This window comes from Polyodon spathula, chromosome 4, assembly GCF_017654505.1.
Source record: "Polyodon spathula isolate WHYD16114869_AA chromosome 4, ASM1765450v1, whole genome shotgun sequence".
Classification (NCBI taxonomy): Eukaryota; Metazoa; Chordata; class Actinopteri; order Acipenseriformes; family Polyodontidae; genus Polyodon; species Polyodon spathula.
In genome coordinates, this window is record NC_054537.1 from 88,525,750 (window position 1) to 88,597,838 (window position 72,089).

General features: G+C 36.8%; 2 protein-coding genes across 2 annotated transcripts; both read left to right on the forward strand.

Annotated features, from left to right (window-relative positions):
- Nucleotides 1-11,019: 11,019 nt before the first annotated feature.
- Nucleotides 11,020-55,025, forward strand: LOC121315057 (adseverin-like). The gene is made up of 16 exons (XM_041248947.1): nucleotides 11,020-11,294; nucleotides 18,225-18,381; nucleotides 25,643-25,804; nucleotides 37,063-37,212; nucleotides 38,892-38,984; nucleotides 39,449-39,581; nucleotides 41,065-41,153; nucleotides 41,600-41,815; nucleotides 42,810-42,931; nucleotides 44,470-44,560; nucleotides 45,857-46,027; nucleotides 46,421-46,595; nucleotides 47,431-47,552; nucleotides 48,467-48,544; nucleotides 52,472-52,532; nucleotides 52,724-55,025. Exons 1-16 carry the CDS (start codon nucleotides 11,104-11,106, stop codon nucleotides 52,894-52,896), a joined length of 2,184 nt encoding a protein of 727 aa, XP_041104881.1. The 5' UTR covers nucleotides 11,020-11,103; the 3' UTR covers nucleotides 52,897-55,025.
- A 7,298-nt stretch (nucleotides 55,026-62,323) lies between these two features.
- On the forward strand, nucleotides 62,324-64,844 carry LOC121315058 (ADP-ribosylation factor-like protein 4A). The gene is made up of 2 exons (XM_041248948.1): nucleotides 62,324-62,474; nucleotides 63,375-64,844. The coding sequence occupies exon 2, from the start codon at nucleotides 63,492-63,494 to the stop codon at nucleotides 64,092-64,094; it is 603 nt and encodes a 200-aa protein (XP_041104882.1). The 5' UTR covers nucleotides 62,324-62,474; nucleotides 63,375-63,491; the 3' UTR covers nucleotides 64,095-64,844.
- The last annotated feature ends 7,245 nt before the right edge of the window (nucleotides 64,845-72,089 follow it).

Sequence of the window (72,089 nt, forward strand, 5' to 3'; positions counted from 1 at the left end):
CTGCTGGGAAGTGCATTTCAAAGCAAAGACTCAACCATGAGCACCAAGGAGCTTTCAAAAGAACTCCGGGAAAAAGTTGTTGAAAGGCACAAATCAGGGGATGGGTATAAAAAAATATCAAAGGTCTTGAATATCCCTTGGAGCACAGTCAAGATGATTATTAAGAAGTGGAAGGTGCATGGCACCACCAAGACACTGCCTAGATCAGGCCGTCCCTCCAAACTGGATGACCAAGCAAGAAGGAGACTGATCAGAGAGGCTACCAAGAGTCCAACGGCAACTTTGCAAGAGCTACAGGCTTTTATGGCCAAGACTGGTTAAAGTGTGCATGTGACAACAATATCCCAAGCAATCCACAAATCTGGCCTGTATGGTAGGCTGGCAAGAAGGAAGCCATTACTCAAGAAAGCCCACCTTGAATCATGTTTGAAGTATGCAAAAAAAATACACTCAGGAGATTCTGTAGCCATATGGCAAAAAGTTTTGTGGTGATGACGAAACTAAAATGGAACTTTTTGGAGCGCAAAGTGTTATCTTTGGCGCAAACCCAACACAGAGCATCACCCAAAGAACACCATCCCTACTGTGATGCATGGTGGTGGCAGCATCATGTTATGGAGATGTTTCTCATCGGCAGGGACTGGGGCACTTGTCAGGATAGAAGGCAAAATGAGTGGAGCAAAGTACAGAGAAGTCCTTGAGGAAAACTTGCTGCCCTCTGCAAGAAAGCTGAAACTGGGGCGGAAGTTCACCTTTCAGCATGACAAAGCATCACACTACCAAAACTACACTTGCGTGATTAAGGAACAAAAAGGTAAATGTCCTTATATGGCCCAGTCAGAGCCCCGACCTAAATCTAATAAAAAATTTGTGGCATGTCTTGAAGATTGCTGTCCATCAATGCTCCCCAGGGAACTTGACAGAGCTTGAACAGTTTTGTAAAGAAGAATGGTCAAATATTGTCAAACATAGGTGTGCAAGGTTGGTAGAGACCTATCCCAACAGACTCACAGCTGTAACTGCTGCCAAAGGTGCTTCCACCAAGTATTAACTCAGGGGGTGGAGACTTATCCAATTATGATCTTTCAGTTTTGTATTTTTATATATATATATATATATATATATATATATATATATATATATATATATATATATTATTTTTTTTTTTCTCAATAAAAACTTTTTTCCCCCTTAACAGTGTGGAGTATGGTGTGTAGATAAGCAGAATAAAATCATTATTTAAATGTAATAAACTCTGAGGTACTGTCACAACAATTTGAAAAAGTTCAAGGTTGTGTAGACTTTCTACAGGCACTGTAAATAAAAAAAAAAATAAAAAAAAAACTGTTTTCCTACCCAGTTAAATAAAGATAAATATTATTTTAAAAGGTCTTGGACCAGTTTGGTTGATGAGTGATTCTTAACAAGAATAACACATTTGATAAAAAAAATGAATGATGCATTTTATCTCTGCAGACGTGTAAAAAACAATTTTTTTTCATGGAGTGAAGACTTGAGAAGCATGAAGTTTTCAAAAATGATTTCCCACAGTGAACCTTTGTTTCGATTGGACAGAAAAAACAACCTTCTCAGGAAGTAAAAGCTTGGCAGATATAAGAAGTAAGAGATTTGTGTACCCTGAAACTGTGCCAGATAATAATTTATGGTCAAGAAAAGCACCTGATTTCACCCCAAAGCTGTTCACTTAACTTACCCAGGAATACATGGGAAAGCAAGCAGACTGTGTCTAAAATGACCAACTCTTCTTTGAAACTGGACATTGTAGAGGAAATTAAAACTACAATACTACCTGAAATAGTACAGTAAAAAGAAGCTCCTAAATTCATTTAAACAAAATTTAAACATCCTGACCCTCAGGAAGCCAGGAAAATGTTTGTGAAAACTGGAAAATATCCCACTGCTGGATTTAAAGACCTCAAGCCACATGAATTTAGACAGGTGAATGGCTTTATTAAAGTTATTTTTATTTTAGCTGATACCTAAACAATAATATTACTGGTCTAATATCCTCTTAACTACTCAAAATACAATATATATATACTGTGGTGCGGTGGCCATGTGTGGTTGTATAATTTGAGTTCCCAAACACAATTAAGTTTAGTTTTATGAAAATATTAAACAGAAAACAAATAAATAAAGAAATAAATAAATAAATAAATAAAACCTTCCTTACAAAGATCCTGACTACACTCTTTCCCTGTCAGGACAGGTAGGCTGTTTACCTGACAACTTAAAACACAAACATTACCGTTGTCGAAGATTTCACCCAAGTCACTTTGAAGTATTACAGGTTTTCAATTACCTTGGTCACACAGACGCAAGATTCTTCATAGGTTTCATGGTTTCTGTTTTTTTCCTTTTCTCTCCAAAAAAGCTTTCAAAACACTGCCTCTGCCACTGCCACTGCCAATGCCACTGCTTACTCTCCAGCCACAGTACAGACAAGCAAGGACTTTTTATACAGGTGGTTTTATTTGTTAGCAAGCATTTAACAATTACACAATTAAACAATTCTTACATTTAGGAAACCCTATTAAGTCCCCGTATAACCCTTACACCAGCGACACCTCGTTGATAAGTTACGGCAATTGCCAACTTTAAAGCCAATTGACAGGAAAGATAGACCTTGCTATCCTTAGGCTTACATACCTGCCCTCAGTAAATGTGCCACAATATGTATGTAGTTACCAAGCAGCCTATCAAAATACAAACATTAAGCAGCTTATCAAATTTCATAAACATAGTCGCTATAGAAAATGATTTAGTCCTTAATGGGCCCCATATGTAAACTTAATTTCTGGTAATTATGTTATTTCAGTGCATTAAAATCTTAAGATTAATACAGTTTCATAAATTGTTGCAAGATAATTCATTAATTAAATTTCTCTTATAATCTTGTCCAAAGTCTTCAACCAGTAAAGCATTCGCAAGAGAAAACTAGCGTTGAAAGATTTGACACATATAAACCTTGGGAACTTAAATGGGGTTCAAAGTTAATACTTCCAAAGAAGTCCTGGCCTCCAAAATCTGTTTCCTATTCAGTAAGTATAATACAACTAATGTTTCCCCAGATATTTAAGACAGTAAGCATGCATTTTAATTTTTGTTGTCATGTAACCATGTTTAGTTTAACCCTTGAATAACCGAGGGATGATTTTCACACCTTTTAAAAACATAATCATGACATTCTACCATAAAGGAAAATTATCTTTAGTTTATAGTCTAATATGAGATTACACCTATAGTTTGTGTAATCTCATACAATAAAAGACTTTCAGCTCTTGTAATAGTTTTGCCATTCAAAGACAATTACTATAAACCCCTCTGGTACTCTTGTCTTTGAATTTAATTCGAAGAACGCTAATTGTCTTTGAATGTCGTTAGTGACAATGTTGTTAGTGATATGGCTACTAGCAACACAACTTTAAGAAAAGGTGAATAACATCTAAAGCCCCTTTCACACTAGCATGCTATACCCAGGTCAGAGCTTGCTGGTCGTGACTGCTTTTTGAAGAACTATAGTTGACATGCTTGCCAGAAGCAAATACATAACTCACGGGCGCTTCCATCCAAGCTTCCCTGGATTGAATCGTTAGACCAAATGTTGATTAGAGTAAATGTTTCTTCATCTCTGATGCAATCTGGCTCATGGTGTGTCTCAATCAACAAAAATATGGCTAAACTGAATAAACAGAAATGTTCCTGGAGTAAGTGAAACCTTCACGCTGGTGCAGCAGTTTGTTACTTCACGGTTTACAAACAGCCATCATGCATTTTGTCTCTCTCGACCTGGGTCAAAGTGTGTCGACCCACATCCTGTCTTAACCGTATAGTGTGAAACCACGTGCCTGGGTCATACCCGGGTTGATCCAGGTTGGGACCTGGATAGGAGCGCCAGTGTGCTTCTACTCAGTACCTAATCCATCTTCTACACACGGGGACACCAAAATAGCTGCTGATGCCATAGTCTGGCTGGGCACATTGCTGGGTAAAGACATTGACTTAATGCTAGAGAGAATGACAAACCATGACTAACTTAATTTGTCAAACGTTTTGTACAAGAGAGCTTTAAACCCCTACAAGTTGTGTTTTTTTCTGTTTATGGATTGTGGCGTATAGATAAAAAGAATGCTAAAATGGCTAATAAGTCATTCGTTCTGGTACAGACTTGAGGTGAATATCATTTTATTTTTGTTTTTGTTTTGTTTTTTATAGTAATTGAGCCACAACAAAAGGGGACCCCTCCATTAAAGCATTTTTAAAACATCCTGTTGTTTAAAACACCTCTCACCTTAGAAATGTTTAAAATGGTGCACAATTATACTCTCTGGTCCCAATATATCAATAGAAAACACAAGCAGAGGCAGTTAACAGTTAACAATGCCTTGGTTAAAACAACACCGATATTTGAGATGTTGAGAATCCTTTACAGGTTGGAGGCTGAGCTCAGTTCTCATTGTTTGAGCTTGCTTAAACAGAAATAATTGGATAACACATACAATGCAAGACATATATGGCGTCCAAATGGATAATGTCATGCAAAGAAAAAGGAGAAATTCCAAGATTAACAAAAATAAAAGTGCTTTGAATCTAGGGTAACTTATATTTATTACTGATATAAACATTGTGTAGATTTGTACAATGAATATAGGACTATAACAGAAGCCTGTACAAATACTATCAGATCACTATCAGTACTTCCATTTGAAAATACAGTTGTCAGTGAAATATAATATTTATTTTTAAATCTTAACAATGATGCTAATGTTTTGTGCAGAGACATAGACAGAGATGTGGGGTCTACAGTGCATTGATGGGTCGGGTGGAAGACAAGCTCGCTAATGTTTGGGAAAAGGTGTAAAAAAAAACTACCATACTTTTTTCAGAAAAATTATATTGAATAATGGTGATACGTTAAGGATTTAAAAAAATACCTGGAAAAATTCCATCTGTGATCTTGTTTGCAAGCACACATTCTATTGTGCAGAAATATACAGATCAAAAACCCTACATTTGAACATTCAAATAAATACAGCCAAAATATATAACATTAGACAGATTATTGTCCAGCAGATGAATATTTCAAAATACATATAAAAAAATATATTATACATAATGTAAAAAGATGAAAATGTGTTCAGCCAAAGAGTAAGTTTGATCGATTTGAATCTGACTGATTTTTTTTTAAATTTTTAAATTTTTTATTTTAGGATGAACTGGTTCAAAAACAACATTAGAAACAAAATAAGACATGTTCGGTTTGGCAAAATATGTTTCTTATGTATGTGTGTGTGTGCGTGCGTGTGTGTGTGTGTGTGTGTGTGTGTGTGTGTGTGTATATAATTAAAGGGCATATAAGGACCATTTTATTTTATTGTTTTACATGTTCCCATGTGTTGCTACAAATGTTTACTTAAGGTGTATTGTGTTAATATTTTTTTTTTACATTTTGACCACTTTTTTTTAACTTTTAAATTGCATTCCCTACCTCAAGATGGCTTCCCACGTATCTGCATGGACCTCTCAGAACTACATTTTCCATTGTCCTCCTGGTCACATATGTAAACTGAGATGGATTTACAGGTGAGCAGGAGGACGATGGGAAATGTAGTTCTGAGAGGTCCATTCGGATACTTGGGAAGCCATCTTGAGGCAGGGAATGCAATTGAAAAGTTTACAAATAGTGGTCAAAATGTAAAAAATAAATACATAAACAATACACACACTTTACGTAAACAGTTGTAGCAACACATGGGAACATGAAACACAATAAAATAAAATGGTCCTTATGTGTCCTTTAAGTTGAAAATAACTGGTGTATAACCATTTTTAGGTATACTTCTGATCTAAAATTGCATAATTAATTTTGTAAGTAAATATTTAATAGGACATAGCTTTTTACGTTAAATCTTCAATCAACATTAACTCATTATGAATTGACACTTACAGCATGCTGAAGTGTGAAAGTACTTTATCCATAACTGTTACTAGATATTAGACTTAAGCAAGATTACTAAATGTATACTGAATTAAATGTACACTAAACTATTTAGCAGAGTTTTGTTATATATATATATATATATATATATATATTATATATATATATATATATATATATATATAATATATATATATTTTGTCAAGTTCAAAACAGTTTATACTGATGAAGCAGAACTGGAAAGGACATCTGTAAACTTATACGTCTTTTATTGTAAAAATTTCTTGTTTGTGTGTTGGTAAACACAAGTATAGACTGAATAAATAGCATTTACTATAATCAAAACATATACTACAAAGTCGAAAACGGTCACATACCCATGCAAAGAAAATAAAATCCAGTGCTAGGTGTTACCTGGTAATCTGTATAAATGTCAACAGTGTTCATGAGAGCAACTCCATGACAAGTTTTTTAGAAATCCTGGTCAAAAGAGGTGCTCCCTCCAACACCATCTACAAACATGTTTTAATAAAATGAGACACTGTCCACTGGATGAGTCTTTATGTAGCTGGAGGTTCCCTATAAAAGTTGTACATACTGGTCAGCTTCCGTGCAGGCTGTCACTTGTGACTGAGCCCACGACAGAGGAAAAACCTGTTTTATAAGAGCAGCTTACAGAACCAACGCTGCGTTAACATTCTTGGTTGCTATTAGCACTGCCATCGAGAAGTATTGTTTTACAGGTTTTTTTCTGTTAAATGATTAGGAAAGACGCCCAAGCAACTTGATCCTCCTGAAAGGAAAAATACCGCTGCTTCCTTTCAGTGTTATTAATTGCTAACGCTGAATCAAGGCTGTGTAAGTTGTGGCAACAGCTTTGAAAGGCTGGCAAAATGCAATTTCTTCTCCGATCAACAGATGCATCATTGTATTGGATCATAACTTTAAACACTCAATTATTAATTCTGAGGTAAAACTATCATAAACTACAGGCTACTAGAGGAAAGGCTAATGTGGAGACATACTGACAAACAATATGGTTTACAAATATAAACTTTACTGGGCGGTAAAGAAAAATTACCTGGCAGATGTATCACAGAAAACTTTTCTAAGTCACTAAAATTGAGCACATTGTTCAGCTATTTATTCATTTGGCATCCTCATTGTTACAGAAGTTGAAATTTAAATGTGCCCAAAACAGGAACTACAGAATATTGAGAACAAATGTACAAATAATCAGCATTAGTGATAAAATAAGAAAACAAAACTTACAGATACCTTGAAAAGGAAAATGTGTGCATTTTACACCGTACTATGTTTGCAAAGAAAGTTAACTACTGATAGAGGCTCCGATTTGTGTGGTTTCTCTATCAAAGTCATATTTCAAACCAGTTTGGTCTCGGGCTGTTGTCAATTGAAACTAACAGGACTGATACCAAAGTGCTTTCAACTATATTTCAGTGACAGATGGAAGCATGGCATCTGGGTGTGTTAGTATGAGTGGAAGGTTTGTATGTCTGTACATAACATTGTTTACATAAATGTATTACATAGAACATTTCTTTGATTTATTAATTTATTAATTTATTATACTTCATTTTCTTTATTATTTCGAGGAAATTGGGAACCTTTCTATACTGTATACACAAGGACAATGAAGAAAGTTACCTTACTCTCTTTAGTCTAACAATACTGGTAAAATCACAGTAGTCACTCCAGTCAATGTGAGTCACGGGAGTCACTCACTATAACCAAGTTAGAAAAAAAGATGAAGAAAAAGACTGAGCGCTAGGGTTTTGTCACAGCTATCCCAATTGTTTCAGCGTCATTCAAATATAGTTTTTTTCTAGACAGCTCAAAAAACTTTAACATCACATGCAAAACAAAACACTTTATATATGTGGATATAGTAGGAAATAAATATACTCTGCATAGTTGTGGGCAATGATATGAACTACAAAATACAACTGTAGTGTTTGAACTCTGTACCACTTGTATTCATTATTTGTGCTAACTTGATTGTTTTTTGTACAGATGCTTTTATACAGATAGAAACCGTGGGGGGATAGTGCAGTGTTTGTATTACGGACAAACACAGGCACCTGCTAATGCTGCTCATTCACTTGCTTTATTAAACTACACTACAGAATATAATAAGAAGCTGACATGTCTAATACCCACATTGACCACTACATACAGATAGAATTCCCATAACAAAACTACACATTTCTGGATATAGTAACAGGAACCTGTATTTGCTTGAAGTTATAATTCAGAAGTTGAAATGAGTATGTGGTTGAAAGTACTTTGTTAATGTATATTCTGTCTCACTATGATACAGACAAACTATATATATATATATATATATATATATATATATATATATATATATATATATATATATTATAATATATATAATATCTATTAGAGATAAAGAGATAAAGTAATACAAATGCATAGATTAGGGAAAGGGTACAAAATAATATCCCAATAAGCACAGTTGGATCAATAATCAAGAAGTGGAAGCTGCATCACACCACCCTGGCACTGCCAAGAAAAGGCCATCCCTCAAAACTCAGTGCTCAAACAAGAAGGAGACTTGTGAGAGAAGCCACAGAGAGGCCAACAATCACTTTGAAGGAGCTACGGAGTTCAGTGGCTGGGAGTGGAGTAATGGTGCACCAGTCAACCATATCAAGAGCTCTGCATAACACTGGCTTGTACGGGAGGGTGGCAAGAAAGAAGCCGTTACTCAAAAAGTACCATCTGAAAGCACGTCTGGAGTTTGCCAGAAAGCGTGAGAGTGACCCAGCTGTGATGTGGGAACAGGTTTTGTGGTCAGATGAGAACAAGATAGAGCTTTTTGGCCAAAACTCAAAGCGCTATGTGTGGCACAAACCTAACACTGCCCATGCCTCAAGACACACCATCTCTACAGTGAAGTATGGTGGTGGCAGCATCATGCTGTGGGGATGCTTCTCATCAGCAGGGACTGGGCATCTTGTTACAATTGAAGGAATAATGGATAGAGCAAAATACAGGAAAATACTGCAAGAGAATCTGTCTCAGTCTGCTAAAAAACTGAAGCTTGGGAAGAAATTCACCTTTCAGCAGGACAGTGATCACAAGCACAAGGCCAAAGCAACATTGGAGTGGCTCAAGAACAAAAAGGTGAATGTCCTACAGTGGCCCAGTCAAAGTAAAAAAATCTGCCAAGAAGAATGGGCCAAAATCACTCGGACACTGTGTGCATATATATATATATATATATATATATATATATATATATATATATATATATATATATATATATATATATATATATATATTCAGGCAATAGAGTAGGGGATCAGGTGATGCTGTGTGTACTACCTGGCTTTGATTTAGAAACCTTACTGTCCGGACAGCTGACCACTGCTGAGGAAGCATTCAACACAAACGACAGATGACACAAAAACAGGAGAAGAGGCAAACACTGTTGCAGCAGCAAAGGTCATTCAAAATGATCTAGACAAGATTCAGAACTGGGCAGACACATGGCAAATGGCATTTAATAGAGAAAAGTGTAAGGTACTACATGCAGGAAATAAAAATATGCATTATAAATATCATATGTGAGATACTGAAATTGAAAAAGAAGGCAAAACTCATTTACACCCTATTTTGCTTTTTGCTGAAAAAGTCAGACCTGAACTTGTATTCAACAGGCTCAGATTCTGTTACAGAGGAGACTGATTAAAATTCATTATTGGAAAAGAATAACTCAAAACCACTCAATATAAACATTTTCCAATGCTAAGGAAAATGATTAAAAAAAAAAAAAAAAGAAAGGCATTTGAAACATTTTAGCTTTTTTTGTATGTTTTAATCAATAAAAACTTGAGTAAATGCATTCATTATTGTAATGAAATGGTAAGGCAACATTTTATCGCATGCCATGGTTGTACTCATACCTAATCAAAATGACTGCCATAGCAGTTCTAGTGTTAAAAGCCTAAACCTGATATCCATGTGAGTTTTCAAATTATGTTTGATTTCCTTAAAATAAATTGAAATCTGCTGCTATGCCAGATAAAATCCTACAGATGGCAATATAACTTGAAATAACTGCGCTTGTTCACTTTTTAGTTTCAGTTTTAACAGCTGTTTTTATTTCTGTACATAGCACTGCTGTGCACTTTGTACTGGAAGAAATAGACTGGACTAATTGTGTTCACTGTAATAAATACATACTGTACACTAAATAAACACATGTTTAAAAGATTTATGGAAGATAAATTACCAGTAGCTGTTTTTGGCAGAATAGCTACACTCTACAGATTAGTTTGTGTTGCTATAACAAGAAACTTCGTATCTATAAAGTATTATATTAAAATGTATTTTTTGTTGAATATTTCTGCTGATTGATGTTGAACATTAAAAAAGTACCAGGAAATGTATGTAACTTCTTCTTTCCAGGTTGTTAATATTACACAATGCTACCTGTCTCCTGAAACATTATTTTTTTCTTTTACAATTATTAACATGTTGTTGTTACATTATTAACTCAACATAATTTTTGTTTTGCTTTACTCAGTTACATCAGCGGCTTCAATATGACCCCAAAAACCAGCAACTATACTGTAAAGCTGTTTAAATCAGCGTGGCAGAATAAAAGGATGGCTTCTGACAGGGATCAAACATGTACACAGTCCTCACAGCTCAAACTATAGTATATGGAGCATCTGGTTTCTAATAAAGAACAGTGCACATTGCAGTTATTCATAGTTGAATTAAACTGTCAATTATTGTTCGTATTTTACTATAACATTGAACATGTATGTGGGACTCTGCAGCCTTAACACATACACCTTTATTTAATTGAAACCTCCTGTTATTTTAATGAAACACAGGAAGACTTATGTTTTTATTTGAAATGATTTAAAGAAAACAGGAGGGGGCAAAGCTGATGTTAGAGCAGCAGTTAATGTGTACTTTAGCAAGACACACCCTCAGAATTACACTTACGTGCTGTCTGCACAGTACTGGATTGATTTAGTTTCTTTCCAGTGACTCAGAAAAGCGCTGTGTAGCTCCGACATTCAGCACTTAGGTTTACTGAGTTTACTCCTTATCTTTAGAAGTAAACTAAAACTTAGAGAAAGATGGTACTGTACCACAAAGAGTTTGAAAAGGCAGGCAAGGTACCTGGTCTTCAGATCTGGAGAATTGAGAACATGGAACTTGTTCCAGTACCAGATAGTTTACAGGGCAATTTCTTTGTAGGGGATGCCTATCTTGTCCTGTATACCATGAAGCAGAAGGAGGCTTGTTTTTACAATCTGCACTTCTGGCTATATATATATATATTATATATATATATATATATATATATATATATATATATATATATATATAAATATATTATATATATAATATATATGATAATATTACTACAATGATACTATGATTGTATCTAGTTTTTATTATTAGGGTGTGCTCATTCAAATATTCACTAATCATATCTCCGTCTGTCTGTCCATTTATCATTGGTGAACACAATAACTGGCTTGATTTTTTTTTTACCTTTATTACTGCATTTGCATTAATCTAATAAAGAAATACCTATGACTACACCTATCTTTTTTAGGTCTGCGTCTATATTCATTATTCAAGCGTATTATGTTTTTATTTTATTTTTACAAACGTTTTGGACATGCTTATCAGGAACCAATAGGTTATTTTTTTTATTTTTTATTATGAAACACCCACTGTCACCCCCTTTCATGGAATAGAAATAGTAATAGAAACTCTAACCAAAGTTACCCATGATACAATGGTGCAGTTTGTGTAATATTTTTATGGTTCTTTCACAAGACTGGGGACTACGGTTTTTATAGTCCTGTGCATCTTGCTCATTAACTATTGCAAGCTTAAAACCAGAGAAAATGTGTAACCATGCCAGTTCTTAATAGATCTTTCAGAGGTATTTATAGCTTTCAGCTAAAGTAACAAGGTCAGAAACGACAACACATCTTATTTATATGATATGCATTGCCCTTGATGTGAAGAAGGTTGTGTTTATATTTTTAATTCTATTAAAATGTGTGTTTTTTTTTTTTAATATCTCACCTTTGTGCATACTTATACCCAGTATAAGAAATCCAAATCAAAGATTTTTTTCATGATATATCATTTTTTTTAAAGTACAGTCTAATGTTTGACAGGCTACTGCTAATTAATTTGGGATTTATTTTATTTTACACTCATATTTGTAAAATCCAAACTAATTTAAAATACTTTTTTTTTTCCTTTGGCTGTCAGAAAGCTGGGTTGGTTCTTCAAAACGATAGGTTACAAATGTAACCCCGGTTCCCGGAAAGAGAAGATGACCCCCAACCAATACTTTTGGGATGTGCCTGCCATTGGTCAGGTATTCGCTTTATACCAAAGCTGCCGATAGGCCTCTCAGTGGAATGACATCCTCTGTCACCTCTTACCGAGGTTATAAATAGTCACTACACAAAGAGCTTGTTCCCTTTTGCATCGAACCCAGAAATGCGAGTGATGCGACATCGCAAGGTTTGGTGGTCGTCTTCTCTTTCAGGGAACTGGGGTTACATTTGTTCCCTTTCAAATCGAATATGACCACAGTGTGCAACCTCAAGGACCCTTGTGCCTAATGAAGGCTTAGAGAGATCTACCACATTAGGTCAGTAGAACCTGGTGAATGTATGCGGAGCAGCCCAGCTAGCCACATTACAAATATCAGTCAAGGAGACATCTCCAAATAATGCCTATGACGTAGCCATTCCTCTAGTCGAATGTGCGACCACTCTCTCAGGTGGGGGTAGGCCAGCAGCAGTATAAACAGTCGAAACAGTGTCCACAATCCAGTGACACAGCCGTTGTTTCAAAAGGGCATGACCCAGGGTCCTCTCACCATGGCAGACGAAGAGCTGGTCAGACTGACGCAGCGCTCATCTTGTTCATGTACCATCTCAATGTTCATATTGGGCAGAGGAAATTCAATCTCCGATCCTCCTCCAAAGTAAAAGGAGGGAGATGGACAGCCTCTAGTTCCACCGATTGGTTCAAGTGAAAAGCTGTACCCATCTGAGGGAGGAAAGCAGGGTTCATGCGCAACAATACCCTGTTTCCATCATCCCAAATGCGCACACAGGCACTGTGCACTGACAGCCTGTCGCTCACTAACCCGCTTGGCGGACGTGATGGCGAACAAAAAATCTGTCTTCATAGAGAGATATTTAAACTCTATGGAATGCATAGGCTCAAATGGGGCCTTAGTGAGAGCCTCCAATATCACATCCAGACTCCACACGGGGAGGTGGTCCTTTCTACGAGCACCCTTTAGAAACGGGTTGCCAGAATATGAGCTCCCACGGAAACTGAGTCAATGGGTACATGGCATGCAGATATAACTGCCAGGTACACTTTCAGCGTAGAGGGGGACCTGCCCTCCTCTAACAGATCTGGCAGAAACTGTAGGATAGTTGCTATCGGCAATAAATGAGGTCATGACCTCTGGTCATTCTCCTGGGCCATCTGGGGACCACCAGGAGAAATGTTGCCTCTTCTCTCTGAACTTTCTCTAGGAAATCCGGGAGCAACTGTATCAGCGGGAATGCGTGTAAAAGCATCATGGGCCACTCGTGCGCTTGGGCATTGACGCCTAGTGAACCACTGCAGCGGTTGAGGGAGAACCATAGGGGGCAGTGAGTTGTCTCTGCCTTAGCAAAGAGATTGACTCGGGCCCTCCTGAACTGTTCCCAGGCGCATGTAAAGCAACAATAGTGGGATGGCTGATGAAGCTGTGGCCGTCAAACCCAACAGTCTCTGACACACCAACTGTACTGTGGATCCCTGTTGAAACAGGGCAAGGCAATTTTGAATGGCGGCCACTCTGTCTATCTCAGTTAAACCACCTTAACATTAAAACAACAGGCAGAGAGCTCCATTCAGAAACCTACTTGGTTTACCTGGTTAACCCACTGGAATGTCTATGGTACACATTCCCCAGTCTATGTACATTATATTGTGTACAATGTACAAGGCTGTAAAAATATCACTTTGAGATAAATGAAACTATCAGATACCAGACGGTCAGGATAATTTGATCCTAAAAAGTATTTAATTATCTAGGGGAGTTTTAAAAGATTATAACTGACTTTCAGGAATGCTAATCAAGGCAAGTAGTTTGTATGTTATCCTTCAAAATGGAACATGAAGACAAAGCTAAAGATGAAAAGTTGCAGCTGATTCCAGGTACCTAATCATTTCCTGTGCTATAGTTCAATCTTACCAGAACTGATCTCTCAATCAGAACTGTGATGTACAGCAGAGGTACCAAGATGCAGCAGTGTATCGCCAGTGCTGTATTTGAAATATTTTAATATCCTCAATTAAAGTGAAGAAGCAAAAGATTTGCAGTACAATACAAGAATGTGACACCAACAATGTTAATAAAGCTTGTAATAGGCAAGAACATTGAACATTAAAGCACTGATTAGCAGTCCTTAAGCTTAATAGTTATGCTGTTGAACAACATTGACAGAGATCTCCAGCTGTGAAAGCTGCATTGCTTGAATGTTTAATAATACTAACATGTGATGTCCCCTTTGGAACTAAAATACTATCTCATAGTAATTATAGTTAAATCAAATAACACATTACAGACAACAACAAGGCCAGCATATTGGAAATGAAGATAACATATTTTGTCATACTTAATAACAAAACACAATTGACCAAAATTGTCTGAACACTGCATATCTCAATAAGAAAACAAAGCAGCAACTATCTATGCCATTTATCAACTAAGTCCACAGTAGGTGTCATGTACAAACCTGTTACCTGATTTACATTCCAGGAGTACTACATTACAATTTTAACATTACATATAGGATTGGGTAGACTTCTTGCTTATATTTTTGCTAATCACTCCGGAAAGAGAAAAGATGAGAGAAAAGATATTTTCTGTGAGAAAAGATACACATATGTGTGTCTCTCAAATAAAGGAACAGAATAGAGGTGTCTGTTATAGATGTACAATAGAGTTGCTTTCTGTAGTTCCTATGGTGTTTTTTTTTTGTTTTTTTTTTAAATAATTCTATTACATTAGCCTCTCTTCTGAAGACTTTGCAATGAGGTCACAAATCAAAAAACATTTAGCAATCATAAAAGAGGCTTGAGTATTATACTGTATTTGGACTAATCAAATTTACTTGGTTCTGCTTTGAGTGTCTATTCTAAATACCATTCTGAAGAAATAGGAAGAACAATTTCAATTTTTCCATGGTCAGAATTCATTGTCATTACGAATTGTCCATTTTTTTATTCTCTCTGTACAGTCAGTCTGTATGGGTTGAGACCAACCCAAAAACAACAAAACCCTCTTATTTCTCTCTGGTTACTATTGCTTTGGTCTCTCCTACCTCGTCCCTCTTACTCACTGACTCTCGCTCTCAATTCGTCTACCTAGTTTCTTTTCGCTCTCTCATTCTGTCTCAGTACTACTCTTTCCTAACTCTCTCTCCTCTGCGATGTCACTCCCGTTCTTATACCGCCTAGAGGTACTTCACCCTCCCCCCAATCTGCTCTCCTCCAATCACTGCAGCACATCATCCTCAGTGCCTGCCACTCCTCCAAACACACACCCCTCCCCCAACCTGCTCTCCTCCGATCACTGCAGCACATCACCCTCACTGTAGGCCACTCCTCCACACAAACACACCCCTCCCCCCAACCTGTCTATTAATAAAGTGGACATCCTAATGCAGCTAATGTACAGTATAATGGGAATTTTTGGGTGGTATTAAATTTGACGCATTTGCTACTTTGGTAGATGGCGGTTTTTGAATTTTTTACTAGCACATTCACAAAGAAAGATGTCACACCATTTTGTATTTCTACTTTTAATTAAAAAAAACATTCAAATATATGTTTACTTAATGAAATCCATCTGCTAAAACAGTATCTCATTTACAGTAACTTGTTATAGCACCTATGTCACTTGAGCAACTTGGAGAACAAAAAAAGCCTTGTAATGTAGCTGCAGTATACCATTTATCATTCTTATATAGCCCTTCATTTTAAGACACCAGTAACCGGAAAGGATTATTAACTGCAGCACGATAGTAATTTTCTAACTCTTAGTTTTAAAACTATGGTTCACTAACATGACACAGTGGAATGACCACAGTATCATGTAGTAATTGTAGGACAGTATTGCACGTGTGAAAACTTTAACAATAAAGCAGAAACAAAAATGCTTTAAATTTTAAACTGGTTAATAGACTAGCAACCACTGGCAAAATCAGCTCAGTTTTATAAGGTGCAAAACGTATTGTTTAAGGACTTTGCGATAACAGTAGTTAATAATGCTTAATAGTAGTACATGCATCTACAAAGTATCGACAATAACAATTCAAAGCAAATTTGTAACATTTTGTTACAGACTTTATAACAAGTCTGGCTTAAACAATTTTGGCTGTTACTTAATTAACCCCTTGTTAAAAAAGAATAATAACACAAAACTGCTTAACCTTAAAAATAACAGCACTACAGGTACCACAATTCTAGATTTTCTAAATCCATTTATGAAATGTCCGGTCTGCTTTTAGTTTGTTCAAGCAAATGGGCTTCATCACTCACTGCCATTCTCATATTCACTTTGACATCTGACACATTCTTTCCCCTGTTCAGCACTTCATACCAGTCTGTCAGAGGGCAGATTTGCTAACTGTATGACACATTCTGATTGGTGGAAGTATTATTGGTGAGCCAATCAAAACCGGCAATAAAGTCAAAGTAAATTCCATGCCAAACTTTCCCATTTTATGTCAAAAAAAATATGAAAGGAAGGTTAGTGTTCCTTATGCGTTTCATACAAAACCGGACAATAGAGCTTGTTAATTCCTGCCATCCGGACACAGTTACCATTTACGGACTGTCAAACCCGGACAGGTGGCAACCCTAGGCCAGTCATTAACTGATTAATTGATTATCAATTAAACCTGCCCACATGCCTTTAAAAAGCAACTGGGAAACCAGTTATTTGTTCTAAGAGAGGAAATACAAGCTGCCTGGCCAAAGTGAGTGGGGTTATAGCAGCCTCACAACTGTGTGAACCAGGGTGAGCAAACATAGAAACAAACTACTAGTGATCACCCTGTGTATACTGGGATTAAGGAGTAGTTTAGTGGATTTTAATCCCACCTATAGTAGTGTATCTGAGTTTGTGTCAGTGAGTAGGTTCCTGCAGCAGGACCTCCCTTTTAGTGGGAGCAGCACTGAACTGTTTTGGCAAACTTTTATTTTTAGCTGTTTTTTTTTTTTTTCCCCAGTGTTTTGTTTTGTATTATTTTCACTACACCTTGCTTGTGTATGTCCTTCCGCCCTAGGACTACCACCCACAACTGCAACCCAGTTGCAAAACATTGTAAATATTGTAAATAAACCTATGTGCCTGTGTGGCATGGCAAATGCAACCTCTTGATCTGTGTAAAAGTGACTCTAATAACTGTAATTAATGCGTTGTGGATGTCTCTTTGCCTTAAACTACAGCAGGAACACATTCATAAATTTGTCTCTTCTCCTTTAAAAAAAACAAAAAAACTTGTTCTTCGCCTGCTTCTTGCTGATTTTGAGCTACTGGACAATGGATGTTAGGTAGTGTGAATGTGAATAGTCTATATATAATGTTCTGTGAATCCCGTTCTTTCCTGTGTTTCAATGAGTCTATTTTGCCACATTGCCACATTGGCATGCATCATCCTTCCAGGATGATGCATGCCAATACTGGAGCATCACCTGGATACTCACTTGTGTGTCAGAAACTATGTCCTTGGATACATTTAATGCACCAAGCACATAATCAATATTTTGTCATTTTCTTGTCTCTCTTGAATCAGGTCCTGCTTTATTTGCAGCAGAATGTATGTAATACTAAAAGTGATCAATGACAATTTTAGCCACAAAAAACAAAAAACAAAAAAAAAAAGTGGTTTTGGCGAACTTAATTAAGAAACTAAGTACAGCACATGTCTGGTTTCTTTGTTCTTAAGCAACATTAAATTCTTAGCGGGTACACTGTACATGTTTTGGAATTCAAGGTTTATCAAGATTGTAAGATATTAGCTAGCTTCATTGATACATTTTCAAAACTGGGGCTTATTACCTCCCCCAGTTTGAATGCAACTTGAACTACTGATCCACTTGTATAACTTGGTTGTATTCATACATGTGAACTATATATTATTTCATCAGGCAAAGAGTGCACCCAGGATGAAAGCACCTCAGCAGCTATCTTCACCGTGCAGATGGATGACTATTTGGGGGGGAAACCCGTGCAATACAGAGAACTGCAGGGATATGAGTCTACTGCATTTACTGGCTATTTCAAAGGAGGAATTAAATATAAGGTACTATTTTAACTATATGCCTTGCCATGTTCATGAGATTTCTAGAGATGATGCTATTATATCAATATAAAAAATAAAAAAAAAACATGAAGATGTATGACTTTTTTCAAGACTTATTTGTTGTTTAGACATGATCTTAATTAACATAAATTAGTGTGTATAATATATCTATACATTTATATTACGTGTATAAATATATTTCAACACAACATATAAATATAAGTGTCTTCTTTAAGTTTGTATATTAGCCCTGTCTTTATTAGTATAAGACTTTTTTTTGTAGTCACACTTTGGGTGCAAAATTATTCAGCTACGGTATACTTCACACCACCTCTCACACTTGTGAGTAAATGAACACTTGTTCGTTCGGAGGACAAGATTGGAGAGGAGGTCATAATACAGAAAGAAATAACAATTGCTAAGCATGCTGGGTCTACACCAGCACAATACTTATTTGTTATACACTGATTGGCCAACGTGCCTTTGTTTTGTGAAGTCTTTTGTTTTGTTTGAACTGTTTGTTTAATAAAAAGCTGAGCAGCGTAGCATCTCAGTTTCACCCCTCAGTTGCTGTGTGTTGCATTTACTTCTTTTCTGAAGTCACCAACAAAGCCATCCTGTTCACAGAAGGGTATATTTAAATGTTTCTGTCTCTGTGCATCTACTGATATCGTACAGCTTTCTTAAAACTTCGTGATTCCACAAAACTCGGCGAAGCCGCCAAAAAACATAATAGAAAAGCAAGGAAAACAAAATACAAAAAAATATACCCAGACATATATATATATATATATATATATATATATATATATATATATATATATATATATATATATATATATATATACACACACAGTGCCTATAGCAAGTCTACACCAGCTTTCAAAGTTTTCACCTTTTCTTGCCTTATAGCCTGGAATTACAATGCATTAAAATATATATTTTTCATTTATCTACACATCCTACCCCACAACTTCCAAGTGAAAAAAATATTCTAGAAATTTGTAGTAAATTAATCAAAAATAAAAACTGAAATAGCTTGGTTGGATAAGTGTCCACCCCCCATGTAATAGCAATCCTAAATTAGTTGAGGTGTAACCAATCGCCTTCAAAATCACACACCAAGTGAAGTGGCTTCCACCTGCGTTAAATTGCAGTGATTCACATGATTTCAGGATAAATTCAGAAGATCCTGTAGGTTATCTGCTGGGTAGTGCATTTCAAAGCAAAGACTCAACCGTGAACACCCAGGAGATTTCAAAAGAACTCTGGGAAAAAGTTGTTGAAAGGCACAGATCAGGGGATGGGTATAAAAAATATCAAAGGTCTTGAATATCCCTTGGAGCACAGTCATGATGAATATTAAGAAGTGGAAGGTGTATGATACCACCAAGACCCTGCCTAGATCAGGCCGTCCCTCGAAACTGGATGACCAAGCAAGAAGGAGACTGATCAGAGAGGCTACCAAGAGGCCAATGGCAACTTTACAAGAGCTACAGGCTTTTATGGCCAAGACTGGTCAAAGTGTGCATGTGACAACAATATCCCAAGAATTCCACAAATCTGGCCTGTATTTTACTCAAGAAAGCCCATCTTGAATCCCATTTGAAGAGTGCAAAAAACACTCAGGAGATTCAGTAGCCATGTGGCAAAAAGTTTTATGGTCTGATGAAACTAAAATGGAAATTTCTGGCCTAAATGCAAAGCGTTATGTTTGGCGCAAACCCAACACAGCGCATCCCTCAAAGAACACCATACCTACTGTGAAGCATGGTGGTGTCAGCATCATGTTATGTGGATGTTTCTCATCGGCGGGGACTGGGACACTTGTCCGGATAGAAGGGAAAATGAATGGAGCAAAGTAGAGAAAAGTTCTTGAGGAAAACCTGTTGCCCTCTGCAAGAAAGCTGAAACTGGGATGGAAGTTCACCTTTCAGCATGACAATGACCCAAAGCACACAGCCAAAGCTACACTGGAGTGTCTAAGGAACAAAAAGGTAAATGTCCTTGAGTGGCCCAGTCAGAGTCCTGACCTAAATCCAATGGAAAATTTGTGGCAAGTCTTGTTTGCTGTCCATTAAGACTCCCCAAGGAACTTGACAGAGCTTGAACAGTTTTGTAAAGAAGAATGGTCAAACATTGCCAAATCTAGGTGTGCAAAGTTTGTAAAGAGTCACAGCTGTAATTGCTTCCAAAGGTACTTCCACCAAGTATTAACTCGGGGGGGGATCATGATCTTTCAGTTTCGTATTTTTAATATATCATTTTTTTTCTCAATTAAAACTTTTTTCCCCTTAACAGTGTGGAGTATGGTGTGTAGATAAGTGGGACAAAATCCTCATTTAAATGCATGCAACTCTGAGGCACTGACACAACGAAATGTGAAAAAAGTTCAAGGGGGTGTAGACTTTCTATAGGCACTGTATATATATATGTGTGTGTATATATATATATATATATATATATATATATATATATATATATATATATATATATATATATATATATACACCAACATTTCATAAGAAAGCACTGTGTACTATCTATATATTATTTGCTAAATATTTTTTGACTGCATATATATTTATTATAAACCTATTACGCATTTACAAATATTATTAAAGTTAAATTGGCAGGGATGGGGTTTATTTCCCCTACCTGCCTGGATTTATTATGTTCAGTTGGCTGGGGTTGATTAGTTGATTAGGTTAATTGACTAATTTTCCTATAGAACTGTAACTTCAGCAAGTCTGACCCTTGTGCTAGCCTAAGAAGTGGTCTACAAACCAACACTGTTTAGTACAGTACATTTGTTTAGTACAGTACATTTTCAAAATGCTGGTAGTAAATCTCCAATAGGCTACTCACCCACATTTCCCACTACATAATATTCCTAACAATACAATTATTATTATTAGGCTTCCAAGTCAAAGGCTGGGAAGCCTATTGTTATCGTTAAAGGGTTTTTTGTTTTTTTTTTTTTTTTTTTTTTTTTTTTTTTATCATTATTATTCTTTTTCTTCCCAAAACTTTAAACTGCTGTTGCTTCGAAGTTGTGTGACTGATCAGGTTCTGACTTGGCAGTTAACAAGCTGGATACATTGGCTGTCAGATGCTGAAAATTTTTTGCTGCTGCACCCTTGCAATTGGCGCCATGATGCATTTTTCGATAAAACCTTTTGAAATCTTCTTCTTGGGAACCGGTGAAACGATTGATCTGAAACTTAGCATAGATCATCAGAATCCAAACCTGCATCAAGCTTATGAAGCAGAAGTTGCTGTAATAAATTTTCATGTCAAAATGTCTGCCACAAATCTTATCGAAATGTGGCCCTAACAACAAGCTGCTGCTGTGTGTCCAACAAACTCCAAACTTGGTAGTTATCATCCCAGTAACAATGGGATACAAATATATGAAAATGGTGTTGTTTTATAAAACAAGATGACCGGCATTTATACATTTACATTTGAAATTTAAACTTGCGTCAGTTGACAAACGATTTACTTGACTAACTCCAAACCACACAAGCATCTTCCCTGAAACTGTATCAATACAACTGACTTTTAAAAAATTGTGTTGACTGGAAAAGAAAATGGCAGTTTGGCGCATTTTTTTATAAACTTTTCGAAATATTCTTCCTGAGAACTGGTGAAGCCATTGATCCGACACTTGGCATATATCATCAGCATCCGAACCCGCACCAAGTTTGCGAAGCAGAAGTTTCTGCGATAAATTTTAATGTCAAAATGGCTGCTACAAACTTTAACAAAATGCGCCCTTAACAGCAAACTGCTGCTATTTGAACACCATTTGACCAACAAACTCCAAACTTAGTAGTCACAAGAGAGGGAACAGTTTTTTGTTGTGGTTGGTTTGTAGCTTGTTCCAGGGCAAACAGACCATTCTCAGTGACTATAAAGGACGATGCCATTTGTGAAAGATGTTGTGGTATACTAGAGCAGTGAATACCAGCACCACAAGGGCCATTGGCAGTACTGGTAGAGGCAATAGGATTGCCTCATGAACTATCAGGTGGACACAGGTGCTCAACTAGGGTTTCAGAGGCTGCAAGCTGATAAATCCCAGCACACATGGGGGCTGTGTGTGGATGTCTGGGACTGTCGGCACAGCGTTGAGGATATGGATTATCATCATGTCTAGAATAAAGGTGCTGATATTTGTGATACTGTTGGTCAGGACTGTGCAGTCTGTTGTGAAATGAGTCTGACCGATGCTGGTAAGTGTGTGGTGTATAACTTCTATGCTGTGACACACCGGGGGCCATATTTGTCTCTTCTATATGGAGAGGAACATCAAGCATGGTGTCTGCTGATATATCCTAGTGATCCAGGTGGACTGTACTTGTAGTGTGAATAGCATGCACTGGGTGGTGATCTGCCACGATGGTAGAAATGGTGTGGAGATGGGTGTCTCTGGAATTCCGTCCAGTGCTAGAACCTGGAGCATAAGCATCAATCTGACTAACTTTCTGTGTACAAGTGGCAGGGGCAAGTGAGTGCATTAAATGTTCCTGTTCTTTCCTTAGTTGTTTAACCTCTGTTTTTAATTCAGCCAAGTTAGTAGTCAAGCCCTCAGTCATTTTGATCAGAAGTTCATCAGAGGTTGTGGTAGATGCACATCACTGTATGTGGCCAGTAACAGCTGATGAGGGATTTGGTACTAGAGTAATAACTCCCTGTGAAACTGTGAAGTTTGGTGTAGTCATCTGTAAAGCTTGTTGTGCTCTCTCCCATATACTGGCTAAAGTTAGGGTCTCTTCCAGTATAGAAGCACCATGTTCATGGCGTTTTGATTCTAATGCTGGATCCAAACCAGTAACAAAACATCTGAATCTCTCAATTTTAATAGCAGCTTCATCATAACTTGGGAATGTTTCTTGCACAAGACAAGTAATTTCAGCTGCATAGACCTCAAGAGCTTCTTTAGGAAGCCTAGGGCGTGCATTGGCAAAGCTCTGAAAAATCGTCAGATACTGTTTCCTGCCAAAGATTGCAGTCATTTTTTCAACAGTTTCCTTATAATCACGTTGAACGTCAGAAGGTAGGGAAATCCAATATACTAATGCATCTCCACTAAGGCAAGTAGGGAGAATGGCAGTCACAGTTCTGATAATCATTGGATGCTTTCACTGCAAGTTCTAATCGCATTTTCCAAAGGAGAAGCTTGCCTTGTCTTTGCTGTCCCTGTGAAAACAAGGAGGAAGCTCTATGCGGTAATGCATAACTCTGCTTGTTGCTGCTGCGTCAGCATGTGCAGCATTAGGACCAGCATCATTCTCCTCGTCCTGCATGACTGTGCTCTTCAGTGTAAAAGTACAGAATAAAATGCAGCCGTAAGGAACAGTAAAATAAATATGTGAAACTCACCAACCAGACTTCTAAATGATCGTTTACTGTAGGCAGAATCTTGCATTCACAGCACGTCTTTCACTGGTTAAGGCAGGAACCCGACACTGAAAACGGTAAGTCCAGTTTTCTTTTTTTCACTCTTTCCCCAGCCGCTGCCACCAAAATATGTAAGCGGGTGTGACAGGACTGGAAGGAGTCCCTGTCGTAATTTGCCCTCCCGACCACCGGCAGCGCTGTGTAGGGTTGACCGTGATTGGATCAGGAGGCTGAACTCTGACCATGCAGGAAGTTCCGGGTCAGGCAGCCATCTTGGCCCAAGGTAGAACCATGCGGCCGTCGGGTCCCATCATTGCAATCAGCTGTGCTGTTCTCGTTGATTGGCTGACGTGGGGCAGCGTGCTGATTGCAGGGGTGGGACTTGGCAGTATTTAAGCAGTATGGTTTTGCCATTCGGGCTCTCTGGGCTGAACTGAAAACACATGCTGTGCTTGCTTTGTTGCTTTCATTCACTGCTGTTATTCACAGAAGCTTGAAAATCTTGGACACTGTTGGATTACTGGAGTGAGGAACCGAGGACTGGCCATTAATCTGTGAAAGAGAGCTAAGAAGCGGTGAGAGGAAACCCACCGCAGTACCACAACGAAACCCAGTGCTTCCTTTGTTGTTATTTATTTTGTAACCGTGACATTTTTGTTTACTCTTTTTATTTCAAACCTGAGTTTACCATTGCTGGTATTCCAGGTGGTTTTCTTGTTTATTTTTTGCAATACTGGACTGTTCTATTTTTATTGTTTTTGTAAAATAAAACCCTGCCCTGATACCATTGATGATACAGGGCTCTAAGGACTAATCTCCATTTCTGGCTCCTGTGTGCTGTCATTTCTGGTCCTTCCCAAAAGCTCCACCCACTACCCTCCCACAGCGGGGCTCAAGGAAGGACTCCGAAGCAGTCTTTAATCAGTAGAACAGGTTTTTATGAAAGCAGGAACTTCCTTGTCCGAAGTCAAATAATGTTATTGGAAGAGACACGTGTTTCTCAAAAATTGTGTCAACGGTAAAAAAATGGAGAGCGATGAGATGGAGCTTTCCCTTTTGCCTTTATGTGCTGCGGACGACAGTTGTTTTCCTTTTATGTAATCACCCCCAGCGACATCGCTGTATAATGTATAATGTATTATTTACACCATTAGGTAAATAACACTGCTGCTATATATATATATATATATATATATATATATATATATATATATATATATATATATATATATATATATATTACTCAGCATTACAATAGCATGGTTTTTTTCTTTGGTAAAGGTACGTCATGAAAATCAAATATAACAGCATGTGCACCAAAGGACAACGTAACAACAGTCTAGTTTATATGCAGTATAATTGCTGTCTGGTGAAGGCTGACATCATGACATGGTCCTGAGTCAGTCGGATGGAGGACACAATGTAAGATTCCATTAAAGTAAACAACAGCAACTTTTTAAATGTTACATGTTTTAACAGCATCCGCCAACGTAGGGACATTTTTCATGACAAACAGAAGCTGTATGTATTACAGTGAAGTAGTAAATGTGTAGGCCAAGGCCATTGTGTTGGTTGTATTTGTTGCTTCACTGGAGGAGTTCCACTATGTTGTGAAGACAGATTCTGTCAGGATAGCCAATAAATATGAATTGTTTGTTATTGTATTTTACTATAGGCCTAGTTCTTACTGCTTATCTAAAGGGCAACCAATCCTGCTCAATGAGAAAAAGGGACCTTTAATTTTTGTGAAAGGAGTTTAAACACCAACTGTATTATGCCTGTAGGTGGGTTGATGGTAAAAATGGTTCATTATCAAAATATAAAGGATGTGTAAGTGTTTTTTTTTCTATTTTAGGCTGGAGGTGTTGCATCTGGATTTCAGCATGTCGTTACCAATGACTTGTCGGCTAAAAGACTTCTTCACGTCAAAGGAAGGCGAGTGGTCAGAGCAACTGAAGTCCCCCTTAGCTGGTCCAGTTTCAACAAAGGGGATTGCTTTATCGTTGATCTCGGAGCAGTAAGTTTTCAATAAATAAAATCTGAACTCTTAATTAAAAAAAAGATGATGATAAAGAATCAAAAACAAACCAATACATAAATTAATAAATATATCTATTATTCAGAACTATTAGAAATAGTCTATCAGGTGGAATGATTTACTATAATTTTAGGTAATATAAACACACTCTTAGTTTTTTGGAGAATGCCTGCCTACAGACTGCATGTTAATAATGTGGTGTTATAGTCGAGGTGTGCATTATGAGGGTACACACAAGCACAATCCATTTAGTCTTGCAGAAAGCTATACACAGCTGATGAATTTTATTTAAACATTACGGTAGAGCTTCTTCCTCATATTACTGTATGGTAGGTAAAGAAAAAGACAAGCAGCATTTGTCAGTACTTCAGAATAGCAAGCAGTTATGGATATAATGTACAGTAGGGGTGCCCAATTGTGGTCCTGAATGCATTTCCAGAAACCTGCACCAGTGTTATCTTTTGACAAGCAAAATGGACAGTTCTCCAACTGAATATGTGCATCCCCTGTCAGCTACTCACAAAGCTTAAAATAACAAGTAAACTAACTTGAACATTTAAAATGTGTTATTTTGTTGTTGTGATGTGATGTACTTTATAGTACTTTGTAGCACTTAAGAAATCGCATTCAAGCATTGGTACAACAGCAAACATCAGTGCATTAATTGCATTATTATTTACACTGTTAAAGGAATTCATTTTTCATCTAAATTTTTTTTTTTAAATATTCAAAAGACTCTAAACATTAGACCTTGTAAGTTGAAAAAGAAACAACCTATGGTTCATCGGTTGGCACCCATATACCTGTCAGAGTACATGTAATTAAAGAGGTCTGGGATCCTATATAAAAGTAGCCTCATGAGATATTTTTCATGTTTGAGTTGCCTTCTCAAATCATTTTCATACAGTTGATTAAAATATCAATAGTGTACATGTTTCAAAAATGCACCTGCTGTGCCGATGGATTGGGTTTCGTAGTTCTTAGATTTTTCATAGAGACAAAGGTTGCTTATTAGTTTCTACCAGGGCGTAGGACAGAAATAAGTGCAGGATTCTACCAACACACTTTTGTGGCCAAAATAAATAAAATAAAAGTTCAATTTTGGGGGGGGAGTGTGGCAGGCTGGCGAGTGGAAAGAGGCCCAGAGACAGACTGCAGTTCAAAAAAATAACTATTTTATTATAAATAAACACAAAAATGAAAGGGCACAAGGGCCAAAACAAAGCAATTTAAACACAAAGAAAGACAAAAAGCAAAACTTACAAAAATAATAATTTCCAGGCTGGGCAATGCCTTCACTGGATTCAAACTTTCCAAACAACCAAAAAAAACCCAACCTGCTTCCTCAGCTCCCTCTCTCCAAATGAGAAGCAGAGGCCTCCTTTTATATCAGGTGGCTGGGCGCTGATTGATCGTTAATCAACCTAATCAACTAATCAACCCCAGCCACCTGAACATAATAAACCCAGGCAGGTAGGGGAAGTTAACCCCATCCCTGCCATTTAAAGGGCAGAGCTTTGCTCTGCCACAGGGAGCGACTTGGATTCAAGGTTTTTAGTTAGGCTACCAATTTATGCATGTCAGTTATTCTGGTGCACTTGAACAAGACCAGCTGCACACAACACTGCCCACTACAGATGTTAGTCTCGGTAATGTAACGGTGTATTAAAATGGCTGCACAGCGAACTTTGTGAACATTTTTTTAATGCAGCTTTTAAAAGAAAACTAATTTTCTTTGCTGAAGAAAAGAGAAACTGTGGCATCTATGTATCAGAAGATGGAGACGCAGTCAAAAGGCTATATTACCAGTATAGTACTTGTTAAAATGATAAACAAGGGTCAGGCTTCAAAATGAACAATCATTTACTCAAATATCTTTTGTTCTCTATCTGGAGGAGCACAAGAAACAGGAACACTAACGTATGTACTGCTTAATGGCAGATTCTCCATCACTCTCTGATTCTCTAACTTACTCAGTGTTACTATGATCTGTGCCTAGTTTAACTACGAGAACACCACTAGTGTAAACTCCAAGGTCCTAACCAGTGGCACTGGAACATTTTTTAAAACTGTAACCCCTGTATATGATGGAAGCCATGCAAAGCTACCGCACCCCCAGCACCCCTAATTCCAGCGCCCTTGGTCCTAACTCAAACCTAAAATGAACTACACATTTTTATCTTGCACTAATTTTGCTTGTAAACTGTCACGTTGGCCAAATTAACACACAAAGACAGTAAAGCAGTCTGAAATAAAGTTCAAGGTAATTTATCGTTTCCCAGCTACCATAAACTGGAATGACTGTCGTTCAATATTGCAAGTACTGTACATATTTTCTTTTCCCATTTGCATTTGTAATATATTAGGTGGCGTACTCTGATGCTTTATTATACAGTAATACAGTGTTCCCTGCCGGCACCTAGAAATTAAAAAGTATTTTAACTGTTGTGTTTTTTTTTCATTAAGAGTTAAATGTGACTTGCATTCAGGTTTTTTTTTTTTGTTGTCTGTATTTGGGGGTTCGACTTGAATTCAGGGGCTATTTAAATTCAAGTAAACACAGTAATTGTATAGCTTCAACTTAAAAATTGTAAAAAAAAATAAAAAAATAAACTTTTCTCTTATTGGTGATGTTTGCAATAATTCATAATGGTTTTAATTTTGGTCGCTTCATTATTAAGATGTAATCATTTTTCTCTGTAAATAAGAACATAAGAAAATGTATTAGAAATGTATCAACAAGAGGAGACCCTTTTGCCCATCTAAGCTTGTCCTAGTAGGTGATTCATCTAAAAAAAAATGTCCCTTACATGTGATTCTAGATTTCAGAAAAAAAAACAAAAAAAACATGTGAGGCTGACTTTGGCCACATTTTCTATGCTATGCCAGGTTTCAACTTCATGCTTCTCTCTCTTGTATTTAGGAGGGTGTCTTTCCTTCATTAAAACATGTTTTCAAATACAGTTCTTTAACAAAAGGAAGGAAACAGTCATCTTCTACAATTCTTAAATTGACATTCATTTATCACGAAACACTTGTGAAAGCGATACCTCTGGTTCATACTTACATTTAACCCTAAAATGGGTTTTCCTGTTTCTACAAATAGCAAACCTATTTCAGCGGTGCAGTATAATGAACAGTTCTATTGCTGAGCTCCATAACAATGGTGGAAAAAAATCAGTTTCAACTACAGGGACTACATCATCTTTCTACAGGTTAAAATAAAGTTGTAGTGAAAAAGATTAAGCTGACAAATTGTTTTTGATTCAAAAACACTTTATATACAAGAAAGGTATACCTCCAATACAATCATGTAAGCACAAGATTTAAACTGACTTCGGACAAGGCCTCAGTACAGCTCAGTGCATACGTTTGTATCAGAAAGCACAGATATCCATGGAGTCAATTCAAAAGAGATGAAAAGACTGACAAAACTTTACAATGTTGGGTATTTATACCTTTGTAAACAACTGTTGACTCCTCTCCCATTTGTTTTATTTCTGTCCAATGATAGGGGTACACTCTCTCTGCGAGGGGGGAGGGGGGTTGTATACCACGTTGTACCTAGCAGGGCACGTCCATCTTGTCTTTCAGTTCCCCTCCCCCATCTCACACTATCTCTGCTAATCTCCTGCCTTTTGGCGTTTTGCTCAGACGCCCAGCTGTGACTTTGAGTCATGTTAGGCTATGCAAAACTGCACATAGCTGGTTTTTCCAATGGGAAATGAAAGAACTCAAAACTTACACAATTCTGTATAGAACCTTAACATAAAAGCATATTAAAGCAACTGAAATAGTAAGCACATTAAAACAACTATAAAAAACACATTGACATACAATTTAAACACAACGATTAAAAAGAACTTAACTATAAAAGACACACATACACAATGTAAAACTTACAATTAATAACATAATTAATACTTCATCCAGAAAGCCATCACTACAGTCCACCATTTTTGTACTGAATTGTACAACTATAATCAAGTACAACCAAATTATTATCTATTTTATTAGTTATTCCTGAGCTTAATAAAGTTACTGAGTAAAATTATGCTTTGTAATGAGTCAGAAATTGTTGTATCCAAGAATTAATGAGGTCGCTATGGCATTCTTAATAACATATTGCTTGCAATATTTTGTTCCCCTGTTGCTCTCTCACCATTGGTCACCCCTGAAAATCAGATCAGCATTCTCACTTACTCACATTCTACTTACATTAATCCTTTCCTAAAAGTGGGCTATTGCTCCATCAGGTTGCGCTTCCCTACATGCTTTTTGCAATCCGATTTCCACCAACCCTTTATTGGCAGTGAGCCTCTCTGCATCTCTCGCTTGTTCTTAGCTTGGGGGGGATTCCTTCCCCCACTTCCTCGTATTGGGGTGTGAGACTTTCCACCCACAGTCTGTTAAAACAGGATTTTCAAAATGATGTGCAATATTTCTATTTTCTGTGCAGAACATAGCTTAAGTAATTCTTTAATGTCATGACCACAGAACTGTTTGATCACTACGGCATTGGACTAAGTCCATCAAATGATCGACAGTTATTAATTAACTGCAAACATTTCACATACTAGGTAAGTGGTTACGTTTCTGTTAATTGGGGTGACTGCAGGACATTGCCATACCACATGTGCACTAGTTCCATAACAGCATGCTTTGTGCACCATATCACTATCCTTTCTTTGTAACCACTGTCTGAGATTAAACATAACATGTGTCAATACCATATTTACATTATTCAAAACAGTTTTACACTCTGGACCAAAAATGATGTCTTCCTCCAGTAGGGGGGTGCTTTTTTTGTTGATCACTCCTTTGCTTGGTCATTTTTGCAAGAGGTCAGTGTTTTATTTCAAATTGATTTCCAAATACAATTTTGTCTGCTCATGTTATAGTTATTCCTCAAGAAATAGATGTTATCCATCCATTCTTTTGGTGTCTGGTATTATCCCTCCTCAATTGTTCCTTCCTACTATTCTGACCAGACTGTACTGTTTAGAGCATCATTATTGGACCATAGCCCTACCTCTAACTCGAAGCATTGTTGAGTGTACTGTTTAGTGTCATTGTTTCCAATTGTGGAGGCACAGTCTCTATGATCAAAGTTCATGCTTGATTAGTTTAGTATAAGGTGCTCTTGTTCTCCTTTTCTCCATTGAAAGATGGGCTCAGGTTTTCATACGGGTCTCCACGACTCCAGCCTCAGGATGCAAGTTCAAAGCTTTTTGGCCGTGCCTGTGGTCCTAGTGCATGTTTGAACTGCAATTGTACATATTGCCCTTGTTTAATGCACTGTGTCTTCTTCAGCATGGTCGCAGGAGGGTCCCATCTGGCGTCTGTTATTCTTTGGAGAGAAAATGAGTGAGTGTATTATACACTGTTATGCAGTTTTTATAACTTTCACTTGTGAAATGTGATACCATTGTATTTATTTATTTTACAAAGACTTCCATATACACATTGACCTTGTCGGTTGCCGTGTATGGAGCGTGTAGTTTTGAGGCAAGGGGTCTCGTTGGTATAAATACCCTGGTCAGTATGCTATTTCCTATGTTAATTTCAGATGATCATATTTGCGGTCATTTTCATCTTGCATCATTTTTTTTTTTTTTTTTAATACCATCATTTTTTTTTGGTTTAATACCAACTTCAATTCTGAATTATGCTAACCTGTTCTGCACCTTTGTCAAGTTTTCAAATAGATTTTTTTTTATTTTATTTGAGTGCTTAGCATTGCATTAGGATATTTTGGTAGCTTCATTATTCTCCCTGCCATCATTTCATGCAGGCTCATCCCTCTTGATCTGGAGGGTGTGGACCCTATTTTGGCCAAAATTACTGAAATGGTTTGAGGCCAATTGTTCCCTTCTTTTTGATACATTCTACCTCTTTTTAATGCAATCTTAAAAGTTAATATAGCTTGTTCGGCCACTCCTAAACTCTGAAAATGATAGTGTTATATGAAGTTGATGTTGGATTTATAATCGTTAATTTCTGATATTATTCTTATAAAAATTACAATCTTTTATCAATTTCTATATTTACAGGTATCTCCAACCTGTATCAAATCAATCCCCATAATATTCTTGCTCAGTTCTAAATCAGAAAAAAAACACAACATCCAGCATCATCAACACACCTTCACTTTCCTTGAGCATACTGGCAAGAACCTTGCATAGTTAATCTACATTAACCCAGAGGCAGTCTGCAAAACAGACCACTCACACTTTAGCTTTGTTTCGCAGGATAGAGGTTATTTTAAGTACCTTTTCATTGTTACAGTAATTACCCTATCACTGCCCATTTGAATCAATTTCATTTTATATGTTATATGTATATTCCCCTTTAATTGTGAACCTGATATAAAATATCATTCCACAGCTTCTCTCTCTCTCTCTCTCTCTCTCTCTCTCTCTCTCTCTCTCTCTCTCTCTCGCTCTCTCTCTCTATGTTAGTTTATCTGCCTATAGCAAATATGTTGACCGTTTTTAAATCAAGTTCTAAAACCTTTTTTTAAGAACGTGTTAGTATGATTTAATACTACTCCATGCATTTTCAAAAGTTAACAAATTAATTTGTTAATTGGTGAAAAATAGAAAGTTTCTAAAACTTTCCTGCTCCGTTTATTTCATACAAATAAAAGAAAGATAGTTTTGGGTTTAAATTTAAATTTTACTTTAACCTCGGTGTCAAAATACAAATTCATAAAATAATAGCTTTAATTACATTTATGAAAAGTACTCCAAAGCCTTATTAATGTTACTTTCCATAATCCAAACCACATCTGGTTTGCACCATAGAAACAACACAATAACACTTAAATACAAAGACTTATGTATGTTATTTGCAGTACATTAAACCACATCTGGTTTACAATATTGCCACAACACAATAATATTTGTACGTACAGTTTAACAACTACGTGTAATCACGTAAAAAAATATAAATACTCCCAGTAACCTAGTTTGACAGATTTAATAATCTCCAATAATTGTTTTCCCACTCTAAATTATCCATCAGCAGTTTCAAAACCATGTGCACTCACTTTTTTTTTTTTTTCATGCAGCCAGCACTTGCTGCTGTGCTGGCTCCACCCATCTCTGTCTGTAAAACAGTATTCAGCAAAGAATCGCATGTACAACAGACAATAGATGTTTTTTTTTTCCTTCATATTTTTAACTTATAACATATTAAACATGTTTTTCAAAGCCTTTTAAATTATTATTTGTGAAACCAGAGAGTACTCAAATTTATCTCCTATCTGCAATATATTTTAGTGCCATCTTTGCAGTGTCAGTAATATTTTGGCTGACAAGCTCAGTTCAATGCTTTTTTTTTATTCCAAAACAGAAACTGGCTTCCATTCTCAAACTGTAAACAGATTCTGTCTCTATCTCAGAGTTTAAATGCTGCCAAACGCTCTGCTAATTCATATCGTAAACACAGTTTACGCATTCCCGCACACACATGCATGCACACACATAGACCTACTCAAAATTCACACACAGTTAAACACACCAAGACAAAAACACAAAACGACGTACTTCAACATAAAGGCAGTTCGATGCTGGTAACATAATTCGGTACTTTATAGTACTGAGTCTCTGTTGCATTGTTATTTGTTTTCCATTCAAAGAAAATATTATCTCCCTGCTCAGCTCAGGCATGAACTAAACAATCATTAATAAAGAAATTCTCAAATTTACTTTTTGTAACACTGTTGACTCTCTCTACCATGGGATCTCTCCGCTGAGAGATTCTACCCCGAGTATCTCGACTCACTAATTATTCTTTGCCTTTCTCTTTCCCTTCACTATGTGTTATTTATTCAAAAACAGACTCACCGGATAATATAGTACCGCTGACGAATCTGAAACCGCATACCGTGAAACGTCGTTAAGGGTTGCTTTTCAGGAATCCCAGGTTTCGGCACCAATCTGTAGTGAAACAGATTAAGCTGACAAATGGTTTTTGATTCAAAAACACTTTATATACAAGAAAGGTATGCCTCCAATACAATGATATAAGCACAAGATTTAAACTGACTTCGGACAAAGCCTCAGTACAGCTCAGTGCATATGTTTGTATCAGAAAGCATGGATATCCATGGAGTCAATTCGAAAGAGATGAAAAGACTAACAAAACTTTACAATGTTGGGTATTTATACCTTTGTAAACAACTGTTGACTCCTCTCCCATTTGTTTTACTTCTGTCCAATGATCGGGGTTTCCACTCTCTCTGCGAGGGGGGAGGGGGGTTGCATACCACATTGTACCTAGCAGGGCACGTCCAACTTGTCTTTCAGTTCCCCTCCCTCATCTTACACTATCGCTGTTAATCTCCTGCCTTTTGGCATTTAGCTCAGACACCCATCTGTGACTTTGGGTCATGTTAGGCTACGCAAAACTGCATGTAGCTGGTTTTGCCAATGGGAAATGAAAGAACTCAAAACTTACACAATACTGTATAGAACCTTAACATAAAAGCATATTAAAGCAACTGAATTAGTAAGCACATTAAAACAACTATAAAAAACACATTCACACACAATTTAAACATAATGATTAAAAATAACTTAACTATAAAAGACACACATACACAATGTAAAACTTACAATTAATAACATAATTACTACCTCATCCAGAAAGCCATCACTTCAAAGTGTGTTAATTAGGTATACATAACATGCTAAAGACAAAACAAAAATATTTTTATTTTTAGAGCTGCATTTCTATTTATTTATTTTATAGGAGAAGTTCCATGGTAATGTTGTTAAATGAGAAACAATGTTAGTGCTTAAGAAATCTTGACTTGTATAATTTAGCTGTTTGTGTCTAGTTTTGTGAATTTCTTAAGAATATTCAAAATGACAAGTAAATGTGTTGTGTCTTCCATGTTGTTAGTACGTGCTAGTAAAATAAAATAGGAAGCTTTCTCTCAGACAGTAAAAATTACTTGAAAAAAGTATTGCTTTGACCAGTCCACTCACTATGGTATTAGGAAATATTGGGCCATGTTCATTAAGTATTGACCTTTTTTATTTTTACAAGAAAACAAAACACTTCTAGCATAATAAGTTAATATGAGAACTCATAAATGCATATTGGTTGTTTCTTGCTAGTTATCATTAAAAGTTTGTTTTCCCTTTTACTGAAAAAGGGTGTAAACTTAACACATGAATATGGCCCAAGTAAGTTTTATGAAAATATTGCTGACTTGCGGAATAAAAATAAGCCATAATTCTTTAGTCCTTATTTGTCCTGTAATTCAGATCCATTTCTACAGATTGGAAATATACCCTTAATAAAAGACAGTACCCATTGACCCATAACTTTTATTGCAATTGAGGTTAGAATGAGCTTTGCCCTACTATCATCAATTAAAAATTAGTTTTGTTCATAAACGATCTTCAGTATCAGTCATTGTACAGCATTAGTTCTGTTATTGTTAATCTCTTTCCCAGTAATGTCAGGATATGCATTTGTTTGTTAACCTTGACTTACACATAATCATAAATGTAAAACAAATACAATACTGGGTCTCTAAAGTTATCAGTTATCTAGAATGCTGATACAGAAGAACCAGAGCATGTTAAAATCACTTGCTTCATGTTTTTGATGATTGCTATTATTGTCAAGAAAATATTGACTTTTAACTTCTATTGTGATACAGTGGGCCCACTAAGCTTTAACTTATCAGTTATTTAAATCAGGTGTTCCCAGATGAGGGGCAAGGGACCACTGGGCTTTAGTGCATACAGAAATAGTCTTACCCTGCCATCTGACAAAGCAAAGTTCCCTAGGCCTGCCAAAGACACGAGTGCAAGAATGCAGCAGTTTTTATGGATCCTTTAGATGGGAACCTTCAGTCAGAAGGCTTAATGCAAAGCCCCGAACCATTAAAATTTGAAAACCCTTGATTAAAAGAATGTTTATCAAAGTCTGTTTATTGAAATAAAGTGCTATCCACGAACAACATTATAGAACTGTTTAATACAAATCTAACTTTATTTAATTCATAAAACATACTTTAAATAAAAAACAATATGATAATGAGTCGAAACTGTTAATAGGACCCATTCCCCACAGAGGCTGTTAGTTCTTCATGGAGCAAAACAGTATAAACCTTCTTTAAAATGGTTTATGCAGTGCTGCAATATGGCCTTTGTGTGTGTCAATATTTTAATATTAGAAACACTGGAATGCTGCCCGCAGTTTTGGATGTTCACATATGGTTTGCATCTGTAAGGCATTTAGATTTTGGAAAGAGGGCAGACTTTTAGAAATAACGCATACAAATCTTTGATGCACGTCTTTGTGCCTTTGTTTATAAACAATGGTATATCAGGTTTACAATTGTTTTCTTTAGTTCTGTGGTAAATGGTATCTGACATAAATAGCCAAATCATGTTCTGGCTTTTAAAAAGTTTTTGGGGTACCTTATTTGAGTATACATAATTATTGTCTGGATTTTGAAAATATTGAGTTGTTAGATATGGGTAAGGTCCACCCAACAATAGCTTTAAAACAATTATGAATGCAGGGGACTGCTTTAGTTTTTGTTAGGAATCAATATTTCTATTACCCTATCAGGACCACACACCAATGTTTGCTGACAGATTTTACTCTTTAATAAACTGGTGGAAATTACACTTTGATCAGATAGAAATAGTAAATGGTATTTTATTGTTTTAAAATGGCAAGTAAGAAGAGATACAATTTTCTTTTTTTTTTTTTTTTAAGGGGGTTATGTGTAATGATTAGCAGCAATTGATTAGCAGCATATTATCATGTTTGCAGTTATCTTGCAGATCTCCCGATCATATTGCATGATAATTATACAACTACTATGTCATTAACATAAATGCCATGGCTGTAAATTCAAAATTAGAGCTGTCACTATGATAAAAAGATTGATGACTGTGAGCTGTATCAACAGTATATACAGAATAGTGTAGAAAAAGCAATTGCATGTTTATTTCCAATACGATAAGATTTGATTTGCCATATTAAAAATACAGATGGATAAATGAATATGACAGATACCATATATCCTCAGGATTTCATACTATCAATAACTTAGCTTAAACATGTTTTTAAAACTGGGTTCATCAATATTCTACTGAAATGGATTGGTAGAAAATGTGTTTTATAATTGCCACTGCGTTATTTGTAATCCCATTAAATGTGCAAAAGGGCCTAAACCTCCATTTTGCCTTCTGTTTATCTAGGTTGTTTATCAGTGGTGTGGCTCAAAGTGCAACAAGTTTGAGCGCCTGAAGGCCGCTCAGGTGGCAGCTGGTATTCGAGATAATGAGAGAAATGGAAGAGCTCAGCTGATTGTAGTGGAAGAAGGACATGAATCCGAAGAAATGAAAAAGGTAAATGGAGATGGGGAATAAACTAGGCCTTCATCCACATCTTAAATTGATATCTTCTTCCTCAGCACTGCAGTTATTGTTTACTTAAATGCATGTTTAAGCTTAAACCATTTGGATCTGCAAATTTGACTTGCTTTACCCATCTCAGTACCCAGTAACAAGTGATATTCCCTCTATTTCAAATAAAGACTAAGAAAGGAAAGCAATTTGTAGCTCAGTAGTAAGAGACAAGGCACCATATTCACTTGGAATTTACCTCATTATTGCATTTGTAGTTGGTTGAAAAAAAAAAAAAAACTGCCATGTTACAGAAATGGCAAGATAAAACTAAGGTACTTGTAGGAAAATTTAAAGTAATTTCAACATGTGAGTTATTTATTTTAAGCTTTATAACATCCATGTATAAACTTGACAAGGGGGGGGAAAGTACTGAGGAAAGGTCAACAAGCAGCCATGAGTAAAATAACCGCAGAACTCCATGATCATTCTTGGAGTATCTTGTTTATTTACGAGGTAACTACAATATATGGAAATTAAGTATGTTGTACCTAAATTAAACTAATTCAGAGGACTACTCTACTTCTTTTAGATCAAGCTTTTGAATTCTGTAACTTGAAAATCGGGTTTCATGTGTTGTTGTAAATTATAGGTTTACGCATTAGAGAAAATATGCCTTAGGGTTTTTCATAGGAGTTTCTCATTATTAAAATAATATCTTAAATCAATATAGTGTCTGTACTGTGTCATGTAAGTACACAGTAATATTTGCATAATTCCTTTTTGTCATTCATTTACATTTAATAAGACTAAGAGTAATAAATAAATAAGGAAAGAAAACATTTATATAGTGCAGTTTTCAATTGTTGTTTTTTTTCCAGATGCTCTACAGCTAATATCCCCTTCTTATAGTTTGGCCATTGGCTATTTCAAGCAGAAAGGCAAGATGAGTAACTTGTTAATTGACAGAACTATTAGGTTAAAAATACACATACACAATAAAGTTAGAAATCATATTGGTATCTTGTTTGAACTTATGTGCACTTTTCTATCAAATCAATACATTTATAACATAATGTTGTTTGTGAGACTGTTTGCTTACGTGTACCAGACACATAAAATGTTGTTATGTTATAGATAAAATCGTAGATGAGAAAGCCAAAAGCTTTACCACAAGGGCTTCTGAGTTGTTTCACTCAAGGCAAATGCAATTGCTACTCTGACCAATTTCCTGTGTTGCGTGATATCTTAACCTAGGTCACACATTTTCAATTTGGTTATTAGTATATCAGAGAATTAAAGAAATGCCTTTACTATTAAAATACATTCACCATTTCATAACTGTGTTCAGTGTGTCAAAACCCTATAAGTCTTTCGAATTCTTACTGAATGTAATAATGTAATACATGTTTGGTGGTTCATAGTTAGAAAAGGGGCTAACCCTTGCCATTGGGACTTACTGAGAGTTACTCAGTTAAAATACATAACGGTTATTTTTCTAATCATTGCTTTAATATCCCATATGGAGCATTGCAACTGTCTGTGTGCACCAAATCTCATAAATAGGCTTCAAAGCTGCTTGAAACAAAATAATAAGATGAAACTTAGCTAAGGTATAGAATCTTTTCAGAGCTGATATGAAAAAATAACCCTCAGTGTAACAAAGTGACTCTCTTTTGTAGGTATTGGGTCGAAAACCAGTACTTCCAGAAGGGGATGACAGTGATGATGAAGCGGCAGATATCTCCAATAGGAAACTGGCAAAACTGTACATGGTACGTATATTCATCAGTATAATGCAATTCACTCTATAGATTAACATACTTTCAATGGTAACATGATTTCTGAAGAAAAAATTAGTCTCAATACTAGAGCACCATAAACATTTGGAATACAAACAGCATGATTTAAAAAAAAAAAAAAAAACTAACAGTAATTAAATGTGATTTGTAGCATTATGTACTTAAATTATGAATAGAAAGTGCATGGTCCATCAAATGTTACTAAAGAATACTCATAGCCTTTCTTCTCTCATTCTGTAGTTTGTCAGGGCTGCGTCTACTTAAAGTAGACGCAGCCCTGAGTATGTAAATAAAATGCAGTTTAAATTTATGTTGGACCCTTTTGGTCCAAGTGTCTAGAATATGGATAAGTTTAATGTTGAATTTGAAATGTAATACAGTGTGATAACCTGTAATTTAGCTTTTTTGTTTAATTATCTGTAATATTTCCATTTTAGGTTTCTGATGAAAGTGGAACAATGCAGGTGACACTAGTATCAGAAGAAAACCCCTTTAACCAAAGCCTGCTTCTTTCTGAAGAATGCTTTATCCTGGACAATGGAACAAACAGGAATATATTTGTATGGAAAGGTAGGGCTTTATCTCTATACCCTCCTTGGCAAACACAAAAGCTTTCCCATCTGAGGAAGTACTGTTCTTTTTAATATGACTTATCAATACCCAGGGAAGTTTTAACTTGACCTCTGTCATAATAATTGAGTTTAAGGAATGAATAAGTCTTATCTGCTGTCCACTCAACATAAGCAGAGAAATGGACAGTTCATTACGTCATGATAATTCCCAAATATACTCCATTCATAAATCCTATCAGAGCCAAGATGGGATATTCCTACATGGGAAATTGCTGTAGTCTACTACCAGGTAAGAGTTGACTAAATAATAAAGGTAGTATGACATTTTTTAGAGTTTTTAGATATGTTACTATGGCAAAGTGGTGAATGGATACAGGTGAGTGCAGTGCAGTGCAGGTACAAATCACTCAAACAATTATGAACAGGTGCAAGGGTGTTTATTGAAATGACTACAATGTCCAGAGCCTTAAACACCTGTAAATAATAAATGATGGAAGTGAATACAGAGGCGTGTATCACTTCAGTTTGTAAGGAATCCCACGGGTTTGACCCGCAACCAAACGTCCAGTTTTACACACCTACACTAAACATAAAACACAAACACAGTTCTTAGTTACAGTGAATAAGTGCTAGTGGTGTATTACAGTTCTCTGTGAAATGCAGGGGCGAAAGTGATGTCTGGGTTTATGCTGGCTTTCACTACAGCTCCGGATCGTTGCTACTGGTAGTCTATTGACAATAGATGACAGTTAACACTAACAAACACAAGATAAAACTAAATGTTCACAATATGACAACACAGACTCCTTGTAGATTTAAACACTAGCCATTTACCAAGGAACAGATCACTTTCATTATGCCCCCTATTTATACCCTCGCTCATGACCCCTAGGTTAATGAGTGCATCCGCTCATGCCACGCCATTTCCCGTCCGAGTCATTGAGTTTGGGTGCCGTAGCTCCACCCCCTTCCTAAATGACTGACTTCCATCTACCCTAAGGAATAAATTGTCATGCCATTTAGTCAAGGGTATTAGTAACACCAAGAATCATTCGATCTCTGTCACAGTTACTTATTAATAGTATGCAACAAAGGTTCAGATGCTTGAGTTGGTCCTGAACACAGCTGCAAACATTATGGATGATGGCTGCATGAACTGGTGTCAGTGGCACAATAGGGGTATCCACAGATCCTTCTGGGCATGTCCAGGACTGTTAATGGAGCCATCATTTGGAAGAGCAAGTAAACCCTAATCCTGGTGCAACCCTGGTGCACTTGTCAATTTCCAATGCAGGTATCATTTTTAGATGGGCCAAATTCCTTCCTGGCTAATTCCTGAACAAGTCTTTAATTTTCTAATCTCCTGTAAACAGGGACAAGAGATCCATGAATATGAGATGTTATTTCACAGTATCTTAACATCTTTAAATAACTATATTCTTTTCTGATTGATTCATTATTTATTTGGTTGATGTGTGTAGGTAAAAACGCTAACCCTGATGAGAGAAAGACCGCAATGAAAACAGCCGAAGGATTTCTTAAACAGATGGGATACCCCCCGAATACTCAGGTGATTTTATTGTCAATTAAAACCACTTGGTCACACCTTGAACCTTCAGTCGAAACTTAGTGTGGTCTCAGCTGTCAAATTCTATGAAGAAAAAAACCAGTTTTTCACAAAGTGTTGTCACCACTTGGCTGTGATTGGCTAATCCACTGATGGTGCCGTGCAGCAACCAGAAAAAAACTCTCTGGATTTGATTTGAGCGGTACCGCTCAGCAGCACAGTGGGACTAGCGGTATCATCTCATGCTGATCTGTCCAATACCTTATTAAAGCAATGGTAGTGATACAGGCAGCAAAATTCCTCGTGTGTTGCGTCACACCTGCCTGTTCCAGGCTCAACACTTCAGTAACAAATGCTTAGTTACACAGTGAAGTACTTATCAAAACCTAGACCATCAATAATATCACAGCAGTGAGGCTGGCCTAGTAATGTTCTGGGTTTAACTCTAGATCCAAGTTCTTCCAGAAGGTGGTGAGACTCCAATCTTCAAACAGTTTTTCAAGGACTGGAAGGAGAAGGATCAGAGTGAAGGCTTTGGCAAGGTTTTTGTCACAGAAAGGATTGCAAAAATCGAACAGGTGCAATTTGATGCCTCCAAACTGCACCAATCCCGTCACATGGCAGCACAATACAATATGGTGGACAATGGCACAGGAAAAACAGAGGTAATAAAGTTTCTTCACAATTTCAGCAGCCAGGTATTCCAAAACATTTCAGTGTTGAAGCTAATCGTTGTGAGGGACCAGTAAAAAAGCTAGTTTTAAAATATATATAATCTTAACAACAATAATAGCACAAATAGAGTCCTAGTACCAAGTACGAAGAATCATTTCTAATGATGTTTCTCCAGTCTGGAATATTTCACCAGAACAACAGGGAAATTGAGTAGAATTTAAAGGCTTGGCTTACATTTGGCACCTGTAGCATCTAGGGTAATACAGATTGGGACAATATTTATGTTGATTACAACATTCTATATTTATTTTAGATTTTTGGAGATGTACAGTAGAATAAGCCTCAAGCAATGTATCTTTTGTTTTTTACTGTATATAAATATATAGCAGATTTTACACAACAAAAGACTTTCCACCTATCTGTCATCTGTTAGCATCTCGTATGGATGTTTTTGACATGCAGGAATAAAGGTGTATTTTAATGGCTATACCATTGTGACGTATTAAAACAACCACACAGTAACAGTGGCACTAAAAAAAGTATTCACACCATACATAATTTCACATATACTTTAAACTGTTTTTGACAGAGAAACCTGCAGACATAACCAAACACATACACACACACACACACACACACACACACACACACACACACACACACACACAAACCGTACACATGCAGTCTACTCAAATATCAGTACCTTTGTTAGTTTTTGAAGGAAGGATCACATTCATTTTCATTTTATAGTTTGTTTTTGGCATATGCTTAAGTAAGCTTATCTAATCAAGCACAGTGTAGTTAAGTCTTGCCCAGGAGCTGTACAAACACCTTTTGGTGTCACTATAATATAATTTTCTTCTTTACGTGACTTTGGGTCTTATTCTTATACTCCCAGACAGTTTCTCATGGAACAGTAGCCAATAAACATTCCTCTAGTGCTAACAGTGATATAATTGAATATCTTTATATTTCTATGTATAGATATGGCGTGTTGAAAGCACTGGTAGGAACCCTGTTGACCCAAGTACATATGGGCAGTTCTATGGAGGGGATTGCTACATCATCCTGTATACTTATACAAATGGCCAGATCATCTACACCTGGTAGGGTTACTTCTTTAAGCTCCTGTTTTTAATATAGTGTACTGCATGTGATTTAAAGGACTACAGAGATTGTTTTTACAAAAGATACAGCATTCCTTTTTAAATACCTAATTTGATTTTTAATTAAGTCAACTTTAACTGACCACTACTGTGAGGTATAGGAGAACATATAAGTCAGTAAATATTAAACATGATATTTAAAAATTAAACATGACTAAAACGGGGATGGGATAATATTAGTAGTTTGATTCATTCTTGATCTAATAAACACACCTGAGCTTGATACATACACTGGCTAATCCAGCTCATAGAAAAACCTGGAATAGGTGAAATTGCTATGCAATAGGAGTCTTATTACCATCCCTGCTAAAAGGTTATTTACTGTAGAAGTATCAGCCCTTTCGTTTTGCCCTTTTAAAATCCAGACCCAAACACAGATAAGTAATTTCAAGCGTAGACATGCTAATTTGTAATAAACAAGGAATTAAAACAGAAAAATAAACACCTCGCTCTATTCGGGCACTAACTTAACACAAACTGGCACACTAAACTAATATCGGAGAGCTAGGCTGTTTACCAGCTGAAAAAACAAAACACAGTTTCACAATTATAACAACAAAGGCTTCACACAGTACCTTTCAGTACTATGACACACAGTCGGGCTCTTCACACAGCAGCCCCAAGTGAACCAACTGCCTTCTTTAAATAGCCCACACCAGCCTCTAATTACAACTTTGAAGGTACGGGTGATAACTAACAATAAACACCTTTACACTTTTCCCTAATAAACGTACACTTTTCCCTAAGGATTACTTTCACGTACGTGCATGCGCATATATTATATATATATATATTATATATATATATATATATATATATTATAATCGGATATATATATTATATATATATATACACGGTGCCAGCACAGGTGTCCAGGTTTTATTGCTGTTGCAATATTAGGTGCCACCACAGAGCTACCAACAATGGAATCACTCTGGGTCACATTGTTCCTTCAGTAGGGCTATAGCTTGCACAAAATGTTAAAACAACTGAGGTCTGGTTCAGCCTCGCGCTACTTCCCCTACACAGGGAGGTTCTCAACCCTCTACCTGACAAATGATTTGAAAAAATATTCAAAATATACTAAACTTCATTTACACAAAACAAACTCTGTGGTATACCACAGTAAACTTTTAAAAGTGGAACATGGCTAGTAAGTTTTATATGAACAATGCAAAGACTGTATTAGTAGAAAACTAAACTAAAATCCACCCAAACTTCTTGTCTGGGTTACTGAAGACTATCTTGGGAATCACTGGTCATGTTGTGATGACTATTAATGGGCATTTGTTCTGATGTGCTAATTCCACATTTCTGTAGATGTAAAATATATTGTATCACAGACACTTGTTCCTACAGGTACAGTATATAATTTCCTGAGGATGTAGTTGTAATTTTCTGTAATGGTGTTCAATTAAGAGATTAAGGTATTCAAAGTCTGTTTCTGTGTTAACTCTGCGCATACATCCATTCCGCAGGCAAGGTTCCAGTGCAACTAAAGATGAACTCACTGCGTCAGCATTCTTGACAGTTCAGCTTGATCGGTCCCTTGGTGGCAATGCAGTTCAGGTAGGATTCAGGTAGTGTTGTGACTCCATGAAGCACACTCAGTGCCTAGTAAAGGTTGGAAAAATAGCAGTGTGTGTGTATATATATATATATATATATATATATATATATATATATATATATATATATATATATATATATATATATATAGTAAGATAGCAGGGAGGGGGTTAAAATCCTTCCCTGCAGAAAACATGTGAGAATGCACATTTGGGTGAATGGGCTAATGGTTTTATTATTTAGTAAACCCCTGCACCTGGTGTTAATTGTAAATTTGAGCCAGGTGCAGGGTATTTAAAGAATGCCGCCAGTTCAAGGCTGCTGAGAGAAGGAACAGAAAGTGTGCTCTGGTTCTGAGCAGTCAGAGTGAGGTACTGTGTGGTTTGTGGTTTTGGGTTACCAGTAAACAGCTTAGCTGTCTGGGGTGTTAGTAAGAGGAATCCTGACTGTATAGTTAGTGCTCCAAGAAGGAGCTAGGTGTTTGCTTGTTTTGTTTATTTTTTGTTTGTGTTCATTAAAAGTGCTTGTAAGCGCTTTAAAAATAAATTTTTGTTTCCTGGGTCTACTTCTTAACAATATATATCTTTCACAATATATATCTTTCACAATATATATATATATATATATATATATATATATATATATATATATATATATATATATATAATATATATAATGTGTGTGTGTGACATACTGTATAATTTTTAACATCAGCTTTTTTCCTTGCATTAGACTGTAGTGATTCAAATGGGTTTTTGTTAAAAGTTCTGAATGCAACCTTTGAATTTCAACCTCAATCTCTCTTTCCTACTTCCACTTATGAAGAGGAGACCTTTGAGGTCTTGGAAAGCTTGTGAATAAGGTTAGATAGTCCAATAAAAGGTATTACTTCTCTTTCTTTTTTTGTCTACCATGTAACCAAAAAAAAAAAAAAAAAAAAAAATATATATATATATATATAAATATGTATATCTATATCATATAGATATATATATATATATATTATATATTCTATTACATTGTAGTACCCTTTAATATTAGTTTTTCTAAAATTATATGCATATTATTCTTCCATAATTATGTAGTGTGAAGAATATAGATTACATCTGATATAATGTAATTTACAAAACTCCTTCTTCATTATATGTTAGTGATAGCTTAAAATTACTTTTCTTGTACGTACTGCATCATATCTAATTCGTACTAATAGAGTGATTAAACCGCATCGTCATTGCTTGGAAACCACGGCTTCAACTAAAAAGTTAATTGGATTGCTTTCTGTTCTTTGTTTTTAAGGTCAGAGTTTCACAAGGCAAGGAGCCACCGCATTTGCTAAGTTTGTTCCAAGACAAACCTCTCATTGTTTACAAAAATGGAACATCAAGAAAAGAAGGACAGGCCCCTGCACCCCCCACTCGCCTTTTTCAAGTGCGAAGAAACCTAGAAACCATCACTCGAATTTCAGAGGTAAAGACAGAGTGGTAAAAGGTGCTTTTATTTGTTTTGTTTACTTCTCTTCATTATCATGATTAAACACCACTGTAACATTTCATGAAGAACAATTGCATACTTGAGACATGTTGCCTTGGAATCACATAAACAGCTTGTTTTGAAAGTAATTCCATATCAATGCTAAAAGGTATGTGAAACTGAGCATATGTCTTTAATATGTCCTTAAAACATGTTTAACAACATCACTATGTGATTCAATTACAAGACCTGAACTCAAACATGCAAGTTTAGCCAAAACATACAACAGCAGCAAGCAGAGTTTTTTCTGGCTTCATCAACCCTAAAGGTCCAAACTGGGCTTTTTTATTCACTGTTTGGTAAAAGGCTTGTCCCTTTTGTTGTTGCTAGGTTGACTTGGACGCTAAATCTCTGAACTCAAATGATGCCTATGCTCTAAAACTCAAAAACACTGGATATATCTGGGTAGGCAAGGGGGCAAGTGGAGAGGAGGAAAAAGGAGCAAACTACTTGACTGAAGTATTGCACTTCAAAGCAAACAGGATTATGGAAGGAGAAGAACCAGGTCTGTTCAAATGTCTTTAAGCAATGTGATCTATGACTATATTTGACATAGGCTGTGACAGAACAAAATCAAATATCTACTAATTAAATATATAAATATATATATATATATATATATATATATATATATATATATATATATATATATAATCTATATATATATATATTAATTAGTCAGTGTTTCCCACCCCCCGCTGCAGGTTACATAAATATCTCCCAGTGCAAATACATATGTACTTTCACTTTTAACTTTCACGTTCTTGTGGGAGATTTGGTGTTTCCACTTTTAAGTAGTTTTTTTTTTAATGTATTTTTAATTGAGCTTTATATTATTTATCTTTATTTGCACAATTGTATTTTATAGTCTTTATTCATCTCTTAATTTTCTTGTAAAGTTCACAGTTACAAACTGTTTATGAGCTTTATGATACGCTGGGTAATCAAACTCAGCATTCCAGCACAGCTCAATTCATCACATCAATAAACGTCAAACCAGTTTGTACAAGGAAGTAACATCCTATGAAACATTAGTTACATTCACAAAAGCACCCTCCAATGCTGTCTCTAAACAGAAATATCACCCTTTCCTATACGAAATCAAAAGTACATAAGGCACATTTATAGCATGATTTTACGTTTTGGGGATAATAATGGACATCTAACACCAGTTAATGTGTATCTCCCATTACCTGTACAGTAACCCATGAGCTACTATCTTAGAGGATATTATACCCCTTTAAAGGAACTGTAAATGCCAAAACTACAGAGAATTAGAATAAGCATCAGCACACTAAGAAAGATCAGACCATGTATTATTTTCTTCTATTTTTATGCAGCTGGTTTTTGGGATGCCCTGGGTGGAAAGAAAGATTACCAAACTTCAGTTATGCTAGAAAGCAAAACTATGGAACATCCCCCACGTCTATATGCCTGCTCCAATAAGACTGGCAGATTTATTGTGAGTAATGCTAGCACTAGGCTTGTCTACTGATCCTGACTCACAGCTCCAGGGCTTTTATAACACTATGTAACACAATTTTTGTTCCTGGGTAGTAAGTGTTATTTCCTAATTGCTTATGCCTCAAAAGTATAGAAAATGGCTATTATTCCCTACAAACTTTGCGTTTGTGACCAGGACAGTGATATTTCAAAATATCACTATTTCTAATGGGAAAATGAGCAAATGTGTGTCTTTTTGTTCACATAAAGTCAGAAAAAAACAACATATGAGTCCAAATTAACATGTATTTATACTAAAGCAATACAAAAATGACTACAAAAGATTTAGAAGTGAGTCATTTTTCTCATTATACTGCATTTACAGTATAATCGTAAATCTCGAAAAACTACTCGCTTCTGAATCTTTTGCAGTCATTTTTGTATTACTTTAGTATAAATACATGTTAATTTGGATTCATATGTTGTTTTTTTCTGACTTTATGTGAACGAAAAGACACACATTTGCCCATTTTCCCATTGGAAATAGTGATATTTTGAAATATCACTGTCCTGGTCACAAAAGCAAAGTTTGTGGGGAATAATAGCCATTTTCTATACTTTTGAGGCATAAGCAATTAGGAAATAACACTTACTACCCAGGAACAAAAAAAAAAAAGCTTGTTACATGGTGTAATTACAGGAACACTCTGCAAGGTGTTATAAATCCACAGAAAGTTCTTTGCTGGGTTCACTCAAATTTTTTCTATAGTTTTTTTTTTTCTTTTTGTGCGTTGTGATGCATACATATGCCAGACTGGAAATTCTAATACTCTTAATGACTACTGAAAATGAAGCTACTGAAAAATGAAGTAAAAATATTAAATATTTTGTATGTCAATTTCTTATGTCCATCATGTTTTCAATTTTGTACAGATTGAAGAGATACCCGGAGAATTCACACAGGATGATTTAGTTGAAGATGATGTTATGTTATTGGATGTTTGGGATCAGGTACAATTTATAAATCACATGTGAGAAATTAACCTCTGTTAAGGGTCAGTCAAAATTTCAGTACTTCTTATCTTGTGTCACCCCCTGCAAAGAACAGATGGCACAGCGTGAAAATTAAAAACAACAGCATTTGTTTATGCTTGTCACAATCAGGTAGGAATACTAACACCTCTTGTTGCTGTGATTGAATCTGTGTGAAGGAGCTCTTACTACGAGTTTTCTGGAAGTTCCCCTGCAATTTATTGCTTAAAGTCGGCTTGCCACTTCCCCGGAAATCTTTCTTTTCAACAGCCTACATCGTCTGGTGACTATGGTCTGCTTTTCTTAACCCTACAGCTCTGCTGTGCTGTGCATATTTTTCCTTTGCTTTTTTGCAGCTAAAAAAACAAATAAATAAAGAGAGAGATGCATATTCCTCCACTGGGAGTTGGTTCTGCTGCGCCCGCTGTTGAGTCAAAGCCGCTGGGCTGACGCAGCCCGTCCAGTGGGTGTACGCCCCCAACCCGCTCCCACAAAATAAATAAATAAATAAATAAAAACCCTATCCTTCAGTTTCTGCTGTGTCTGTGAGTGTGTTTGTCCTTCACTTTAAAATTAAAAAAATAAAGTAAAATTTAAAAAACCCACAACAACAATAACTTGTGCTTCCTCCACCGGGCCTGATTCCAGCTCCACTGTCCAGTAGATTCCACAGGCACACTGACCCACCCGCCTCTGTGTGTTGGTGCTCAGTGCTCCGGTGCCTCGACGCCTCACCGCCCTCGGTGCTCAAACGATCCCCGCATCGGTACCCTTGGTTCTTTGGTGCCTCTGTTCCTCGGTGCTCAAACGATCCCCGCATCGGTACCCTCGCTTCTTCGGTGCCTCTGTTCCTCGGTGCTCAAAAGATCCCCGCATCGGTACCCTCGGTTCTTTGGTGCCTCTGTTCCTCGGTGCTCAAACGATCCCCGCATCGGTACCCTCGGTTCGTCGGTGCCTCTGTTCCTCGGTGCTCAAACGATCCCCCCATCGGTACCCTCGGTTCGTCGGTGCCTCTGTTCCTCGGTGCTCAAATGATCCCAGCATCGGTACCCTCGGTTCTTTGGTGCCTCTGTTCCTCGGTGCTCAAACGATCCCCCCATCGATACCCTCGGTTCGTCGGTGCCTCTGTTCCTCGGTGCTCAAACGATCCCCGCATCGGTACCCTCGGGTCTTTGGTGCCTCTGTTCCTCGGTGCTCAAACGATCCCCGCATCGGTACCCTCGGTTCTTCGGTGCCTCTGTTCCTCGGTGCTCAAACGATCCCCGCATCGGTACCCTCGGTTCTTTGGTGCCTCTGTTCCTCGGTGCTCAAACGATCCCCGCATCGGTACCCTCGGTTCTTCCGTGCCTCTGTTCCTCGGTGCTCAAACGATCCCCGCATCGGTACCCTCGGTTCTTCCGTGCCTCTGTTCCTCGGTGCTCAAACGATCCCCGCATCGGTACCCTCGGTTCTTCCGTGCCTCTGTTCCTCGGTGCTCAAACGATCCCCGCATCGGTACCCTCGGTTCTTCCGTGCCTCTGTTCCTCGGTGCTCAAACGATCCCCGCATCGGTACCCTCGGTTCGTCGGTGCTCAAATGATCTATGCATTGGTACCCTTGGTGCTGAGTAAGCTGGGCTAGTCCTCATACATTCACCAGATCCCTCTAAGCCTTCATTAGGCACAAGGGTCCATGCGGTTGCACTCTCACACCACAAACATTAGTTTGGCTGGAGCGAGATGTCCGTCGTCTGCTGTCTCTACTCATGCTCCTCCATGACGTCTCTGATATACTTTCCCAAAAGTATTGCTGTTGGTTGTCTTCGAATTGGAAGGGAATGTTAGGTTACTGATGTATCCCTGGTTCCCAGAAAGAGAAGATGACTAACAAACCTTGTGAGGTCACATCACTCGCATTTGCGGGTTCGATGCGTAAGAAAACTTGACTACTTATTCCCTTGGAAGGTGGGATCGAGGACGTCGATCCCCGGAGCGGCCAATCGGCAGCTCTGACACAACATGTTAACCTTTAGGTGTAATTTGATAGATGCTGTAGAGGGTGCTCCCACGCGGAGTTTCCAATTTTTATAGCTGTATTCGGCTTCTCTAGCCTCCCGGGCAGCATTCAGCAGGGGTGGGATTAGCCACGCAATCTACTTCCAGGTGGGGGGGAGTCAGTTCACTTGTCAATATCTTTCTTTGTTATTTCTTTGTTTGTTTTGTTTTATAGCAAACGCGCAGACCCCATCATTTGTCCTTCAAATTAACATCTTCGCTTAATATTTAAAACCTCGCTCCTTTCTCTGTTGGTCATTTCACTGCACAGCGCTGCCAAGATATTATCAACTGTTTTTCTACCTGCTCATGATTCTTCCTATCATTCAGCTTCTCTGTTCAGCTGCAGGAGCTCCAACATTAATCTTTCTTGCTCCGTCCAGTTTCCAGTCCGGCTACAGCACCGTTCAAAGTGCAGCTTCATAATTCAAATTGGTTTGCATTTTCATCAGAAAGACTGGCTCCATATGCTATATCAAGTTCTACTGCGAGTGGTAAGTTGCCATGGCGACCAGGCAGATTCGACAGGCATTCTGAGCCTGTGCCTCAGTACTACAATCTTCTGGCTCCTTATGCTGCACTTATGCAACGTGAGAGCGAGTTCAACTCTCCAAATTGTGACATCTAAATGCTGCTGGCTCCTGTTGTAGAACTATGTTAACTTATTTATATACATGACTAACCGTTCTAAAGCAAATGCTTTATACACAAACAAGGATTTTAATTGCAATAACGAAATATACCCTGCTTCACTGAACCCAGTAGTTTCAATTTTAATCTAACCTCTAGATGGCAGCATAACACCACAAGCTATACATAATTTAAGCCGGTTTGCTATCGTTGCGAATCCCACACACTCCAAGCTTTCTATCAATTCCTGCAGTTCGTTTTTGCTACATATATTAACTTGAATTCTTCAAATCCAGACCTCTCCCTCGAGGACCTGGTCATGAAGCCAATCTTATCAGCTTCACATTAATTTCCAGCTTCCCTGCTTCAGGCCATTCCTGCAACATTCCTGTTCTCAGATTTGCACTTCCTCATTTGCCCCAACTTCATTAAGACACTTAATACAACTTTCAAAGTCCATTTCATTCAATTTGAGCTACCAGTCACATTCGGAAACTATGTCCTATGATTTTAAACATTTCAGTCAAAGCTTCCTTGTTACACAAGCACCCCCATTTCTCAAATCAACCCCTTTTTATACTACTCTACTCAAGCCCTTGTAAGTGACCAGTGAAATGCTCAGTAAACACCTGAACTGTGGCAGGCATATCCGTAAAGTATTGTCGTTGGTCGTCTTCTCTTTCAGGGAACCGGGGTTCATCTGTAACCTAACGTTCTGCGCAGTATGTCTCTTATTAAACTAATAATCATTTTGCACAGTTTGAGCAGCTTTGCTTTGTAGTTCTCTTACCCAAATTGCACAATGTAATAGCTTAGGTCTCTATAATTTTCTATACTCTGACTAGCCAACCACAAAAATTGAGCATGTAAGTAAAAAATTGTAAAATCTAGTCTGCAGTATTTTCAAATTGATGTGGTCATGTCAACTGCTATGTGGTAGGCTAGACCAGTCTGTATACAGTATAGGAGGTAAGAGATGTGCAACTATTCAGCAACAATTATGAAAAAAGCAGTATGATGTCATAGACTTCACAAGGTGGCATGGTAGTGGGTGCCCATGCAACATATGGGTCATGGATCGAGCCTGCAGATGTGTACAATGTATAATGACAAGCAACCGACATGCTACAGTGGCAAGCAATTACAAAAACCCTAAAGTGGTCCTGCCAACAAGCTGCTCTTCTTTTTTTTTTTTTTTTTTTTTTTGCCCATTTGTAATGAAAGCACTTTTATATTTCTGAAGGTCTTTATTTGGATTGGCAAAGATGCAAATGAAGTTGAGAAAACCGAATCTGTTAAATCGGGTAAGAGATTTTTTTTTTTTTTACTTCAAAACTTTAATACCACTTTTTTTTTGTTGTTTTGCTTTTAGTGTTAAGTGACATTCCAGCCCAGTCATTTAATGTGATTTGAAGACAGCTGATAATGGCAAATGTGTTCTTACTTAGTCTAGCAGATCTTTGTGTGCAATGATTGTCCTTATTCATTATTCCAGCAAAGCGCTACATACAGACCGATCCAACCAGAAGGGACAAGGGAATCCCAGTCATCATTGTGAAACAAGGACATGAACCACCTACCTTTACCGGCTGGTTCCTGGCTTGGGACACTTCCAAATGGGATACCGACCCCGTCGCCAGAGCCATGACTGCTCTAAGAGTGGCTTAGAATACTCTTAGGTGGTATTGCTGTCGTCTGTTGAAATGAACACGTGGGGTGCGCTTTCTAGAATTGAATGTCTTCTTTCGGTAAAGTTACAAATGCATGAATATAAATCATGAAATAGTAGAGTAAGAAAATGTATACATCTGAATTACATGTTGAGTGACTCATATATTACAGTATAATTGTAAGCTGTTCAGTTCATTCGAGCCAGCAGTTTTGGTGTGCAGTATTTCTCTTAGCTCTTAAAGTGCCAATTGTGATACAGATTTCTGGTCTGATACTGAATGAAATTAATGTAAAAGAAACTTACATTGTGTGAGTTTTACAAGGATGTGATTGTTCTGACCTTTGGACCACCTGATTGTTACAGAGATCAGACACATTTGAATTGTGCATTTCACAGTAAATCGTACTATTTATTAAAATAATGATAAAAAATATGTAATCAATAAAATATAAATGCAAATTAATATTAAGAAAAGTGAATTGCATCTGTTTGTCTCAAACTAGGGAGTTTGAGGGTCTGATTATCAATTCTATATTGAAATCTACTGTATGTGTCAGAACGTTTTTAGATTTTATTTTCCTTTGCATTCTGCTTCCTGTTTTACCTTAACAGTCACACAAGTACTTTCAGAAGGCAGCTACACTGCATGAAAATTAGGTAAATAAAGGCAACTGTAGTGTATCCCACCTCCAACAGATGGCACTGCAACCACACCTACATTAATCCAATAGGCTGTTGACCTACTTGCTAAGATAATGCTCAGAATGAGAGTTGCTACCCCTGGCAACTGTGCACTTAATTAACCTGGGTTCTCTCTGGAACCTGTTTCTTTGGTTTCCCCTTATGGTCATATGGCTGGAAGGCACTCATATTGTATGTGCAATATTTCACTTCACTGAAAAACAGAAATGTAGACATCCTTTGACAGTGTTAATATTTGAGGACTAGTATGACTGTGCTAATGCTCTATTTCATCCAAATTATCGATTGTATATCTTAGTTTCATCATTACTTATTGTATTGTGTTACTGTGTGAATAATGGAGTATATAGCAAATTGACAGTTTTCCCTCATGTAAACAAGATGAAGAATCTCTAGAGGTTAAGCTGGTAAAAAAAAAAAAAACACGGTGAATGCCAGCAGGACAGTATCTGCCTTACAGTATACTTTTATTGATGCTGAAGCTGAAAACAAATTTATTTTTTTTCTTACAAAAATCTTTGAAATATACTTGAAATATCTAAATGTAATTGTGCAGCAATGTTATCCTAGACACATCTATTCTGTACATTTAGCTATTGTACTGTATACACAAAATACGTTTCTCCTGGTATAATGTTGCTATGGTTTCAGCAGTCCAGCTTATGATTTTAAATGTAAACAATATGGGTTATAGGTCACACTGAATACATTGAGTCTAGTGGCATAGGTGTCAAATTCCATAAATTAAGAATACAAATAAACTCTTTGACTAGAGCTTGTTAATTTGTTGACAGGCTGTTACAGGAAGTAAATCCTCAGCCTTTGACCTCTAACTTCAGTACCTGTCTGTTGTTCCAGATCTGAATCAGGCTTTTGAGATCCCAAATCAGTTGCCCTCAAACCTCTGAAGGTTGACAATGTTAATTAATAATATTTATTATACTGTAGATATAAAACGCATTGCAATTTTTTAAATGATAAAGAAGCAGTAAACATACACACCACAGTGTTCAGCATGCTACATTGTGCTATAGTCTGGCTGGAGCATTTCAACATGATTTTAACAAGCTGATCAATAAGGACAGGAGAGATCAGACTCCTTGAACTCAAAATTAAAGTGAGACCCCTAAGGTTCTGGCAATTGAATGTATTTTGTGACATAGTGCAATCTATTAGACAGTGGGTGGTACAAATCAGCATACAAACAACTACATCAGGTTTGTTCCTCTGCGATCGTGGGAAGCGCCCATTTAGTAGTACGTTATCAATGAGTCTTTGGGACAGCAATCAATGCAGTGAGTAGATGCAGTTAACTTCTATATGATTATACAGAAGCACGTAGTAATTATTCCACAGGTGATGATTGCATAGCTCATGTTTTAATTTCATCATTTACTTCTGAGATTTTTAAGGGTGATCTCTAAATAACACAGTGTAACAATTTTTTTTGTTCCTGGGTAGTAAGTGTTATTTCCTAATTGCTTATGCCTCAAAAGTATAGAAAATGGCTATTATTCCCCACAAACTTTGCTTTTGTGACCATGACAGTGATATTTCAAAATATCACTATTTCCAATGGGAAAACGGGCAAATGTGTGTGTCTTCGTTCACATAAAGTCAGAAAAAAACAACATATGAATCCAAATTAACATGTATTTATACTAAAGTAATACAAAAATGACTGCAAAAGATTTAGAAGTGAGTAGTTTTTCGAGATTTACGATTATACTGTAAATACTTCGAAATAGCGATGCGTGTGCACGTTTGGAAGAATTACTCGGGTAAATCAGGTTTGTGGCCGAAACAAAACGGCCAAAGAGAGGGAGAGGGTAAATCTCATTTACTTGTGTGAATGATAAAACACACAGGAAAATCCAGCACAGTTTCGCATGGAAATCCACATTTCATGTGTAAATGTTAATAAGCGTGTTTATTCTTAACTATAAATATTGCAAGGGAGCAGGTCAGTTGTTACTCTGGATTCCAAGACGGCAGAAAGTAGTGGCTGATGGGTGATTTTATGATTAGCAGTGGTGTAATTCACCTTAATGATAATGTGGGCAGCTTTTTCTATTATTATTGTGTTTTGCTGTGTCTGGTCTGTCATGTTGTATATCTCTTGTGGGTTTACAGTTTTGTATAAAATCCCTTACCATGAACTGCATTATGCCCTTGTTGTTGTTATAGTATTAGTGCAGCTGTTTGAGAATACCCTTGCTGTTTAAAAGTCTAACTGAATTAATTCCTGTCCTTTTTTGGATTCCAGCTATGTCCAAAGGCAACGCATGTCTGCCCTCCATGTTAGTAAATATAGCTGGTAAACTGGATGTCATGAGCACAAAACAGCGCAACAACATCCAAGAAGTTGCTGATGCCCTCTCAGAACTGACCAAATAAAATTGCAAATGAACGTATTGACTGTGTTTTATTTGTTTGCATCATAAATATTTAACACAGCAGTAAATCCAACACAACCTAAAAGAAAGGAGAGAATCTCTGACAGCACGAGCCTCAAATCACTGCTGTCTAATTGAAACTGGCAGCTGAGGTAATCTTCACAGTTGCCAAGTCCGCTTATAATATGAGAATATAAGAAAATAACAAAGTTTACAAACGAGAGGAGGCCATTCGGCCCATCTTGCTTGTTAGTAGCTTATTGATCACAGAATCTCATCAAGCAGCTTCTTTAAGGATCCCAGGGTGTCAGCTTCAACAACATTACTGGGGAGTTGGTTCCAAACCCTCATAATTCTGTGTAAAAAAGTGCCTCCTATTTTCTGTTCTGAACGCACCTTTGTCTAATCTTCATTTGTGACCCCTGGTCCTTGTTTCTTTTTTCAGGTCGAAAAAGTCCCTTGGGTTGACATTGTCACTACCTTTTAGAATTTTGAATGTTTGAATAAGGTCGCCGCATAGTTTCTTGTTTGTTCAAGACTGAATAGATTTTATTCTTTTAGCCTGTCTGCATATGACATGCCTTTTAAACCCAGAATAATTCTGGTGGCTCTTCTTTACACCCTTTCCAGCACAGCAATATCCTTTTTGTAGTGAGGTGACCAGAACTAAACACAATATTCAAGATGAGGTCTTACTAATGCATTGTACAGTTTTAACATTACTTCCCTTGATTTAAATTCAACACTTTTCACAATATATCCAAGCATCTTGTTGGCCTTTTTTTATAGCTTCCTCACAATGTCTAGATAAAGACATTTCTGAGTCAACAAAAACTCCTAGGTCTTTTTCAAAGATTCCTTCTTCAATTTCAGTATCTCACAAAATGATATTTATAATGCATATTTTTATTTCCTGCGTGTAGTACCTTACACTTTTCTCTATTAAATGTCATTTGCCATGTGTCTGCCCAGTTCTGAATCTTGTCTAGATCATTTTGAATGACCTTTGCTGCTGCAACAGTGTTTGCCGCTCCTCCTGTTTTTGTGTCGTCTGTCGTTTGTGTTGAATGCTTCCTCAGCAGCGGTCAGCTGTCCGGACAGTAAGGTTTCTAAATCAAAGCCAGGTAGTACACACAGCATCAACTGAACCCCTACTCTATTGCCTGAATGAAAGGGATATATATATATATATATATATATATATATATATATATATATATATATATATATATATATAAACGTCTCCACCGGTTTTCAGCTATGGAGATCTGCAATACCTGTTGTTGAGTTTCATTTTATTCCTCTGAGTTTATTTTTAATTAAATAGTCATAAGATAAATTAGTTGAAACAGTATTCACTACTAACAACATGACACTTTGTCTAGAAACTACAATATAGCAGACACTATTTTTTAAATAAACTTTCATCTCTGCTAAAAAAAAAAAAAAAAACCCTTGTGATGAATATTTCAAGAAGTCTGGGCTGCCAAATCAATTTCTGCTATCTGAAGCGATTTAAGTGCAGGGCTTTCATGGATAAGCATTCCCAGTGGAGACACAGATGCATGAACTACTCTGCCCATTACCAGTCAGGACTTTCTTTAACCTTCAGTGTTCTTGTAATGCTTTTATTAGTAATGAACATCTAAGTGCAGCCCCGGCATTAAGGATCTGGTGTCGGTCTCAGTTTTATGACAGCTCTAGCCACAATTTGCACTGTATTACACATCATATTTTATGAAAAGGTAAACTCCAAGGGCATGTTACATTTTTATTATGCCATTTTAGAATAGCTCAGGAAATGTTCCCATGCATGGAAAGATAAGACGTCTACACCTTATTGGGGTCATGATTACCTCCCCTACTATTTAACTGTTACCTTAATAACTGCAATACAAAAAGCACTTCTGAGAATGAACTTATTCTCTACTAGTGATCTGAACCATGAAAAGTATTTGCAAAGTCATCACTACATTAACAGTAAAATAAATCCTGCTAATTTAGTGATGAAAATAAGAGCAAGAAGATGTATTTATCTTTATAAAACAAAAAGACACTACTGGCACATATTAGTCTGCAACTGATTACAGACAGTAGGTCCCTTACTATTATACTGAAGTCATTTTCTTAATAGTGGCAAGCCAATTAGTTGACCTACAAATATGAGTATTTTGCATTGGTGGAAGGATACATTCAATAAAATCTAGTGTGTTCTGTTTTATTTTTGTAAAATAAGACATTTTGTACATGTCTTCTTCTGTGTTCTTGCTTAGTTATCTCAGATATCACAATATCTAATTTTAGGCTTGAATGCTGTAAAATGAAGTACTTCCACAACAGGTTTTAAAACAGTGTGATATTTTCATTAACAAACAAAATTAAAAAAAAAAAAAACAACAATAGCCCAACTCCTCCAAGGAGTGCTAACTAAACTTTTCAAGTCCTAAACTATAACCGGACAGCTACGCTGTTTACCGGTAACTAAACCCAACGCTTATTCAAACATAAGCATTAAATACATTTTCCAGGTCTGCAGCCACCTATGCTTCCCACAACCCTTAGCCTTAACAAAGCCCCAGATCAAACATTTTGACCTGCTTATATACCTGCTTGCTAATTACAGGCAGTTGTTCTTAATTTAATTATAGCCAGGTGATTCTGATCATGGCTCAACAAAACAATTAAACAATTACATTGTAACTGTGCAAAGCAGCCACAAAACACATTCCCCCAGTGTGCAGGGCCTCTGCCCTGTCACAATGTCTCATAGGTTAGTTGCAATTCCAAAGATGTAGTCACTGTATTTGAGATATAGCTTAGGTGTGTTTCCATTGTATTGCTGTAAAAATCTGTTTTCAACTGATCCCACAAAAAGGGTCCTATTTTAGTTCCCATGCTGACACCCCTTATTTGAGTGTAAAAAACTTCCATGAAAAGAATGGGTTTTCCTTTGCTGCGTTTACGCTGCCACCTCAGACCTAAGCCGACTGATCGCGGAGATTCTTATCATTTTTCACGTAGCGTTTACACAGCGGCTGTGCCGAGGCGGCTTAGGTCCAAATGCACGCGCATACCATCTAAATTACAATACGTGCTTAGTGATGTCATAACAACCACTGAAGGGATGACGAGTTTTCCCCTCCCCAAACCACAAAGGAGGAAGAGGCAGAGTGGTATTCCAAACACAGTTGTGTTCATATTGCAGGGACTTGTCTTAAAAAGATATACTTATCTTGCAGTCTATGAGAAAAATGGTTATTCATTTAGACCAGGGGTGCCCAATCCTGGTCCCGGAGTGCCGGTAACCACCTGGTTTTTGTTCAAACTGTACACTGAATTGATTAATTGGTCCAATTAAACTTCTAATAAGCGCTTGATTGGTTCCTGCAAAGGGCGTGAGCCAGGAGCAGGAGAGCCCACAGCCGCTGTCGCTGCCATCTGAGAGAGAGATGCCACTGCAGCTGCTGCCTGAGAGAGAGACGCCACTGCAGCTGCTGCCTGAGAGAGAGACGCCACTGCAGCTGCTGCCTGAGAGAGAGACGCCACTGCAGCTGCTGCCTGAGAGAGAGACGCCACTGCAGCTGCCACCTGAGAGATGCCACTGCAGCTGTCACCTGAGAGAAGCCACTGCAGTTGCTGCCTTAGAGAGCGCTGCCACTGTCGCTGCCGCCTGAGAGCGATCTGCTGCTGCTGCCACCTTAAAAAAGCAGCAGCTGCATCTGCTGCCTGGGAGAGAGAGCCCCTGTTGCTCGGGAGATCATCTGCCAGGCTGCATGTGTCTGGAGCGGGTCCACCAGACCAAGCACTGAAGCAGGTAGAGCAGTGGACTCTACAGGGTGCTGACAAGCAGGGACTTAATAAAAGGAACAGTTTCAACTGCGAAACAGCATGTGCCCCCCGTTCTTCTGTCTCCTGCGTGAAACGCTACTATATATATATATATATATATATATATATATATATATATATATATATATATATATATATATATATATACGATTACACACAGGCTGTGGCTTGGAAAAATACGAGGGTGTCCGACAACTAACAAAACCATATTTTGAGATCTAAAAGTCTGAAAACGTACTAGAATATGTGTGCCTCGCATATAACGAGTTTACAAACTCACTTCAAGATCCGGCTTCAGTCTCCATCGCAGCTGCTCTCCTTACTTCGTTAGTGTCATTTGAAACTCCACCCGTCATCACAGCTTGTATTCAGTCCTCCAATTTCTAGTGAGATGGCACTTTAGATGCAGAAATTCACAATAATCTAACGTTTGCAATTTATTTTTAACAAACAAACATTAAATTAAATTAAATTAAATTAAATTTGGGACTATATTACACTGCGGATGTATTCACAGTAAAAGTTTCTGGTTTTGTTTTAATTTAAATGTGTTTTAATTATTTTATTTTTCTTCCCACAAATGACAGGTAGCCGTGTTATAAGCGGTAAAAACCACTTCGGGCCGTGCGGTTACGATGATGTACACCACTTCTGGGGTATATATCATGGGAACCGCACGGCTCGTCGTGGTTTATACCTTACATATATAATTCCACGTACTTTTTTTTTTTTTTTTTTTTTTTTTTTTTTTTACTTTTAATGTAACGGTCCCAATACTTTTGTCATAAACACATATTTGAAATTACTTGTTGTTATTTTTTTTTTCTGTAAACACTGTATTTTGGTCTTTGTCGTAATAATTATATTCAATAAATCCTTGTGTTTAATGCGTTTTCATGAATTATTGTATATTAATTATTGTCTGTGACTCTATTGAATATTGTGTGCAGTTCTGGTCACCTCGCTATAAAAAAGATATTGCTGCTCTAGAAAGAGTGCAAAGAAGAGCGACCAGAATTATTATTTAAAAGGCATGTCATATGCAGACAGGCTAAAAGAATTGAATCTGTTCAGTCTTGAACAAAGAAGACTACGTGGCGACCTAATTCAAGCATTCAAAATTCTAAAAGGTATTGACAGTGTGGACGCAAGGGACTTTTTCAGCCTGAAAAAAGAAACAAGGACCAGGGGTCACAAATGGAGTTTAGAAAAAGGGGCATTCAGAACAGAAAATAGGAGACACTTTTTTACACAGAGAATTGTGAGGGTCTGGAATCAACTCCCCAGTAATGTTGTTGAAGCTGACACCCTGGGATCCTTCAAGAAGCTGCTTGATGAGATTTTGGGATCAATAAGCTACTAACAACCAAACGAGCAAGATGGGCCGAATGGCCTCCTCTCGTTTGTAAACTTTCTTATGTTCTTATGTTCTCTACATATTACATCATCTCTATTTATCTATCTATTAACTGCGGTCGTTTTTGTTTTCTTGTATTTAATAAAAATGTATTTTAGTGTATGCTACTGCTCACATTCTGACCTGAAAGATCTACGTTTTTTTTTTTTGTTGTTGTTTTGTTTTGTTTGTTTGTTTTTTCACGTTACTTCTGACTGAGCTCTAGTGGATAACAAAAGCGATTTTTTTTTTTTTTTTTTTTTTAGCTGTGCATCATATTTCCTCTGGTCCTCGTTCCCTACCATGTGGATTCAAAAGTTTTGTGGTCACCAGGATGCAGCATTTTTTAAATCAATCAATTCAAAAGTAAGCAACAGCTGGAGCCACTCTATCCAAATGTCTCCTAGGAGTGGCGCTGTTGACCCTGAGTACATCATGTACGTACATTTCTTTAGGGTCATTTGTATGGATGAACAAAACAGTTTCGACATTAACTAAATAAGGACAATACGTGTAATGTATTACAAAAGTTTATGCAGCTGCTGGTTTATAATCATTATAATTCTAGCATGTTCCAAGCGTGAGATGTATGCGCAACCGTCAAACAAACATTTTCTTAAACTTGCAAAGTACAGACTCAAAGGGTCTTCATAATTATACAAGCTATTTTATTTATCCGTCATCAGTCCTAAAATTCTACGTGATGCAAAACATTTGGCCATAGCTGTAAGCCTAACTTAAAAATAAAGAAATAAATACAAATAAAGATAGATACATTTAAAGTAATTATGTTAGTACTAGTTGGCCAGCTCCAGTGTGGTTGTAGTTTTTAAACCAAATTGAAACAAAGAGGGAGAGGTACCGGTTTCAGAATGTTTTTTGTTTGTTTGTTTTGTTTTGTTTTCTGCTGCAGCTTTTAGCAACAGGTGGGGTCAGGGGGAGTAAATGTAGACACAATTGAGTGACAGATGCATCTACGAATCAGGCATGAGGAAAAACCCAGCTTGTACCCAGAAGGCAGCCAATTGACGTTTGAGATTTGCCGGCTGGTTGATCTTACGGGTGGAAATGACCAGATACGAGATTTTGTTCATTACACAGACAACGCATAGCTGGGGATCACAATGGATGTGGTAGTGCTGGATGGACAATTGGAAAATTAACTACTGCAGAGATTTTAAACAATGCTGATAAACTAAGCTGTATACCATTTCGTCTAAACAGGGTTAAGGTACGTTTGTGACATTTACTAAACTGGTGCTAGATTTAACCAGTCTATATTATTTACAGTGCAGCTGAAGTGTATGAGAAATAGCACACGCTATGCTTGCAAAGCATAGTTTTGGTTTGCCTCATAGTACTGTAAACGTACAATGTTCTACCATTTTTTACGTCGGGTTTACTTTTTTTTTTTTTTTTTTTAAGTAATGCCGTAGTACCTATATTGCATAATAAAACGACAATTTGACGTTGCATATTGAATAAGTTATTTAACACATTTTTAGATACCCATCATTATGTTTCTTTTGGTTAATACTGTAACATTTTAATTTATACAAAATAAACGATCAGGTAAATGATCATGTTTTGGTATGCTCAAAGTTACTATATACGTACGAAAACATTCAGTAATAAATCAGATGTATGTAAATTAACTTACTAAGTTCAGGTTCAATTGTAATTCTCCTCGATGATTAGGTGGGCAGGGAGGATTTCTAGTCCTGTTGTGATGCTTTTACATTTTAAGGCATACAGTAATTAGCATAACAAACCCCATGGTAGTTGGCTATCTGTGTCTATTTCTTTCAAGGGAAAAAAAAAAAAAAAAGGAGTTAGACATTAGAGTAGTACCTAATGTGTACCGTGCTAGTGCACAAAGTCTCACCTGTTAGTGTTACTGTGTGATTTGTGTTGCTGGGAATTTTAGTAGTCAGTCGGTCTTGCAAGTGTTAAAAGCAGATGCACACTTATTTGTATTTCACATACACCTGTAATACATTTTAAAGTATTTGTTTACAAACTATAAAGTAATTTTTCAATACTGATTTAATTACAATCTCACTGATATTACATTTTGATGCTTGCAAAGCTAATTTAGTATTTTGATTTTCTTCTCATTGTGTCTGCATAGGTATTGACGCTTTTACCCACTGAAGATTCCTGGATTCTTGAATTATTGAACACACAGAAAAGAGTGCAAAGTTGCTTTTCTGTTTTAAACCGCTCATCTTTAAACTGAATTTCCAAGATGGGGAACGGATTATCAGAACAGAGGCCCATTTTGTCAAGCTTTCCATCTTTTCAGTCCTTCCATATTGCTATTCTGGGCTTGGACTGTGCAGGGAAAACCACAGTTTTGTATCGACTACAGTTCAATGAATTTGTTAACACTGTCCCAACAAAAGGATTTAACACTGAAAAAATCAAAGTAACACTGGGAAGTTCCAGAACAGTGACTTTCCACTTCTGGGACGTGGGTGGCCAGGAGAAATTAAGACCTCTGTGGAAATCATACACACGATGCACTGATGGCATAATTTTTGTAGTAGACTCTGTCGATGCAGAAAGGATGGAAGAGGCCAAAACAGAATTGCATAAAATAACAAAGATATCTGAAAACCAAGGCGTGCCCGTTCTAGTAATCGCGAACAAACAGGACCTAAGGAATTCATTAACTCTTATAGAGATTGAAAAAATGTTAGCACTACCTGAACTAAGTTCCTCCACCCCCTGGCACCTGCAACCCACATGTGCAATCATAGGGGATGGACTCAGAGAAGGACTGGAGAAACTTTATGAAATGATTATAAAACGGAGAAAGATGTTAAGGCAGCAGAAAAAGAAGAGATGATTCCCAGGAAATAAACTGCAGTTTGCAAGTGAAGCTGTATTGCTGGTGTTTTTATTTGACATAAGTGGATCCAGGGTCACTGTTTTAGTCAGTTGACTGAAGTCATGCCCACAATAAATGGTTACAGCTAAAGCTGAGTTTTATCAGTAGTGCTGTGCAAGTTGTATAAGGTGTATGAAAGCAATCCAGAAACTGTTTGCTCTATTTTATAAAATATGAAAGTTATAATTGAAAGCATTAAACAATGTACCTGTTCAGTGTTTCATTAGGTGGAGAAAATGTTATTCGCAGATAAGGTGAAGGTATAGTGGTCCCATATTTTGAGGACTAGAAGCTTGACATTTTATAAGCGTTTATTGTCTTTCAAGTGAATACTGTTTTGACTTATTTCTCAGTGAGTACAATGCTGGTATCTACCAAAAACCCTCTATATTGATTATTAAAAAACATTGCTGCTACCCATTGATCATTAGATCAGTTGAAGAGATAGTATATTGACACATTCATTTGTCTGTTGTTGTGAGATTTTTTGGAATTGTATCAATCCATAATAAAGGCTTTGAATCGGAATAATTGTATTTTTCTGGATTCAAGTCAAAGGTACAAGTATGCTAAATTTGAAGTGATAAAAAAAAGCAGGAGACATTGTTTTTGATGTTGCTATTTTATTTAAAAGGTCAATATTCCTAGTTGCAAATAGAAAGCATACATTTTCCTGATTACTTGGTACAGTATAATAAGAATGTGGAACTGCCTTGGAACGCCCTGGTCTAAACGTCAGTGGACAAAAGTTGTAGTAAACTGGAACCTTTGGCCACTGACATGTGTAAAAAAATGGTTCCATGCTGTATCCTTTTCTAACCGAGCTGATCAATGTGTGGGGTGGGGTGGGGTGGGGTGGGGTGGGGGGGGGGGGTGGGGGGGGGGGGGGGGGGGGGGGGGGGGGGGGGGTGTATGTCAAAGGAAAATAAAAAATGTTAGTTTTTATGTCTTTATTTTAGAAAACGATAAACAAAGGTGTAGCTCCTTGGTTTTTACTTACAAAAAAACATTTGTGTTGGACTGCCTGATAGTGAGCCATGAAAATTGTGTCTATTGAAGTCATATTGTGTCCAACATGCTTTACTTGCTCAGTCCTTCTCCATTTTGTGCTTTTGCCCTCTGTATTTCCACTTGCTTCCTTGAGAAATGGATTAGGACAGGTATTTTACTGCTCATTCTCATGATTGTTTATTTGTACAATTTAAAACAGCTGTGTTGTAAATATGCTTCCATATTCTACAAATATATTTAAAATGCACTTTAGTGGTCTGTTTTCTGCAACTAGCAATATCATTTTTATGGAGTCTGATTATCTATATTTAAAGAGTGTGAAGCAGCTTCTAAAGGAGCTTGTTTAAGTTGGTTACATGTTACCGCCAGCACTAGTGGCATGGAAGTCACTGAATGGGTAATGTTTATATTTATATAAATTTGAAAAAAAAAAAAATTAGATCTTAATAAACAGCTACACAAATGAACTGAAAGATGTGTCTGTTTTTGTTTGATTATTTCAGCTGTGAGTTGAGCTGTTCTTCAGTGTTGCATTACTTGGGAAAATGTACATGTGTTGCATAACAGTTTACACTTAGCTAGTAAATACCGCCATGTGCCTTAATCCGTAATATGTATTTCAGAGGCTGACCTCCATTTATTACACTTTTCCAATCTATTGTTCACACATATGCCCTTTTTTGTATTTCCTATAATGTTACCAAAAATGTAATAATGTGTATATAGGAATTCTTTTTTTTTTTTTTTTTTTTTTTTTTTTTGAAAACTTTTATATAGTTTCAGAAATTGTAGATATATAGGTGTGTATATATTAGAACTGGGACAAATATTTGAACAAATATGTTTTGACATTTATTGATATACACAAATCAGATGTTTGTATTTGCTAGAAACGACAAAATTACCTTGCACTTATTTACCACCTCACCAGAAGTTATGCAACAGTTTAAAAAAATGGCAAAAACTAATAATTTTTTTTTTTTTTTAAATGGCAAATGAAAAAGCTCTGTGTGATATGTGAGATTAATGAGATATTATATATATATATATATATATATATATATATATATATATATATATATATATATATATATAAAAAACAGGATCAACACAGCAGCTCGAGCCTCTAAAACATTTAGATAGCAAAAAGTAAACAAACCAGATTATGCACACGCATGCATAATGATCTTGATGGAAAGCCATCTGGATCAAAAATGCATTGTGCTGCTTTAGAGCGAGTCAAAATCATATGGGACAGAAAAAAAAAAAGCAGGCACGTTATTCTGAAATGACTCGCGTAAACAGTGCCCCCAACTTGCTAAAAGTGTTGTGTAGTTGTTTACTGTGAGGAAACGGCAATGGCACGGAATTTAAAAAAAGTAAAATAAATAAAATGTGTCAGCTTTATGTACTGTTTATTTCAGAAATAAACAAAACAACATTTAACTTGAGCTGCTATTTGACATTCTTTGTTTTGTAGGTAATTGAGTGGGGTAAAGTAAGGCCTACACAACATATTCTCTAATCCTTGGATATTTTTTTACTTTAACGTATAACATCTTGTTGTAAACTAAAGGCACACACAGGTACCATGCCCCCCCTGCCCCTGCTGCTATGCAGTCTGCCTGCATACTGAGCAATATAAATATAACGTATATATATATATATATATATATATATATATATATATATATATATATACACACACACACACACACACACACAGTGCCTATAGAATGTCTACACCCCCTTTCAAAATTTTTACCTTTTGTTGTCTTATAGCTTGGAATTAAAATAGTTTTTTTTTTTTTTCATTTATCTACACATCCTACCCCACAGCTTCCAAGTGAAAAAAATATTCTAGAAATTAGGAGAAAATTAATTTAAAATAAAAACTAAAATAGCTTGGTTGGATAGGTATCCAGCACCCTTGTAATAGCAATCCTAAATTATTTCAGGTGTAACCAATCACCTTCAAAATCACACACCAAGTGACCTCCACCTGTGTTAAATTGTAGTGATTCACATGATTTCAGGATAAATTCAGCAGTTCCTGTAGGTTCCCTCTGCTGGGTAGTGTATTTCAAAGCAAAGACTCAACCATGAGCACCAAGGCGCTTTCAAAAGAACACCAGAGCGAAGTTGTTGAAAGGCACAGATCATGGGAAGGGTATAAAAAAAATATCAAATGCCTTGCATATCCCTTGGAGCACAGTCATGACGATTATTAAGAAGTAGAAGGTGTATGGCACCACCAAGACCCTGCCTAGATCAGGCCGTCCCTCCAAACTGGATGACTGAGAAAGAAGGAGACTGATCAGAGAGGCTACCAAGAGTCCAATGGCAACTTTGCAAGAGCTACAGGCTTTTATGGCCAAGACTGCTCAAAGTGTGCATGTGACAACAATATCCCAAACACTCCACAAATCTGGCCTGTATGGAAGCCATTACTCAAGAAAGTCCACCTTGAATCATGTTTGAAGTATGCAAAAAAAAAAAAACACTCAGGAGATTCTATAGCCATGTGGCAAAAAGTTTTGTGGTCTGACGAAACTAAAATGGAACTCTTTGGCCTAAATGCAAAGCGTTTTGATTGGCGCACCCAACACAGCGCATCATCCAAAGAACACCATCCTTACTGTTAAGCATGTTAGTGGCAGCATCATGTTATGGGGATGTTTCTCATTGGCAGGGACTGGGGCACTTGTCAGGATATAAGGGAAAATGAATGGAGCAAAGAACAGAGAAGTCCTTGAAGAAAACCGGCTGTCCTCTGCAAGAAAGCTGAAACTGGGATGGCAGTTCACCTTTCCGCATGACAACGACCCAAAGCACACAGCCAAAGCTACATTGGAGTGGTTAAGGAACAAAAAAGGTAAATGTCCTTGAGTGGCCCAGTCAGTGCCCCGACCTAAATCCAATCGAAAATTTGTGGCATGACTTGAAGATTGCTGTCCATCAACGCTCCCCAAGGAACTTGACAGAGCTTGAACAGTTTTGTAAAGAAGAATGGTCAAATATTGTCAAATCTAGGTGTGCAAAGAAGGTGCTTCTACCAAGTATTAAGTCATGGGGGGGAGACTTATCCAATTATGATCTTTCAATTTTGTATTTTTTAACATATCATTTTTTTTCTCAATAAAACCTTTTTTCCCCTTAACAGTGTGGAGTATGGTGTGTAGATAAGTGGAAAAAAATCCTCATTTAAATGCATGAAAGTCTGAGGCACTGACACAACAAAATTTGAAAAAAAGTTCAAGGGGTTATAGACTTTCTATATGCACTGTATAGATAATGTTGGCACACTGAACTGAGTTCCTTTGTCACCTGCAACACACATGCAATTGCGATTGATAAAACTGTGTAATATTATAAAGTCACTGTTTTACTCAATTCTCTCATAGTACTGTACTTCACAAGCACTATGCAGAATTGTAAACTTGGTTGCTTTTCTGGAAGGAGAATCCGCCCATAACCAATACGTCATCAGCAAGCACATTAAAGCTCTGTGTACTATTCATTCTTGTCGCTTCTTTTTGTTTTGGCTGCTCAGTCAAGCTCTGGGAAGCCGAAACGGGAGTTGACTGCTTAGAGTCCTGAGGAAGAGCTGCCCTCAGCCATGGATTTCCTGAGGTTTCCCCCTAAAAAAAATAAAAAATATGTGAGCAGGGGTTTTTCCTTACCTGAGTGATGAGCGGTTCATATTTAGTAGTTGTGCGGGGTGTGTGGTCGGGTTTGAGAGGCTGGGCTCTCTCCCTCGGCGCAGTCATGCTCTGACGGATGGACCATGTCTCAGCTGCTGATTTTCATTAAATTCAATATTTGGGGGTTAGGTGGCAGAGCGCTACATATTTTTCATTATTCATTCATGGTTTGGCAGCCTCGTCATTTCGGGGATAGGTGGCTACAGCAACTTCTTATCTGCGGCACTGGGATGCATATAACTGTTCATGTATTTCCAGCCAGCCTCCCGCAGGTAGCCATTGGACACCCGCGAACGAGACCACCAGCCCAAATGAGCGCACTTCACAGTCATAAATCATCTGCAATTGCAATCGCTTTCATCATCATTCATTCATTGCCATTCATTTAAGCGGATTCTCTGTGCTGAAATGTAGTTAAGTAAAGGTTTATTTTTACTATACAGTATTAGTACTCATTTTAGCAATTTTTAGTAGCAAGTGTTATGTACTGTAAAACATGAAGACAGATACAGCGTGAAGGTTGTTAGTCTTCATTTCCACATGGGCTTGGCAGTGGGCAGCTTGCTTTTATGTACTGTAGGTGTTAACTGACTTGAAAGGTAGTCATAGTGCACATTAAATGTTGGTGTCGGGTCTTACTGACAGACATCGAAACCCTTTATATTGTCTTTATTCAGCTGAATGTGTATTCAGCTAAACCCAGCAGGGTTTGGACAAGAGGCTTATGCACGTGGATTTACAGTCTGGCAGCCTTTTTACAGGTTAGGATGGATTGCCCATCAATAGACATTGTGTAGAAGGAGGTTCAGAAACTAGTGGTTGCTTTGAATTGAGTGATACTGGTATTGTAAACTGTTCCTTTGAATAGTGCCAAATAATTAGTATGCACGTTTTCTTTTTCTCTTTTTTTCCCCCCAGAGACCAGAATTAGAACTGATTGAAGCATGGTGTTAAAAAGTTAGCTGGCATCTTTTTTTTAATTGTTTTTTGTTTTTATTTAAATTATATTACGAGCTTTAAAAATGGGTGTGAAAGGCTGCCTGTATCTTTGAAGAGATATGCCTATCCAAGGGGGAGAACTAGTCAGATATTTACAAACATTTTTTATTGAGATGATTAATGTACGTTCTTATCTGATCTGTCAATCTGTTACATTCATAGTAAGAGCTGGGGTAACTCGCTACTTACATAACACCTTACTGTAATAATATTTCTTTTGTCAATAACAAGGTTATACAACGTGTTAGATTTTTAATGGGAGTAAGAATATTACAGGTACTTTCAGCAAAAAAGAAACAAGTTAGTCTCGCAATCTTTTCTCTGTACACCCCGACGCGCCAGACTGCTCTAATGTCGGTGAGGCAATCTCTCTTCTGGGATGTCTCACAGTAATAACAAGCTGCAGGGCAATCAAATCAGTCTTTCTGAGCTGTGTCATTCAATAAGGATAGGCATTAGAAACAAATATAATATCCCTATATGCCAATTTTGATGATACACTTCAAAAACGTCATACAGGTCTATCTCCGCATAATTTGAAGTTTAATCACACAAGATCTTGACTACCTACCACTTTTATGTATTTATTTATTTATTTGCAGTGGTGGCCACACTTATTGCATCACCCCAATATTTTTACATTTACTGCTTTATCACCATACAGTTTGTTTTTCTATTTTTCTTTTTTTTTTTGTTATTGTTGATTTGCTAGTCATGGTTTTATTGAATTCTAATGTTTGTATGATTTTCTCTTCATACTGCAAATGTATTGAAAGTCAAGAAATATACAGAACATTATGTTTATATGCCAAAAACGAAATGCATTTACTACAAACATTTTAAAAACCTGTTTGACAATTAATGAATGAATTACCTGAGTTAAAAAGTAAACAATAGTCACAACAATCTTTTCGCAGGACAAATGAAAGAAAGAAAACGAGTAATATAACATGCTAGTTTTTTATTAAGTAATAAGTAAGGACATTATATAATTTTTTCTGAAGAAACTGATAATAAGTTACTTTCTTCAGTAACATGCTCAACACTGTTCATAGCAGATATTTGATCACATAATTAAACTAATATCAACAGATTATTTTAAATCTAAACCAGTACAGGCACATACAGAGGGTCCTCATAATCCCATAACAAGCGCTCAGCACATTACTCTTGTGTACATGCTCTTGGTAAACAGTAGGAGGATAGGTGGTTAATTCTCTTGGCTGTCCTGGTAATAAACTGACTCTCATTCAAGTACAGTAATATTGACCTAAGTTATTATACCTGACCAGTTTACCTATATCCATATAAAGCCATGTTATTATTATTATTATTATTATTATTATTATTATTTTATTATTATTATTATTATTATTATAATAAAAATGTTTATATGAAAATATGCAATAAATTAGTAAGCATTTGACATACAAAATAATTTATTTTGTTTACCTTCTGTTGTCTGTTTATGGTTGGTTTGAAACATATTTCTGTGAAAGCTACCAGATTGTAATTCCCTAAATTCTGGTAATGAAGCCTCACACACAGGATGTAGCTGCAAGATGATACTTTGATGGGCAGGGCCTTCAAAAGACCCTGGGTGGCTTAGTATTGTATAGAATTAAAAAAAATAAATAAATAAAATAAAAACATTTCTGATTTAATCAGTGTTTCATATTACTGCATATGTTATTAGTATTGGAAGTTGTTTAGTTCTTGTATAACATTAATACAGATTTGAAATGAAATTATTCAAAAAATCTAAGAGAGAGAGAGAGAGAGAGAGAGAGAGAGAGAGAGAGAGAGAGAGAGAGAGCGAGAGCGAGCTTGCTTGCTTGCTTGCTTGCTTCAATGTCAGCCAGGCCCACTAAAACAAAACACTAACACCGCTTTCCGGTTACTGCATATTATCTAGATGCATGTTATACATGTGTTTTAAAATTAAGTGCTCTAGAATTTTAAGTTTTTGTTTGTTTGTTTGTTTGTTTACTGTTTTCCTGGAAGTTTAATTGAATAGTGCCATACAATGTTTTTATTATTTTTTTTATTAAATTGACCCTTCAGTGTGTTGTTGTACATGTTTCCATTAGTTAGTTTAGGTATCAATCATGTGTTTCTAATTCCATTAAGTTTTGTAAAAGCTGCCAAAAAACATTTCCAGTCCTTCCAGAATTCTAATACCATGGTCCCTGAAAGTCTGGTCCACCCCAGATTCCTGTATAGATAAGTAACTTGAAAC

Excerpts from the sequence above, each read along its gene's own strand:
- LOC121315058 (XM_041248948.1), top strand. The coding sequence starts at position 63,492 with ATGGGGAACGGATTATCAGAACAGAGGCCCATTTTGTCAAGCTTTCCA.
- LOC121315057 (XM_041248947.1), top strand. The coding sequence starts at position 11,104 with ATGGTACTGTACCACAAAGAGTTTGAAAAGGCAGGCAAGGTACCTGGT. Across the intron at positions 38,985-39,448 it reads AACTGGCAAAACTGTACATG|GTTTCTGATGAAAGTGGAAC; the intron begins GTACGTATATTC and ends TTTCCATTTTAG. Across the intron at positions 48,545-52,471 it reads TATTGGATGTTTGGGATCAG|GTCTTTATTTGGATTGGCAA; the intron begins GTACAATTTATA and ends ATATTTCTGAAG.